Source organism: Chenopodium album, chromosome 24 (genome assembly GCF_948465745.1).
Source record: "Chenopodium album chromosome 24, dcCheAlbu1.1, whole genome shotgun sequence".
Classification (NCBI taxonomy): Eukaryota; Viridiplantae; Streptophyta; class Magnoliopsida; order Caryophyllales; family Amaranthaceae; genus Chenopodium; species Chenopodium album.
In genome coordinates, this window is record NC_137857.1 from 17,031,690 (window position 1) to 17,103,778 (window position 72,089).

General features: G+C 40.2%; 4 protein-coding genes, 1 long non-coding RNA gene and 1 other non-coding gene across 6 annotated transcripts; 5 read left to right on the forward strand and 1 right to left on the reverse strand.

The window, feature by feature from the left end:
- The first annotated feature begins 7,781 nt into the window (after positions 1–7,781).
- LOC145612195 (uncharacterized) lies at positions 7,782–18,255 on the forward strand. The gene is made up of 6 exons (XM_081667572.1): positions 7,782–8,015; positions 13,492–13,740; positions 13,829–13,952; positions 14,958–15,254; positions 15,430–15,546; positions 17,589–18,255. Exons 2-6 carry the CDS (start codon positions 13,502–13,504, stop codon positions 18,048–18,050), a joined length of 1,239 nt encoding a protein of 412 aa, XP_081523698.1. The 5' UTR covers positions 7,782–8,015; positions 13,492–13,501; the 3' UTR covers positions 18,051–18,255.
- Positions 9,633–11,864, forward strand: LOC145610619 (uncharacterized). The gene has a single exon (XM_081665929.1). It carries the CDS (start codon positions 9,633–9,635, stop codon positions 11,862–11,864), a length of 2,232 nt encoding a protein of 743 aa, XP_081522055.1.
- Positions 18,256–22,296: 4,041 nt separating the features above from the next.
- On the forward strand, positions 22,297–23,157 carry LOC145610620 (glutathione S-transferase T3-like). Its single transcript, XM_081665930.1, has one exon. It carries the CDS (start codon positions 22,297–22,299, stop codon positions 23,155–23,157), a length of 861 nt encoding a protein of 286 aa, XP_081522056.1.
- Positions 23,158–25,989: 2,832 nt separating this feature from the next.
- On the forward strand, positions 25,990–28,842 carry LOC145611522 (uncharacterized). The gene is made up of 2 exons (XR_014106396.1): positions 25,990–26,141; positions 28,378–28,842. It is a non-coding gene; the product is annotated as an uncharacterized LOC145611522 (long non-coding RNA).
- A 3,378-nt stretch (positions 28,843–32,220) lies between these two features.
- Positions 32,221–32,859, reverse strand: LOC145610621 (uncharacterized). Its single transcript, XM_081665931.1, has 2 exons — positions 32,494–32,859; positions 32,221–32,418 (listed from the first exon to the last, which is right to left on the reverse strand). The coding sequence occupies exons 1-2, from the start codon at positions 32,857–32,859 to the stop codon at positions 32,221–32,223; spliced, it is 564 nt and encodes a 187-aa protein (XP_081522057.1).
- A 1,561-nt stretch (positions 32,860–34,420) lies between these two features.
- On the forward strand, positions 34,421–34,527 carry LOC145612789 (small nucleolar RNA R71). The gene has a single exon (XR_014106712.1). It is a non-coding gene; the product is annotated as a small nucleolar RNA R71 (small nucleolar RNA).
- Positions 34,528–72,089: the final 37,562 nt, after the last annotated feature.

Genomic DNA, 72,089 nt, shown 5'->3' on the forward strand with positions numbered 1-72,089 from the left:
TCTTTAAAACTAGCCATAAGACTGAAACAAAGTACTAGTAGAATAAAACACCAAAGGAAGGCAGAAAAATAAACCGCTAGGCTTCCCTTTAATTACACAAAAGTAAACATACCAGAAAGATGAGAAATCCGGCGACCAAAGAAAACCCCAATCTTATTGCTACCAATTGAAGGGTGCCGGAGAACAGTGACGGGTGAGCCACGAGACGGATATAATTACTAACACAAGTAACAAAAATTAACAGCAATAAGTGAAAATATAGGCAGGGCTGAACCACCAAAGGGGAACTTTGCAATTTTCACTAGCAGACCAAAAAAACCTTTCTGCCTTTTAGTTTTTCTTTTTTTGGTCTGCTGGGTGACTTATTTCAATGTACTATTTTTATGTTACACCCTAAGTGATGCACTTCTAAAACGGAGAAGTACAAACTAAAAAATAGATTTCTTGAAATCTCAAGTTACTCAATCATACTCAAAAGGCATATTTTTGGATAGAGAATTAATTACCTATACATCATATCATATCAATAATATATAAAGTCGGTCTCGCAGTTAGGTCATGAGACAACGATACTTGGCATTCTAGTTTTTCGCCAAGTGTCGCGCCACATAGGAAAAATACAAGTATTATTTTAACACATAAAACGCTAAGTAAGAGAATTTTGGATAGATTCTTATAAGATAAAAATGTTATATAGTGTTTTATTATCGATATACTTCTAATATTTCATATATACGGAGTACAAAATTAATGAAAACTATTAATAATATCTTATAACTTAGTATTATTTTCATCAATAAATTCATTTTAAAAATTTCTTTAAAATGAGATCCATTTATAATATATTTTAATAAAAAATAGAAAATACATAAAAATATATTTTAAACAAAAAAATATTTTAGTTTGGTAAAAATGCTTTCAGTTCATTAGAAATAATATAAGTGCAATAATAAAAAATATCAAGTTAATAATAACATAAATATTTATTTACAAATAAAACTACAAAATATACAATAATATATAAATATAAGCGATATGATATCGTATGCTTTAATACTTTACATCATCAAAAGGATTATTATTAATTGTATTTAAGCTATAAAGTTAAGCACAATTCGGCCATCGCCATAGCCCGAGCACAAAACTAGTACTCCCTCCGTCCCCTTTTGATAGTCCCTTATGGACATTTTTCACGGGAATTAATAAACACCAATGAGAATAGTAAAAGTACATTGAAAAAGTAAATTAACATTGGGTGTGCAAAAAAGTAGAGAGAGAAAGTATAAAAGTACATGGGAAAACAAAATTTACATGGGAAATTTAAATTTGCACAAATAATGTTGCAAGTTGGAGGGAATTTTGGTAAAAAAATTAATATTAATAGTTGTTGGAAAAAGCAAATGGGGTGAACATTTTGGGACTAAAATTTGCTCATAAGGGACTATCAAATGGGGAACAGAGGGAGTATTAAATAAAGAATTAATTGCCTAGATTTTTGACAAAATCTCTCCTATATTACAGTATCGTAGTTGAGATATCTGTCCTACTCCCTCCGTTACGATTTACTCGCAACAATTACCATTTATGGGTGTTACACATTACTCGCAACAAAATTTTTTTTCCCTTATATAGTAAGTTTTTGTGGGCAAAAAGACAGATTTACCCTTACTTTGTTTTTAGGAATGTTTAAGTGTGTGTTAAACACATTGCTTAATTTGCTAATCTAATTTACTAATTTCTAATCTACACTAACAATTCCCACCAAAATTAACTCCTCCTCTTCTTAAATCATCAACAACCTTTCTGATTCCAACCACTCAATTGAATGTTCTTCATTCAATTCTCCTCGATGATGCAGCCCAGTCTTCTTTTCTGCTGGAGAATTCTCCAGAACGAGTTCATAAACCCTAGATCTATTCTTCGAGCAAATTTTCTCTCTCCTCTACCTTCTCTGTTCTCTCTCTTCCCTTTTCACTGTGAAACCCTAAGAAAATTTCCTCTGTAATTTCTGGAAAATGAGTTCCAAAAAAAGAGAACTGGAGTCCCTTAAATCTAATGAGAAGGACGATGTGAGCACTCTTTACGCTGCTAGACGTGGAGATGGAGTGATGAGGCATGTGCAAAGGTGCTCTGCGATGTTTGCGAGGTACAAGAGTGGGAAAATTGGGGCAAAGCAGGTTTACCACTCTAGCGAAGACGAGGATGATGTTGTGGTTGTAGATCCACCCACAAAGGTGCTGAGGTGGTAGTTGTTCCAGATATGCCTGAATCTGGTGGTGTTGTTGTTCCAAAGCCAGTCGGGGAGAAGGAGTCCCCAAAAGAAGGTGACCTGGAGAAGGAGGAGAGTCCGGGAATGGAAGAAGGTGACGCTACCTCTCCTAGGGGACAGAAACGCTCCAGATCTGTCTTCAAGGAAGACTACAGCGACTGGGATCCAGGGTACTTGGTGTACCTTAGGGATAAATACCCTAATGACTTCCCCCTAGATCTTTGAACAATAGCGTAACTGTGACTAAACCCTAATTTGTTTAAATTTCTGTTTAATTTGGTGATGTTGTTGCCTGTTTGCTATGAGTCCCTGATTCTTTGACATGTTGCTATAATTTCTGTATGTTGTTTGATCTGAGTCCCTAATATAGTCTGAGTATGTTGGTGTGTGTTTGTGCTTCATTGTTGTTGTTCATTGATTTGCTATTGATTATGATGATTGAGTGAATGGGGATGTTGTACTATATGGATGATGAGCATGGTTTTGGTGGTGTTGCTTCTGGAGAATACTCATGCTGTTGGTGTTTATGTGTTGGTGTAGTTGATTCTCAAATGTTGTGTTTGTGGCTTGTGGTTTGAGATAGTTGAATTTGAGTCCCATTGTAATAATGTCTGTGTGACTGAACTTATGGTGAATTGGATCCCATTGCTATGTGTGTGGATTATGCACTGAATCATTTGAGATTGAGTCCCATTAGATTGATGTTTGAATGAGGCAATGAGTCCCTAATGTTGCTTGTATGCTTGTGTAATTGAGTCCTCCTCTTGTGATGTGCCTCATTGTCCTTTGTTGATCCAAATGATGAAGGGACTCAACTGATTATACCCCCTAAAAAAGGATGCTCCAACAATTTCATTATGAACTTGTTGTTGAGGTGCCTTGTTAGGTTGGGGTATATGTAGAAATACACACCCATCTGATGGATTTTTGTCATACTTTAGAGGTGCCTTTTGAATGGTTTCATTTTATTTCTCAAAAAGTTTTGATCTTTACAAATGTACTAGCCCATATACCCTTGTATGTCATGACTGCCTAACTAAACTACCTAAGCTACTTCACAAAATACACCTAACCATTACAAAAACAAACAAAAAACAAGTTTTACTTTAAATGGTTATGTGTGGCAGTCCATGAACTTGCAAAGCATCTTCTATTAGTCTTCAATCTTAAAAAAATTGTCTCTTGCATCTTCATCTTCAAAAAGTTATATGTTTGCATCATTCTTAGTCAGCATCTACTTCCATATCTTGTGTCTCTGGTTGAGGCCCTGTAGTAGGAACAAAAAGGGTGTTGAGGTAGTTCACCGTGTCAGCAATGAGTTCCCTGCTTACCTTTAGTATGTCTTCCAAAGTCCCTTCTCTTGCCTGTCTTGCCTTTGACATGTGTGGTGGGTTAAAGTTGTTACCTCCTTCCTTCTCAAGCACTTTTATCATGCATGATTGGAGAGTAATCCATGTGTATCTGTTGAGGGTAGGGTCAAAAACCTCAAATGCCTCTGCCACATTCTCAATAAGTTCATCCAAGTTTTTAAGGAAGGACTGATATTGGATAGACTGTATGACCTTAAATAAACCAAGGTCTAACACATTTAAATCAAGGGATTGGGTAGGTTGGAAAACAAATTGAATGTTAAAACCATTAGCTTGTGTTGCTGCAACAAATTCTTCATCATTAGGCACTTGATGTGGCCTTGCATTGTCCCACTGTATTACAATGTTCTTGCTTAGTTGTTGTGGCCATTCAGCATGAATAGTAGGAATGATTTTGTTTAAAATCATCTCTCTAATAGCATCTCTGTTGACAATTTGAGTTGCTTTGGTTTCCATAGTCCCTGCCTCTCCGTTCTTGCTTTTTTTCTTTGCCATTTCTTGCTTCACAAAAGGGAAAAGCCCATACTTCCCTGAGTGCTGTAGAGTCCCATCCTGTGCATACAGTGGCTTCCCTATCATCCCCATAAACATTGCCTTTAACTTGAACCTTTTTATTGTTGTGCTCTGTATGGTACCTCTTCATTAGGTGTTAGATAAAAGGTCCTTGTCTCTGGGTTTAGATAGAACCACTTCTCATCAATATGGATGTGATGTTGCAAATCCATAAATGATGGGTCTCCCTCTGTTGGAACAGGATCTATATGCTGCAGCACCCATTTTAGGCTTGCTATTTTGTGATTGTCAGATAATGCTGGGTGATTGCTTGCTGTGACTGCCCTTAGTCTTCCCTTTTTCTTTAACCTGTGTATGAGTACATGAGAGCTGCACCATAACTTCTGTTTGTGGTTCTCTTACACATAAGCACAGACATAAGCCATTCATCTGAGTATTCTTTAGGCTTTTTTCCTGTTGTGCCTAATTTTTTGCTCCTGACATCTTCAACATCCCCCTGTTGAATGTGTTTTTTAATTTCTTGAAACCACCTTGTTGTTGTTGATCTGTGAACACCATATTTTCTTGCCAATGCTGAAAGAACTCCTCTAGGAAGTGAGTCCCCTTCCATATTCAGCATGATATCATCAACTATACTCCTCTTTTCCAAGATGTTTAACTCTATGCTCTACCTACCATGGTTTGGTACCTGTTGTTGCTCATTTGGTTCTGCCTCTATCTCTGAGTCCTCTAAATCTGCTGATTTTGTTTGTTGCTGATTTGATGACTCAATTGAGTCTAACAGTGTAGTAGTGATGTTTGCTTCTTCTTGCATGTTTGTTTGATGCATCTCATCTGTGTTCTGCTCCATAAGCAGTTGATTGATGTTAAAAAATTCATCAAACTCCTCTTCCATGAGTCCCTTTTTTTTCCAGATGAAGAGGTAGGTGATGAAGTGGAGGTGTCTTGCTTTTTTTGGGAGCTTTCAATGGAGCCGGATTTCGTACAAAGCTAATGCTACAACTAACACAACAATTAGGAATTAGGACTAATTTCAGTTTAGGTTGGTTATTGTGTAATTTGCAAACAATGGCACCTGTGATTATGGTCTGTAATTTAACAATGGATGTTGATTTCCCTCCGCCCCCCCCCCCCCCCTAGAATATTGAACAATGGTGATGTATGAAACAGGTTTGGTCTTTTTATAAGGCCTATTGGTTTGAAAAATGGGTGCAGTGAGAAAATTTTGAATGTTGTTTGAAATGATTTCAAATTTTGGTGAAATGTTTGGAGGGAAAAAAGAAAGAGGCAAAAAATTTGCCCCCCCTAAAACTGACAGCAACGAAAAAAGGAGGGAAGAGAGAGAAAAAGAAAACAACAAAGTCACATGGGTCACCCACTTGTTTGGGACCACCTCTTTTCCCTCCCTTTTTAATTCCCCTGATTACATACCCCTCCACTCTAAACTCCCCCCTTAAAAGTTTTGCCTAGGAGTCCGCAATTGACTCCTTTGTTGCGAGTAAATCGTAACGGAGGAAGTATAATAAAAAAAAAGTACTAAGATTAGATTAAACCAAAAATCATATTTCGATTTGTCAAAAAGTATCACATTTTGATATAAGAATTAGACAAGTATTTGTAGAGTATTAGATATAGGCTTGAGTAGAATTTTGGCAAAACCTTTCCTATATTGTAGTATTATATTATAGACTAGATTATTGCCCCGTGCGATGCCTGGGTAGTTTATTCAATTTTAAGATTAAACTTTTTATTTATATGCCAAATTTTAAAACATATCATTGATATAAACACTGTAGTAAGAGGTAAATGCCCCTTTTGATCTAGTATATTTTGACGTAAGATACCAATTATTTTTGTAACAATATATTATAGAAATTAAAAATAAATTTTATATGAGAAAATTATCTATGTTATTCAAATTTTCTACTCATGGATTAATAATCATCTAGTAGTTTTGAAAATGAAGTAAACAACATAGTCAAAGCAATTCGAAGAAATAAATTTTTGAGTTGCACCTATTTTTATGTAATTGAATGATATTTCTAAGATAAGACCTTTTAAAACAATTTTCAGTAGGAAAAATTGCCCGCAATAATCCGACCTTTTGCCCGTCCGCTGAAAATAATCCCACCTTTGGATTATTTTTAAATAATCCGAACTTTATACCAAATCTGCTTAAAATGATCCCGGCTGACCAGTAACCGGTTGAAGAGGTAATTTTTTTAATTAAGTTTAATTTACACGTGCCACTACTTGATTTCACCAAAATTAACAAAAATAATTAAAAAAAGTAAAATTAAATAAAAAAAAAAAGATCACCACCAAAGTTTCAGCACCACCATCCCCACCACTACCCAAAACTGAGAGCCCAGAACCACCGACACTGATGCGCCGACTCGAAACCACCGCCACTAACGCACCAACTCGAAACCACCGCCACTGATGCGCTTACCAGAATCCCATCCCACCCCAGCTAACTTTACCCCAAAACCCCTTTCGAAAAATAAAAAACCCACCAAAACCCACGGCAAATCGAAAAATCAAAAACCCTGACTGGAGGTCGAAAACCCACGGCAGCAGGGATCGGGATTGGGGTTGGGGAGGTCGGGGCGATTGGAAAAGGGACCGGGGACGGGGAGGGGGCTAGGATCGGGCTTGGAAAGGAATTTTTGAGGGTTAGGGCTGGTGGTGTTTCCGTTTTTGTGGGGGGGGAGGGGATTGGTGGTTCAGGGGTGGGGGCCGGGGAGTGAGGTTAGTCGCGCGCCGGACCGGTGTGGGTAGGGGGATGACTGGCCAGAGCCGCATGGCTGGGACGACGGTGGCTTGAGTGGTGTGTTGTTTCGTGAGGGAGGGAGGGGTTTAAGGGTGGTTTCGTGATAGAGAGAGAGGTTTGAGGGTGGTTCAGGGGAGGCGGTTTGACGGTGGTTCGGGGGAGGCGGTTTGACGATGACATAGGAGGTCGGCGCACTGGAAGGGGTGGCAGGGGCGGTCAGCGCGCCGAGATTAGTGGCAGGGGAGGTGGTTTGGCTGGTGGATGGTGGCTAAAATTAATTAATTGTTACTCTAATTTTTTTTATTTTTTTTTTTGACTAATTGGGTGCCAACACGTGTCAGGTAACTTGGTATAACAAGTTAACTGATCGGTTGGGACCATTATAAAAGATCGGGGGGGCACTACAAGAAAAAGGGAAATTAGCAACTGATTTTTGCGACTACCATAATAATTAGTCGCAAAAAATATTTTTGCGACTGAAAAAGATGAGTAGTTGCAAATTTTGCAACCGATTTTGCAGTAGTTGCTATGCGGTCACTAATTAGCGACTGATTTTTGCGACTACCATATTAATTAGTCGCTAAAAGTATTTTTGCAACTGAAATAGACGAATAGTCGCAAAAAATTGCAACCGATTTTATAATAGTTGCTATGCAGTCGCTAATTTACGACACTCTTATAATAATTTGCGACTAAATTGTAGTTGCCAGTGTTAATAATTTTGAAATCATTTTTTTTCTAAAAGTTGCACTACTATTGCAACTAACACGGTTGTCGCTTATTTTTTTTTAAAACTTTTTTTTTTAAAGCATTTTTTTTAAAAACTTAATTAAGAAAGAATTAAAGAAAACCCTTAGTATGATGTCAAAACAAAAAGAAAACCCTTAGTATAATAAAGTTGTTGCCGCCAAAAAAACAAGAACTATCACTCCTTATTCCTTACGTTCGGCGTCAGTACATACTGTTCTCTTTACATCTCTGGAAATTCTCTTTACTTCTCTTCATAAAAAATATCAAATTCATCGATATTTCCGTGCGCTGAATCTCTATTGTAGTGCAGTTTACGTTCTCCACTGATCATCAATTTAAGGTTTGTTTTCTAATTCATAAGCTTAATTTTGCTTTTGATATATTAGGTTTTTACTCATGCTTTTGATTAGTGAAATTGTGGTGCTAGAATTCCGTTTTGTCGAGTTTGGGTTCAATTATGTGTGCTTAATTAAGGCTTATTTGGATCCTTTTCTGAAATTTCAATCGAGCTACTTTAGTTTTTCTTGGTAAAGAATGGATGAATCATGTGTTGCTAGTTTTTTGCGCAATTGGACAAACCTTATTTCGTGAAATTTGGTAAATGATTATGCAAATTGTTGAATTGTGTTCCTTCTGGTGAAATAGAAACTGTTTTTCTGCTATTTTCCCAATTTTATTTGGGAATTTGGGAATATATTTTGATTTTTGTCAACAATAACCAAACCCTTAACAATCTAAATATTGGCCCTGCTGCTAATTCTTTTGTAAATATGAATTTGTTGGATGAAATTTTGTAATTGGTCTGCAAATTAAGGTGGGTATTTCATTGCTAAATCTGTTGTACTGTGTGTGACTAATAAGTGATAAATCATGCTGGCAATCTTTCTATGCAAGGCTATACATCATGCAATTTGTAATTTGTGTTCATGGTCCTTTGCTTTAGTTTTCTATGTAATTTTATATGAATCCGACTTGATTTTACTCATAATTAATGGTTCTACACCATAGATTTGAGTGTGAGATTGAAAATGAAATGTCCAACTTTAATTGTAGTGCTTCACAAAGTCAAATTATATCATCAGCAAAACAGACAGGGCATCAGTTTAAATATGTGTTTCTCAGATAATAATTTATCATATCAAGTGATTTTAGCGTGCCCATGTTACCAGATTCTCCATTGGAGATTTATTTATTTATTTTTTTTTAGAGTGAGAGAGAGAGATCAACAAAAAATGAGGTGTAAGTACGTAGTATAATAGTTATAGAAATATATATATATATTTCTCATGATTTTTATTTAAAAGAGTAGACCTGTATAGAAACATGTTGAAACTCAAAAATGTAATTAGAAAAGACACTGACAATTCCTTACTAGCATACCATGTTTTTAAGATTTTCAAGCTGTACCACTTGACAAAAACTGACTTAAAACCCTATATAATATTTTTAGATTATATTTCTAATATTTTTCCTTAACACTAGATATCCTATTCTCATATTTATGCTGCTTCATATTTTGATGTATGTAGTTTCCGTTGTTCTGAAATTTTGTTCCCTGAATTGGTAAAATATATTGAGTTGTACCTATCATAGTTTTGTTCTTCTTGTTTCACTATAAGCATATGCGAATCGTGGATATCATACATTGATGCATTAAGTTTCTTTTTTTTTTTTTTTGTTCCTATTAAGTTTCTTTTTTTGGTTTCTCTATATTTATGTTGTCCCACCCAATGAATATTGAACTCTTCTTTTTCCATTGTTTCAAAAATAAAGAAAAAGGATTGTGTATACACTATATGACTTAACTGCTGCACCTTTTCTTGCTCATCTTTTTTTTGTCTTCTAAGTAATTGCCTAAATAACTAAGTAACGTATATAATAAGAATAAATTACATATATAAGAAGACTATATTACATATGTGTGTATGATTAACAATGTCGTTTAGCAGTTAGGATCATGGAGAAATTGAATCGAAAATGGATGTATGAGAGATTAGAAGGTCGACTACTAAAAAAAGAGTTCACAATTGGCGTGCGAGGGTTTATTGAGTTTGCTAAACAACACCGTGATTTTCAAGAATCTTCAAAGATCAGATGCCCTTGTTCAAAGTGTAAAAATGTTCCTTTTTTAGATGTTGAAAGTGTAAGAGAGCATTTGTATAAAAAAGGATTTCTTAATGACTACTATGAATGGGTTTGTCATGGAGAGGATTTTCATTCTTTAAAAGCATCTGATGAGCCATCGGATCCGTATGTTGACATGATTATTGATGCATTTGGTCAAGTTGATGGTGATCCAATGCATGAAGATATTCGGAATGTTGAAGAAGAACCTAATCCTCAAGTTAAGAAGTTTTTTGAGATGTTAGCGGCCGCACAAAGACCATTGTATGAAGGAAGTCGATTATCTGTTTTAGAGATGGCTTCAAGGATTACGAGCTTGAAGTGTGAATACAACTTGCCCCATAGATGTGTCAATAGTATTTCATCGCTCATTAGTGAAGTAATTCCTGATGAGAATTCAATGTCCAAGACGTACTATGACACTAAAAAGGTGGTAAAGGGCCTTGAACTTCCTCATGAGAAGATACATGCATGCCCTAAAGGATGCATGTTATTTTGGAAGGATAAAGCTCACCTTGAAAAGTGTTCGAAATGCGGGGGGGAGCGTTATAAGAAGACTTCTCGTGGAAAATGTGTGCCGGCCAAAGTGTTATTCTACTTCCCAATCGCGCCAAGGTTGCAAAGGCTCTATGCGACCAAAGACCTTGCACATGAAATGCAGTGGCATTCACAAAATCCTAGGGTAAGTGGAACACTCGCCCATCCAAGTGATAGTGAAGCATGGAAACATCTTGATAACACATACAAGGATTTTGCAAGTGAGCCCCGTAATGTTAGATTGGGTCTATGCACAGATGGTTTCTCAGCACATGGAAAATTTGGAAGGCAATATTCTTGTTGGCCAGTAATTGTTACCCCATATAACTTGCCTCCATGGTTATGTATGAAGAAGCCGTTTATGTTTTTATCCTTGCTCATTCCGGGTCCTAAAAACCCAAAAGGGAACTTGGATGTGTACATGCAACCCTTGATTGATGAATTGAAATCTTTATGGGAAGTAGGTACAATGACATATGATGTATCCACAAATCAAAATTTCAAGTTACGAGCTGCCCTTTTATGGACGGTTAGTGACTTTCCTGCGTTTGGGATGTTATCTGGTTGGACTACATCGGGAAAGATGGCTTGTCCATACTGCATGGACAACCATAGATCTTTTTGGCTAGACAACGGCTCTAAAGTATCATGGTTTGATAGTCACCGTCAATTTCTCCCACCTACACATCCTTATAGAAAAAACCGCATTGCTTTTTTCAAAAAAAGAGCAGAAACTCGATTGCCTCCTCCAATATTGACGGGCCATCAACTGTGGGAGCAGGTTAAGGAGATTCCAAAGTCCATTGATCCAAAAATTCGTTCGACAAAATCAAAAAAGGTTAACACAGGGTGGCATAAGCAAAGCATCTTTTGGGAGCTTCCTTATTGGAAAGATTTGTTGATTCGACATAATTTAGATGTTATGCACATTGAAAAGAATTTTTTTGATCAACTCATCCACACAATAATGAATGTGAAAGATACCGCAGTTGATACAGATAAGGCTCGCCTAGATGTTCAGCAATATTGTAAGCGGAGTAGCTTAGAGCCTATTGAATCTGATGATGGGAGCTTGATCTTCCCAAAAGCACCATACACTCTTGATAAAGCACAACGTAGAGTGTTGTGTGAATGGATAAAAGATCTTAAGTTTCCAGATGGATATGCTTCTGATTTTAGTAGATGTGTGGATTTGCAAGCCTGTAAGATACATGGAATGAAAAGCCATGATTGTCATGTGTTCATGGAAAGGTTGTTGCCCGTTGCAATGAGAGAACTTCTTCCTGATAATGTTTGGAAAGCAGTCACTGAAATTAGCCAATTTTTTCGCGATCTATGCTCTTACACTATTAAAGTTGATGATGTGACTCGTTTAGAAAAAAACATTCCAGAAATCTTATGCAAGTTGGAGAAAATATTCCCACCTGCATTTTTCAATTCAATGGAGCATTTGCCCGTTCATTTGCCACATGAAGTAAAAGTGGGTGGTCCCGTGCAATACAGATGGATGTATCCATTTGAGAGGTAATATACATTTTCCTAAGCCACTCCATTGTTTTCAAGTTTCTTCTATATGATTTATAATTTTACATGTGAATGAGTCAATTTAACTTATTTTGTAGATTTCTTAATCATCTGAAGAAGAAAATTGGTAATAAGGCACGAGTGGAAGGCTCGATTTGCAAGGCTTATCTTGCAGAAGAGATTTCTAACTTTTGTTCTTATTACTTTCAACCTCATGTTGATACGAAATCTAGAGATCTAGGACGCAATGTTGTTGATGATGATGATCTAGATTCAACTATACCAGAATTATTCCAATTTAGCAAAGGTCATGGCAAAGGTGTCCAAACAAGGTTTTTAGATTCGAAAGAAGTCAAGCATGCACACCACTATGTTCTTTCCAATTGTGGGGTGTTAGGAGAATATGAAAGGTACAAATTTCTATAATTGGTAGTTATTTTATGCAATTTGCTAGATAATTAACGTTTTAAGGTTTATAGGAAGTTTGAAGACTCGATGATGCAAAAGTATCCTGGTATTGACCTACATGATATCTGGAGCAAATTTTCATATGAATTTTCCAAATGGTTTCAGGATTTTGTAAGTTTTTACAATCAAGTTTCGATATATCATTCGCTAAATATGACTAAGGTTATATATTTTATTAATTAATGGCTTGAATTTGAAATTAGGTTATCGAATCTAATGAGACTGATGAAGTGATTCGAGCACTTGCCATGGGTCCGTCTAGACAAGTCAAAACATGGAGGCAATTTGACATCAATGGCTTTAAGTTTCACACCTTTGATTATGGAAAACACAAGGCAACTATGAATTATGGTGTGGGTGTAATAAGTGAGGAGGAAATTGATTACTTCGGCATTTTAGAAGAAGTCATTTAGCTGGTCTACTTGGGGACCATAAATGTCTTCAAAACCATCTTATTTAAATGTAATTGGATGGATTCAGTGAATGGCATGAATATTCATGAGCAGTATAGATTAGTTGATGTGAACCACTCTAAGAAATATACCCTGCATATGATCCTTTTGTTCTAGCACATCAGGTTTATCAAGTGTATTTTACCTCTTATCCAAGCTTAAAGAAAGATAAGAGTCAATGGTGGGCTGTTTTTAAGACTAAAGCTAGGTCAAGTGTGGATGCCCCAATCGATGAGTCAATTTTCCAAGTAGACATTGCTGAGACCCCAACCCTTTGTTCGTCGGATGATGATGATGGTGTTATGCACGAGGATATGGATGAAATGGAGGAGGACGGGTCAGGTGGTGAAGAGGAAGAACAACATGAAAAAGGTGAATGGGATGATACTGAATCTGAATCTGAATCTGAAGAAGAGGTTGATGGAGAGTTAGGATATACTGACAGCGATGACGAGGACGATGACGAGGATGATGATGATGATGATGTGGATGAAGAAGAATAATAATTTCTAAGCTTGTAGTTTTCAATGTGTTTTCTTTGTTATGGGCTTATTTGTTTGATAGACAATGTGTTTATCTTATTTGTTTGATATATGATAAATGTTTTAAAATTTGTTGATCATATTTGTGAGCTTACTTTTAAATTTTTATTTTATTTTTTTATTATGGGTTATTATGTATAAATTAATTATTGTCTTCTGATCTTTCTAGTTCTTTGGAAATGAAATCCTTCATGAAAAATTCAAAATTTGGCCGGGGAGGTAATCAAGGCGGTGTCCGAGCCAATAATCAATCGGTTGATCAAGAAAATCCTGTGGTCACACGACCGACACCACCACCTTCTAATGAACAGGTACAAGTAAATTCTAATGCTGATGTTGCTGTTGAGAATGATGTGGCACCACAAAATTTGAATGGAGTGGAACAAGGAAAGATTGAGCTCTCACCAGATGGGCTATGGTCAGTTATATTTATCTATGTATTATATTTGTTGTCTTAGTAGCTTATTATCATCATTTATGCTTGTGCTTAATCTTTCTTGCATCAGGTTTGATGACCATACTGTTAGTGGAAATGTCACAAAATCTTGGAAGGCACACTACAACCACCCATACATGAATTTTACTGAGGTGCCACTTATGGTTAGGGATCGTTGGTTCACTGAGTTTAAGGTATATTTAGAATTTGAGACATTCTCTTGTATACATTGTTCTTAAATCATATTAGCCTTAATACTGTGTTTTGTGTTTTGTATGCTGTTCCTTTTGCTTTATCATCATAGATAAGATCAATAGGAGAGAGTCCTCTCTCGCTGTTGTTGACAGCCTTCACCACCGAGGAGGCATCACACTCTAAGTTCACCCTCTGACATCCTAACTCAGTAGCCAAAACACCCCCATTCGTGCTTCCAAAGCCTCTGCCATAGCAACACGGACCTGAGCACTCACACTCTAAGTCCATGCGTGAGTGATAACAATGGCTTTAGGCCATGACTCTCCAAAAGTTTCTTACAATTTTCTGCATACCTTCTCTACTTTAGACTCCTCCTATTTATACTCCTACACAACTCATACATAATTGGACAAAAGCCTTAATTGCTAATTTACTAGTACTTGTCAATAAGCTAGAGTTACCACAGTGAAAGAGCTAATACAACTAATGAGAGATCACCTTGGTGATGTTATGGCAGCAACTTGTTGTTTATAGCATGGGAAACTGACTGCAGGACTGTGTGATTTAGTGCTGGAAACTGACTGCAGCAAGTTGTACCTGTATTTACAACATGGGAATTGTGAAACTTCAGCCTTTGGTGTTATTGTTAGTGATATTATTCTCTTGGCTAGCTCTTTCTCTAGTATTTATATTTCACAGGTTGGTAAAGATGGCAATTGTGTCGTGCCTTTATTAGCTAGAGGTAGCATTTTTTTTTGGTGAGATGAGAGTATGGTTAGAAGAAGTGCCACATTGTGCTTGTAATGTCGTGCTGCTAGATTTAACTAGCCTAGAGTAATATTATGCTCAGATTTTATGTATAATATGCTTTCTTGAGTTAAAATTATAAGCTTTACATGTATAATATGCTATTTTGAGTTAAAATTATTTATGTATAAAATTATTTATGTATAATATGCTATTTTGAGTTATAGTTATAAGCTTTACATGCTAATTATGTGCAGCGTACATATACTTGGAGAACTGAGTTCGATGCTAAGGCTAGGAGAGAATTTGACAAAAAAGCTGGGGACCGACTTAGGGGAACATTGAACCAAGTTTACAAAATGCCTCTCCATAAGGAAGTTAGTTTCATGACTGACAGTGTGCGAGCTGAATTCATAAATAAGCGTAAGCATCCTGATTTTCTGAAACGTTCTAACCAAGCAAGAGATAATCGGTTATCTGGCCAAACATTAGAGAAGTTTGACCCTGGCCATCGCCAAGGTAGCGTATCTACTCCTCAAGTGGTTAAAAAAATGGTAAGTGTATGATTTTAGCAGCAATCTTATGATTTTATATAAGATTGAAGCAAGTAGAAAACTTTTAGCCACTAAGAGATGACAATAACTAGTCTTTATTACAATTGCTCTGTAGTCTATGTCCCCTATTTTTTGTTGTATTTTTTTTAGTGCTAACAACTTCTTCTTATACAAGGCAAAGAAAAAGGATGGAATTTTACCAACTGCTGCTGAAGTTTATGAGAGCACTCATTCTGTTTGTGTGGGCAATGATGAAGTTGAATTGATGGGTGACAAGTCTCAAAAAGTCATGGTATGAGTATACTTCTATATTTTGCTAAGATTACAAAAAAAATATATATGGTAGTTAATGTTTGGAGATATTATAGATTGTTTATTTGTTTGTGTGATTGAGTTGGAGGATGAGAATGATTTGCCGGCATTAATCATATGATTAATGTGGTATGGCACAATATTAATTGAGACAGGTATATTTGAAGCCATACCCTATAGGAGGGGATTCTTCAATTTACAAAGGAGACTCTGCCGAAATTTTTACTAATAACTGCTTACATAAATTATTTTGCTATAAGTGTTGCATTTTTTATTTTAAAAAAAAACAACTATAATAAAAAAACCCATGATCCTCTGTTCCCAATAGTTGTACCTTTGTAATCTGGAACATCTATTAAGAGGTAAAATGACACTTTTACCCCTGATTCTCACATTCAGGAATTTCCAAACCATCACTACCCACCCTCAAATGAGTTTGACTACCCAACGACAAGTCTATGAAAGGAATATACATTATAAAAATTACCCAGCAATTAATCATGCCCACCAAATTTCACCAACACAAACTTAATAGCCATTCTGAAACGAAAAGCTCACCTTGGGTTATAATTATCAAAGAAAGCAATACATATCAAACCGCTGAACACAAATCAGGGATAAAGAAAACCAGAAGATCACTTTCTGCTACATCAAAACCCAGGACAGATTAACTCTTTATAACACTAACCAATTGATTACCTTAGTCTGCTACATCAAAACCCAGGACAGATTATGCAGGAGGAAAAAAATGTTTGTGGCCTCCTGATTACCTTAGTCTGGTATTTTTCCCTGAACCAGCAAAATTTCAAATGTTATGCAGCCTATCATTTTAGTTATAAGAAAGACTATAAGATACCAATTGATAATCTAAGAAGATAAACGGGCCAAACAACTCAATGATACCAAGCCAAAATGAGAAGCAGAATTGACATCCAGTGAGAAGACTGAGAACCTCAGAAATACTCTTATCCCAAAAACAGCAAACTACTACTACACATTAAAGCTTTTAGCAAGTCTTAACATCAAACTGAAGATCTTCAGCATGCCAATTAATCACCAGACTTACTATGTTCTTTCTTATAACCAAAAGAACATAGTAAGTCTGGTGAGTCTTGAAATCAAACTGAAGATCTTCAGCATGCTAATTAATCACCAGACTTACTATATTCTTTCTTATAACTAAAATTATCAATTTAGTTTAGTGAAATCCTGCAAATATTTAGATTAGTTGATCCAAAATCTAAAGTTTTAACATTAGCTAATTAACTATTTAACTTGTGGTCTTTTGCAACGAGGCACGACAATAGCAACAATAAAAACAAAAATTCCTAGTTTTGTCACAGTAACACCATCACATCAGCAACAAGATAAATGTATCAACTTCAAACAGATTATAAACAAAATTATAATAAAAGAAATAGATAATCCAGAAATTAAAAAGTAAATATTAAGTTTAGAAGCATACTGGTCCAGACACTTTGCCTGAAGTACCCTTTTTCGTCACAGACCGAGCTGAAGTCGAATCCTTCTGAGTTGAATCAGCAGCAATTTGATTCATCTTGACAAATCCATTAGCCCTGACTGAGATACTCTTAGGCAGAGCAACACGAGCATTCTCCTCCTTACAATCCTCCTTTTGACTCTTCTCATTCACAGTTGATCGATTCTGATTATTATTGCAGATTCTAATTTAAGAACTTCATTTACATTATTTCTTATTCCCAAAAGATTGTCAGCGTCCCCCTATTCAAATCCAATTTTTAGATCCTTTTATAATAGGTCTTGGTACTCTGACTGTACTTGTATTCATGTTCTTGCATCATTGATGGGTAATACTCTATTAGCTGCTCTAAAGTAACTAAATTAAATTGTGTTTTAGAAGTCCAAACAAGTTTTTATCCCGGACGATGTCCCGAGTCATTGCTTGTATTTTTATTATATTTGTTTTTTTTTAAAATTGTATTTAGTTTATTTAAGTTTTAACATTTGAGATCATAGTTACTAATACATATCTTAATGCAGAGAGAATATATGGAAAAACTTGAGGAATATAAGAGCAAAGGAATTGAGATAAACCCCGATAAAGCCTACTTGGAGGTTGTAGGTGGGCAAAAGAAAGGAAAAGTCTACGGTTTAGGGAGTGCTTCACAAATGTATTACAAGAGTGATCCTACTTCTCAATCTACTACTTCATCTTCCACTCCTTCCATGATTTCTCAATTAAGTTCTCAAGTTGAAGAACTAAAGAAGATGGCAGAAGAAAACCATAACAAGGTAGAAGAAAGCCAAAAAATAGCGGCAGAGAGCTTAAAATGTGCTAAGGAATTCGTCGAAAATCATGAGATCGAAAAAGCTACATGGAAGAAGGAAAAATTAGCTATGCAAAAAACATTGCAGGAAATGACATCACTTGTAAAACAAGTTTACTGTCCTCATAAGCTTCCTACGCCTGCAGTCACCCGCTCTCGTGATACAACTAAATGATTTTTATTTTCTTGGTGGTAATTTTATGAACAACTGGTCTTTTACATTGTCATTAATTCTTGTTTGAAGTAGCTTTTTTTTTTATATGGGAGGTGACTTTTGGAACAATTAGTCTTATGAGTTAAATATTGTTTTTTAATACATTGATACAAAATTGATTGATATTTTGGATATTTGAATAAAATTAACATTTTGGTTATTTGAATTTATGTGTGGGTACCTTTTTTGCTTTGTGATTAATATTGGTCGTCGCTTAATTATGGTCTCAAATATTGATAGTTAGTCGCAAATATTTAGCGACTGCAAATTTGGTTTAGAGACTAATTGGTTAGTTGCAAAATCATTAGTCTCAGTAGTCGCTAATCTGTCACAAATAATTAGTTTTGTAGTCGCAAAAATTTGGTCTCGTATGTAGTTGCTAATCCGTCGCAAAAAACATTAGTCTCAATAGTCGCAAATCCGTCACAATAAAATTAGTCTCCGTAGTCGCAAAAGTTTAGTCTCGTAGTCGCAAAAATTTGGTCTTGCAGTCGCTAATTCGTCGCAAAGGTAGTCTTAAAACATCATCTCTGTAGTTGCTAATCCGTCGCAAATATATTACGACGAACAATAATTTAGTTGCTAAAATTTGAAAGTTAGTCACTAAATGGTAGTTGCAAAGGCGTTGCAAATCTGTCACTAAATTTGCAACTGTTCAAAAATTAGTCGCAAAAATGGATTTGCGACGAGGTCTTTGGCAACGAACCAAAGTAGTCGCAAATCCGTCGCAAATCCAGTTTTGTGACGGATTTGCGACTACTTTGGCCGTCGCTAATTACCCTTTTTCTTGTAGTGGGGGGGTAAAGGTGAGATTATTAAAAAATAATCCAAAGGTGGGATTATTTTCAGCGGACGGGCAAAAGGTCGGATTATTGCGGGCAATTTTTCCTTTTTATTATATAAAAATATTCTGTAACAGACCTATAAACTATCTATGGAAAGTTTTAATTTAATTTGTACATACGAAATACTATAGTTGCATGAGCCCTCATGAAATATGAACTTGCTTAATGATTTTTAAGTACATAGTATAGCTTGTACATGTACAGACTTTAGCATAATCTTTTAAAAGAAGACATTCTGAACCTCCGATTTGCTAATGGTGACATGGTGTTACTTATTTCTTGCATGAGTTTCATAAAATTGGTTTGGTAAGAAAACTATTCCAAAAAAAAAAAAGTCAACTATACACTAATTTCTTTCACTTGGAGAAATATTGAACATCTATACATCAACAATTGTTTTAAAGTCTTTAACAACTTCATCAGGGTCGTTGTAGACTTGTAGTATAGTAGTAAGTATCCAGGCCTGTTTTTCGGGTGATCCAAGTTTGATCCCGCCCGGCCACGGAGTAGTAATAAAATTGTTTATCAAATATTATTTATAAGATATTTATTTTTTTTAAAAGTTACAATCTATCTTATTCTTATGGAAAATTAGAATTCCTATTAGAAATAAAATTCTAAACTTTTTTATCCTAAAAATGTATCTTAAATTTGCTTATCTAGCATGAGAGGTGTCAATGTATAATATGATAATTTGTTACGTGACGCGACACTTGGCGAAAAGTTAGATTGTCAAGTGTCGCTATCTTGTAACCTGGCTAAAAGTTTAGCTTTATATATAAGTTATATGATTTTTTTTTAATAAAAAAATATTACAAAATAAAATCAAAAAGTAAAAAAAAAAAAAAAAACCTAACATTTGGTCGAATATATCCAACTTTTCATTTGTCTAATCTACTAATTACTTTTTACCTTGCCCTCAAAAAAAAAATAAAAAAATAAAAAAATAAAAAAATAAATTACTTTTTACTTTTTTAGGCGATATGTTATTAAACTTCTCAATATAATACTTCGTACATAGGGATGTTAGTTGGGCGGATCAAGTAGGAGACCCGCCCAATCCCCGCCCCACTAAGGCGGGGATGGGTCTCACTTTGGCGGGTGGTGGGGTGGGGATATGGATAAAAACCAATAAATCATACCTGCCGTGGGTGATGGGGCGGGGTGGATTTTAAGTTGTACCCGGCCCATCCCCTCCCCACCCATCCCACTTCGTACCCGCCCTATCCCCACCTCATACCCACATCTATATATCTTTAAAAGCAAAATTATATACTTTTATACTATTTTATAAAATAATTACGTGAAATAAAATATTAAGGGTTTTTCTAAGTTATGCCCCCAAACTTCTTCGGTTTCTAAGCTGTGCTCATGCTTTTCAAACATCTAAGTTGTGCCCTCAACCTTATTAATTTTTATTAACAATAACCTTTGACGTTAACAATAACTTTTTTTTTTATTATTTTATTTTCAGATTTTTAAATTTTTTATAAAGTATTAAACTAATTAGAACGGAACACGTGTAAAATTAATAACGCCACGACACCATTGTTGATGAAATAACTTAACTTTCGTTAATGGATATGGATAACAAAGGGTTATTGATAAAATATCGTGACGTGGAGGGTATAGCTTATAACTTTGAAAAAGTATGGGTACAGCTTAGAAATTCAATAACATGGGGGGCATAGCTTAGTAAAACCCAAATATTAATTAAAATACTTTGTACTACACTTATATTATAAGCAAAATGTGTGTAATATTAAGGTTTTTTTTGTTATTATAATCCGTATTAATTATGTAGGATTGTGTATTTGAGAGACGAAGATTAGGTGAGTATTGGGCGGGGATTAGGCGGATCTTTGCTGGGGATGGATATCCAAGTGGGGGGTGGGGCGGGGATGGTTTTGGAGTTGTACCCATCGGAGCAGGGATGGGATGAATATTGAACCTGTCGCGGGGATGGCATGAGGATGAGGATGAAAATGTTAGGCAAGGAGAGGGATGAAAAGGCCAATATCCGCCCTGCCCCGCCCCGCCCTGCCCTGCCCCATTCACATTCCTATTCTTACGTAATTATTTTTTGACGGCAACTATCAAAGCATTATTATCCATGCATTAATTTGACCAAAAATAAAAGACATTGAAAGTTGAAACCCACCCAAAAAAAAAATTAGGACTAGCTTGCAATTTTTGAAACTAATAAATAATTAGCTTAGCCGTTGGAATTGCATAACGAAATTAGCTGGGCAAAGCTATTCGCTTAGCTAAGCGAATTCGCTTAGCAAATTGTGCCAAATAGAACAAACAACAAATAATTGCATCGTGTATCTCACGCTAACAAGAAATTCTTTGCGTGATTGTCAGACGCCATATTGCATTTCTCAAGTTGCATTTCTTTTTTTTATGTAATTTTAATTATATTTTTATATTTATATTTATTTGTTTTTAGGTACTTTTGTCATTATCCTATACTAGTTGACTACTTTTGCAGCTTTTATATGTGAATTCGTGTACTACTTTGTAGGTAAATTGTTATATCTTTGTTATTGTATACATAAAACTTGCAGCTTTTACGGTGCTATACTGCTATTTATCAACTTTTTTTTATTTTTTATTTTTTGTTTTTACTTTTTCAATTTTGGTTTCAAGATTTTTTTGGCACTATTCTTCACTTTTAGCATGGTTGTTATAGTAATAGAGTACTAGAATTGGATATAATATTCAATTATTCATATACTACTTTATAGACTATTCAAAAATAAAAATATTAAAATAATTAAAAAAACAGAAATATACTACTTTGTATAGTACTTCGTATATGATAAGAACAAATTAACAAACTTTTAGTGGATTTCAACGTATTACATGTATACTAACTTTATCAACCCTTTTATTTCAAAATTAATGGATTTTTTTCAACTTTATCAACCCTTTTATGTTTTATATATATATAACCACATTAATAACACACCTTTCCACAATTAGTTTTAGCTATAGAGCTCGATATTGAAAGTTTTTTTTTTAATTTAATAGTGTATTCAAATTAATAAATTTAAGGTTTTCAAATGGATTATGATGATTCATTCACCCCATATTTCAATTGTTTAAGAAATTCTCAAAACATTGAAATTCAAAACCCTCTATCAACACCTCTAAATTCATCAACACCTCAGACTTCTCCAATCCGACCAGCTCACCTTAATAATCCAACAATATATATTAATCAACACAATGACATTTCTACAAACCCAAGCTTTCAAATGAATTATCATTCTAACTATTCTGGTCCTCTAAGGCCAGGTAGTCATCCAACCCGTCCAATTTATTCACCCCATCCGAATCATTCAAGCGAGTCATTTATGACGTATGAAAATTTTAGAAGGGATACCATAGGGGGGTCGAGCACACAAGAAGAGTCTCTTCCTTCAAGATTGGGTGATGAATCTCAAACGTCTCAAACTGAAGCAGACTCGGAAGAGATCAATAATCAATCCGAGCACATAACTAGTAAGTTGAAATGGACTCAAGTAAAAGATATTGATTTATGCAAAAGTTGGACAACAATTTCGAAAGATCCGGTGAAGGGAAACGATCAAACTAAGGATGTGTATTGGAAAAATATTGGTGAATACTATAACCAGTGGAGAAAAGAAGATCCAGAGATACCCGTTGAAAAAATTGCAAACCACTGGTACAAAATGAGTGGTGATGTAAATAAGTTAAATGGGTACTACATACAATTAAAAGAAAGTCACCTAAGTGGTCATAATGAAGAAGACATTATCAACAAGGCCATGGAACTATTCTCAAGTCGTAACAAAGATAGAAAATTTCCTTATTTACATGCTTGGCAAATCCTTCGGAATGATCCTAAATGGCAAGAATTTTCTCGAAAACAAGGTGGTCCGTCCAAGAAATCAAAATTTGTTAGATCATCTGCTAGTATATCTTCCTCCTCTCACCACGATACAACTCAAGCTGACGATGTACAAGTGCTCGATGGACGTCCAATTGGTCAAAAGGCTGCTAAAGAAGAAGCAAGAAGGAAGAAAAATAAGAAAAATGCAAATGAAAATATTGATGATACATGGACTAAATTTGAGGATCTAGCTAAGAAGAGACTATCACTAATGGAGGATCACATTCGTCAAAGTGATTTTGAGATACTATGTAAAGATACTTCGAATATGGATGAAAGAGCAAGGAAAAATCATGAATAAGTATGCGAACTATTAAGGGCTAAGTATGAATGTCTTAATAACAATTAACAAAGTAGTTTTTATATTTATAATGTGGGTTAATAATCTCATTTAGCAAATCTAAATTTACTGATGTTTTAGAGAATAAATATAGAGACATGTCTATGTAGTAAGTTTTTAATTTTTTTTTTCTATTCTAGAGGTTGATTATGTTTAAGAGTGTGACAAGCTTTATTAAATTTTATTTAATGAAAGGTATTGATTTCTACTTCTTTGTGTGATACTATATATAACAATCAATTTGATAATAACTTCTTGACCATTTTTGTATTGAATGAAATAATTGATTTAGAAAAGATATCAAAGTTTTGATGCACAACCTTTATGGTTCATTGTATATGTCATTACCCTTAACTATATAGTAGTTCCACTACAAATCATTATAGTTTTATGATATATTTGTCATATATATATATATATATATTATTTATTCTTTAAGCATGTTGTTTCAAAAAAAAAAAAAAAAAAAAATCTATTTACATGTACGTAAATCCTATTAAACATAATCTACCAAACTACCAACTTCATTTGTTTCCAATAAAATAGGAAACAAATTTTGATTCTTATCATAATTTGTTAGATAAGATAAGTGTTCCGCCTAACTTTGTATATTGATTGGACTAAAACAAAACTAAAACCACTACCTATGCTACTTAATCGTGAAACCAAAAAAAAAAAAAAAAAAAAAAGAAAAATTATCTTTATGCATGTTGACTTAATTTGAGGTAATACACCAATTATGAAATTCAAACAAGCAAAATAATCTAGCCGTTATTATTTTATTGTACTTTTGAACAAAAATTTACTAGCTTAATCTTTATTAGTTTAGAGTAACAATACTATATATAACACCATTAATTAAAACACAATTAGTAAAGTCTTTCAAAAAAAAAAAACACAATTAGTATATATATACTTTTTTAAAATTTCAAAATACAAACTATATACATTATGTCTGGAAGTTCTAATATATCAAACAACATAGATTGGAAAAAATTTTGGTCTGAGGAAATTTTCGATGAGTCATATGAAGAAATGGGACGCTACCTAATAGAGCAATACCAAAATCCCCCTAGAGAGTATGTACCTCGTGATCGTGAAGGTGGTGCAAAAAATTTATATCAAGATTACTTCTCTACTAATCCTATATACCCGGAGCAGTTATTCCGTAGAAGATTTCGAATGAGAAGAGAATTGTTTAACCGTATTGTGGAGGCCCTTGGAAATCATTCGAAATATTTTACACAGAGATTTGATGCTACAAAAAGAATGGGATTGTCTCCCCTTCAGAAATGCACCGCTGCTATTCGCATTTTAGCATATGGTACTCCTGCTGATGCTGTTGATGAATACATTAAAATTGGTGAAACTACTGCAATAGATTGTTTATTCAAATTTTGTCGTGCTGTAATCGAGGTATTTGGAGATGTTTACATGAGAAGACCCCTACAAATGAAGATGTGCAACGGTTGCTTAGAATGCATGAGGAGTGTCATGGTTTTCCTGGAATGCTTGGTAGTCTTGATTGCATGCATTGGGCATGGAAAAATTGTCCAACCGCATGGAAAGGACAATATACTCGAGGTGATTATGGGTATCCAACAATTATGCTTGAAGCAGTTGCCTCAGTGGATCTTTGGATATGGCACGCATATTTTGGTGTTGCGGGGTCAAATAATGATCTTAATGTTTTGAGTAGATCAAATTTATTCCAAGAGATGTTGCAAGGACGAGCTCCAGAGGTTCATTTTACAATTAACGAAACAGAGTACAACATGGGGTATTATCTTACAGATGGTATATATCCCGAATGGGCGGCATTTTTCAAGACATTCTCACATCCCAAAGACCCTAAGAGGCTACTATTTAAGCAAAAGCATGAGAGTGCAAGGAAAGATGTAGAACGAGCTTTTGGAGTACTTCAATCTCGTTTTGCAATAGTTCGTGGACCTGCACGATGTTGGCTAAACGCAAGCTCCATGATATAATGGACGCGTGTGTTATTTTGCATAACATGATTGTTGAAGATGAAAGACAAGACATACGCTAGAAATTTTCCTCGAGACGATTTTACACCAATAATTGTCGGTGATGTTGTTCAAGGAAACCCTCTAGATTTTCAAGCATTTCTTGAAAGAGATGTAACCATTAGAGATAGACAAATGCATCATCAACTTAAGGCTGATCTAGTGGAACATATATGGAGTTGTTTTGGCGGCCAAACTTTTAATTGAGTATCGTTTATTATTATGTTTAACTTCTTAGTTTTCTTTTCATTGAATGTCTTGTATATCTTGTTTACGCTATTGTTAGAATAATGTTGTACTTTTGCATTCCAAAAAATTATTTCATTGTTAAGTCTTCATGTTTTGAATCGAATACTGTATTTTGAAATAATTGAATGTTTAAATTTTTTATTATACGAAATTATTAATTTGAAATTAGCAAAATAATTGTTACGATACCCTACCTATTATACCCCAAAAAAAATTACTGTAGTATAAAACAAATTAGCTAGTGTGTATAAAAAAATTTAATAAATAAATAATACTTGTAGGAATTAAAAAAATTGAATAAATAAAAAAAATTATTGAAAATTAGCTTAACCATTGTGTGATAAATTAGCTTCAAGGTAGATTAGCTTTGCAATCCTAGGTGGCATGGCAAGCTAATTTCACAATTAGTTTACCATTGGAGTTGCCATTACGTAATTATTTTTTGACGGCAACTATCAAAGCATTATTATCCATGCGTTAATTTGACCAAAAATAAAAGACATTGAAAGACTGAAAGTTGAAACCCACCCAAAAAAAAAAAGGCAAAAATAGGAAATAAAAGCGAAATTCTAGAAAATTCTTTCAGACAAAGACAACGTGCTTGAATTGTCAAACAAAAGTCTTTATCGTCTCCTTCTTCTCTTCATTCTCTGCAATTTACAACCAAAGGTGCGTTCGCCCATCTCTCTCCCACTTTTTTTTTTTAAAAAAAATTTATACTACGTATTTTTTTTTCAAAATCTTTTGGTCGAATTACAAATTTTCTTGCTATTTTTGATGTTATTGAATGGTAAAATCCATCGCCTGCTGCAAATTTTATTAGGATTATAGATAAGAATAGTTAAAGAATGAATAATCGATTGTGATTGATATCTTGCTGCTCTATTCTTGGGATTTGATATAATATTTAAGGGTTTTATGATTGATTGATCTATTGGGGTTTTGCTGGTAAAAGAAGCGAATATATGGAAAGATAAACTTAATTTTAGTGATATTTTTTTTTAATTGATGGTTTCAAAGTATGATATTATTATTAGGTTTAATTGATGTTTATATCTCAATTTTATGATGTGGGTCTGTTGGTATATATGATCTACAGTGGTTTAATATCGATGTGTTGTTTGTTTTCTCAAGTTTGAGTGGGGGCATATGAATTTTGTTTGTTTGTTTGGATTTTTTTGATGAATTGAGCAAAAAGTTTAGCAGGTCGTTTTCATCGAAAAAGTTATCAATAATTGATAGGGTTCATTCTAGATTTAGTCATGGAAGGTAGTAGAAATAAGGTATCGAGACACTGTAGTAGGTTTTTATCACATTCATTTACTCCTATTTTTAGTTGAATTTGGGTTTTAGATCATTGCTTGATGTGGAGGAAGATATTGATTGATTTCTTGGGCGTTACGGCTTCTTTCCCTCCTCAATTGAATTTCCTTTTCATGAGCAAAATGATCGACTTTCTGTGAAAGAATTTTTATGAACTTGGACAATATATACACCATTGCGAATTTGGATGTACTTATTGATTGCCTGGCCTAGGTCTAACCGTCTAAGAGTGGAGGAATAAGAATTATTTTCCAGGATCAATTAAAATAGTTGGTCTATGTATTTTGATCAAGTTGTTTATAAAAAAATTGTAAAAGTAATTGCTCAGTATTAATTTCACTAAAATTTCCCCAATATTGATCATTTTTTTTTACTACCATTGATACATTATCACATTTACACTTCCTTTGTTCTATTCTTTGTTTAGCTTGATTAGTTCCCAAGTGGCACAAATAATGGCCTATACGCAATAATTATTTGTGCTTCCACGATCTGAGGTGGAAAAGAATTAGATGGTTTACTTAGTGCTTTTATATATGTGCTGCCTAAGAACACCTAAAGGTGTGTGGACTTATATGTAGTGTGCCTAGTACTCGAATTAAGTTTGTAGTGCCAGCTTGTGCGGGTTCATGAACATTTTCTATAAGGCTGGTCTATTCTGGTATTTGTGAAGACTGAAGACAATCAATTGATTATCAACAGGTACTTGGGATTAAGGTCTTTTCCTTGGATAGTTAGGCTTGGCATTTATGGTAATAAAGGGTGCCACTCTTTACTTTTGCTTGTGGTTTAACTTTGTTTTTGATTGATGGTTATTTTAAGCTGATAAAAACTATTTTGAACTGTTTCTGTAAGAGTTTGTGCAGGTAATTTGATTTGATTTTTGTTTTATATATTTTTTAAAACAATGATTTACCCTGGTTGATTTATCTTGGTATTGTGGGTATTATAATTATGAAGTTGTTGGTGATTCTGCTTGCTGTACTTGAATCATCCATTTTGAATGTTCTTGTACAAATTTAGCCTCATATACTTGCACAGGCAAGTGTGAAATATAACAACCTCAGCCAAGTGCTTAACGTCTTAAGTTACTAGGTATCTGAGCTTGTACTTTATTGCTCTGCTTGTAAGTCCCCACTTTGTGATCCACCTTTATCAGTTGAATTGTTTCAGAAGTTCTTTGCAAAGTGTGTTATCTGATTGAACTCCTAGAAGAATAATAGGTTTGTGAAAATTGTTATTTATGCATTTATGTTATTTATTATTATCCTATAAGTTGAATCGGCCTCTTTGCTACCTGCGGAAGATGTGATATATTATCTGTGATCCCAGTAATCACTATTGCTTTCATTGTTTCCTTAGAGATTTTTAGTGCATTAGTTAATGTATAAAGAAATTATAATAATAACATATGAAAAAAAGTATAGGGGTGTTGCAATTGTATTGTGTAGAAAATCTTCAATCTGTATGAAATGAGAGTGTTTATCTTCATTTAACCTGATGTACACTTTCCATAATTGAATTTGATTTTGTGTGTTGAACTTATTCAATGATTGATTTTGATCTTTCCTGTTTTGTTCAGGAAGTAAAACAGACTGTGTATGGCTGAAAACCCATCACTTGGCAAGGAGGTTTCTTTGGACCTGGCCAGAGAATTGCTTATTGCAATTTCTGAGTCTCTACCAGAAAAACTCGAGTCCGAGTCTCTACCCGATATTCTCAGTTCCGAATTGGTCAAGGAACCTACAAATGATCATGGTGCTGCTTTGGTGACAGGTACGGATAAAGAAGAAGAGCTTAGGTCAGAATTGATCTCGATCTCGTATGTACCTTCACCGGACAAGATTGCACTTCCAGCAAATGGTCATCTATGAATCATATATTGATAGCACAAATGATGTATATTATATCTTGTTGGAAAGATATAGTTTACTGCTTTAGCTTTCTTTGACTAAATCTTGAAAGTTTGACCATTAGATATGTACATTATGTGTTATTGCAAGTTGTGTATGTTTTGTGTGATATGATAAGATTTTTTTTTTTGAAACAGTGTGATATGATAAGATTGTTACATTTGATTTGGTTCTTTTTTGTTATACTTCTATGTAATTGCGAATAAGCAATTCTGGTAAAAATTCTTGGAAATTAATTATTTATTTGCTACTAGAAATGCTTCTTTTACTCGGTCTTCTCTTCAAATTATATATATATATATATATATATATATATATATATATATATATATATATATATATATATATATATATATATATATATATATATATTTTATTCGAAAGAGGTACAAAAGACCAAGCAAAATAAAAAACAAGCAAAACAACCAAACACCTACTTAGGGGGGTATAAAGCATGGCATAGCCACACCCTTAACGTCCTCTAAAATACGACTAAAATCTTTCGGAACATTATTACTATATTCTAGATGAAAGTCTTGAACAACTCCGCGGTTGGCCAAACAATCTGCCGCTCAGTTACCTTCTTGATACACATGAGCTGCTCGAACTTGCCATCTTGGATCATTCAACAGCTTCCTACAGTAGAGTATGTCATGAACGTTTTCTCCCCTAGGCATCTCTTGCTTCTGTAAAACTTGCACACAAGAGAGGTTGTCCATCTGCACCCAAGTTTCTGTATTTGCAGATTCTGAGCAAGTTCCAAGCCCCTTGTTAAAGCCATGACCTCTGCTCTAAAGGGCGAGCAATAGCCAAAGTTGCTAGCAAAGGTAGACACAAGCTTCACTATATAGTCTCTTATCAGTGCACCACCTCCAGCGGGGCCAGGGCCTCCTTTGGCTGCACCATCACAGATAAGCGCATACCATCCATATTCTTGAGTTGTCCATGCAATATTAGCTTGAATCTTCATGGCTTTGCTTGAATTTTCTTCCTCAATTAAATATCTCATTGCTCGTCTGGCCTCCTCATACCGCACATGTAAGAAAGCCATAAAATATAGGGGGAATTCATCACGCCTATTGTGTACAAAACAATTGGGCCACCTCAAAATCCACCAAACCGTAACCCAAAATAAGTCACCCAACTCTCTTCATCATGAGTATCAGGATTCTTCATATTTTTCTCAATCCATTCCTTTAAATTACCCTGATAAATTTGATTAAAGACAGAAGGAGTAAGAGTTTTCCTCCAGATTACTCGTGCTACAAGGCAGTCACGCAATATGTGGATGGTGCTCTCCTCTTGCGCCTCACATATATAGCACTTTGGATCATCCATGACATTGCGCTTGAACATATTTAAATTACCAAGAATCCGATCATGACAAGCCAACCATAGGAAGGCTCTAATTCTTTACTGGACTAGGGCTCTCCACACGATATCCCAGCACTCATCATCAATTACGTTGGTTTCATGCCTCATGATTTTTTAGGCAGAACGAATGGAAAATTTCCCTTGCTTTCCTTCCTTCCAGTAAACTAGATCACCAACACTCGAATCAATGCGATGTTCATGATTTTGAACGACCTTGAGTGTATTGGGATCGAGGTAATGTGCAAACTCGTTCCATTTCCAGCCAAAACCCTCTTCCCACATTTCACCCACGGTTGCTCCTGCAATTTCATCTGGAAGATTTTGAGTCACCAAGTCACCGAGGGGTTGATCTGTACACCATTTATGATCCCAAAAGAGGGTTCTTTCACCATTTCCTACTCCCATCTCGGTACCTTCACTTACGAGTCACACTCAAAGAAGCTTAGAACTCCCAAGTAGGCTCAAGGTAAGCCCGGTAGCACTTAGTAGCATGCGTTCCAAAGCCAAAATTATCAAATAGAACCCATAAATCATCATCGATCCCCAACTTTATCATGCTATATTAATGGTAGTGCCGTGAGGGCCTATAGGTTCTTTTTCGGAAGGTTTGCCATGTAGGCTTGTTGGCTTTGTCAACGAAACTTGTTTTAGGAATGGGAAGGGATTCAAGGTTTTGTGATTGAAGGGAAGATGTGTTTGAGGGTGATGGTTCTTCTATAGAAATGTTTGTTTTTCTTTTCTTGGTTATGGAGGTGATGGCTTTCAAGTATTTAGACATGATGATTCACCAAACAATCACAACCAAATTACAATTTCAACTTCTTAAACACTCCAAACCACCAATCACACCTTGGTTCAACCAACCAACTTCAATCACAACCAATAATACCAAAAACCAACTTCACCAATTCACAACAAATATCCACAAATTAGCTACAAAAACATCAAACTACACAATGTAAGCTATTATCAATCAACAAACAACACAAATAATCATCCAAAATTCAAAATAAATCATCAAAATCACAAAAGTTCATACTACTACTATTCACAACCATGAACAATCTAATACTTGCAACTATATGATATAATAATTAAATTAAGAGTAAAAGAAGATGATTATACAATAAAAGGAGCAAGATTGAACAAGTTATGGCCATCAATTCCCTCAAGAATGAAAATCCCCCAATTAGTTATTCAATGGAGGAGAGAGAATGGAGATTGAAATGTAGGAAAGTAGTGTGAATTTTGTTGAAAATGATGAATTTGTAGAAAGATTTGATGATTTTTGGATGAAATTTGATGAATTTGTGATGAATATGATGAGCAAGGAGTAAGGGTTTGTGCGGTTATGGTGAGGGTGAGAGAGGTGCGTTCGAATAGTGACAGGGATGAATGAGAAATGAGGAAAAGAAAGGGGAAAGAAGAAAATAAGAGGCACGAATGCTCCAGGGGCGCGCCTGCGCTACACCCTGGCGTGCCCGCGCCCAAAGATAGCGCGCCCGTGCTGGTGCCTAGCGCCCCCGCACCATCCAGCTCTACTTCCTCTTGCTTCTTAGTTGCGTTCATATGTGGGCTCTTCGTTCAATATCATCTAGGGGCTATTGAACCCATCAAATATGGCAGTTTCAAGACATGATGACAGTTGGTTCAACATCCTAAAATAATGATAGCACCACAATGAACCCACCAAGCTCAAACTTTCTTTTATTTTAAATACTATTTTCCCTATCTTACCTCACTAAAATTCTTACCCTTTTACCTCAAAATTTGATAATTTCGAACGCAATCACATAAAAAACCGCAAAACACCTTTTCCATTGCTCATGCTCACTTGAAGTAATCCAACTCCAAGAATTCAACCTATAAATCCAAACAAGTAGAAAAGTGAAAGAAAAGATAATAAAAGAAAGAAAACTAAAGAAAAATAAAAATAAATAAAAAGTTAGAAATCTCCGAGTTGCCTCCCAGGAAGCGCTTGCTTATGTACCTAAGCTCGACCCTTCCTCCAAATCATGGAGGGTCAAAGAACACCACCTTCTTCAAAGTGGTGGAAAGTACAAATTCTTCTTCAATTTTTAGCGAGTCGCTTGATGAGGCTTCATTTGATCACTCCTCAAAGCAAGCCTTTCTTTGTTTTACTTCATTCTCATTCTGTTTTTCCTATAAGCTCTTGATTTTTTCTTTGCCTTGTTCCTCTTTGTAGACGGTTTCACACCATCCACAATCTTAAGATCATCGTCCTCCTCTTGAGGGTAGAGCTCAAACCAATGAGGAATGTCAATCTCCTCCTCGTCCATGAGCTTGGGAAACTTCGTTTTCTCTTCACTAATCTTCTTGCAATCAAAACTCAAAAGCACATCATCACAATTCTCAAGAATATTGTTAGTTGAAGAATCAATCATGCAAACATTATCAATGGAGCGAGGGGAATTAACACACATGATTCCTTTCACAAGGGACAAAGATTTATGCATCGGTTCTAGCTCAAAACTTTCCTCATTGTTACCAACTCTCAAAGTAATACGGCCTCCCTTAACATCTATCAAAGCTCTCGAAGTAGCTAAGAAAGGACTTCGTAAAATGATAGGAATGTGGTCATCTTCCGCAATTTCTAGCATAATGAAATCAATGAGGATAGTGAATTCTCCTATCTTGAAGGGAACATCGTCAACTCTACCCTTTGGAAAGTTAATGGATCTATCGGCCAATTGAAGGGTCATGTTGGATGGAAGAAGCTCACCTATCTTAAGTCTCTTGAAGACGGAATAAGGCATGATGCTCACACTAGGACCAAGATCACAAAGGGCATTTTGGAACAATTTTCCTTTAATTTTGCAAGGAATGGAGAAATTTCCGGGGTCTTTCAACTTTTGGGGTAAGTCACTATGGATAAAGGCGCTACAACATTCCTCCAAACTCACCAGTTCCACCACATTGTAATCTCTCTTGCCGCTCAAAATTTCCTTAAGAAACTCAGCATAGTTTGGCATTTGTTCCAAGACTTTGGTAAAAATAATAGAAAGATGGATTTTCTTAAGCATCTCGATGAATTGTCCAAATTGTTCATCCAATTTGTGCCTATTGAACTTTTAGGGGTAAGGAAGTTTGGGTTTGTAAATCTCATCTTGCTTCCTCTCTTTCTCCTTGGGCTCCTCATTAGAACTCTCACTCATCTTGCTAGATTCTTCATGCTTATTCCCTTCACTCGAATCACTCTCCTTTTCACCCTCCTTACTCTTCCTAGGAACACTCTCATCAAGTACCTTACCACTCCTAGTGGTAATAGAACAAACCGGTTCCTTAAGGTCAATTCCTTGTGAGGGTAAAGAAGAAGGGCTAGACAATCTTTCAAAGGGTTGGCTAGTTGAATGATTTAGGTCTCAAGCATCTTTCCATGAGTTAATATGTCATGAAACATTTTGTTACAAGACGATATATAATCGTTCAACTTCTTGGCTTGATCTACCATGAAATTCTCTAACCTACTTATAGATTGAAATTGTTGATCATAGGAATCATCACCTTGGCATTGAGTCTTTGGAGTAAATTTGGGTGGGGACCTCTTTGAGCATCGTTTTGAAAATTTCCCCTACTTTGGTTATCCAATTACCTCTACCATGATTTTGGCCGAAATTTTGATTATGGTTACCATAACCTTGGTTATGATCCCCATATTCTTGGTCGTGCCTTTGATCATTATACCCATAGTTGTTATGGTTACCACGAAACCCTTGGGTTGCTTGGTTCCCATAACCACTATTTTTGTTATAATTATCATAACTCCCAAGGTTGTGATAATTCCTATTCCCAACATTCGTTTGAGCATTAAATCTAGGTCCTAAATCATTATTATCAACATAATTCACATGCGCATTATCATATCCATCACAAGGAACATTGGGGCAATTAGAAGCATCATGATCATTCTTTCCACATAAATCACAAACCATACATTCTCTAATCATGCAACAAGAAGCGAAAAGGGGGTTAGAGTAAGAAGATGTACCACTCCCTTTAAATTGGGAGGAAAGAGTTTGTGCTTGTGAAGAAGCATTCTCAAGCTTAGCCTTGATAGAAATCACCTCCTTCCCTAACTCCGAAAGTAGTGTGGACAGATTGTTGATGGCATTGAGTTGATCGATTGAGCCACTGTTGCTTGTCGACTCTACCTCAACTTCTTGCCAATTCATGTATTGCCTCACTACATTATCTATCACATCCACAACTTCTTCCACCGTCTTGTTCATAATTAGGCCTCCAGCTCCGGCATCAAGACTTGACCTCCCTTGAGGGCTCAAACCACCATAAAAAATTTGAGTGATTTGGTAAGTCGGAATTCCATGGTAAGGACACTCTCTTTGGTAATCCTTGTACCTCTCCCATGCTTCATAGAGGCTCTCTCTTGGCATTTGCTTGAAACTTTAGATCAAAGCTCTCATCTCTACCGTTTTCTTCTGGGGATAGAAGCGGGATAAGAATTCCTTGGTAGCTTCGTCCCATGTCCTTAGAGAATTCGGCTTGACTTCCTTGTCCAATCATTCCAAGGCTCGCCCTATGAGAGAACAGGGGAAAAACTTGAGCCTTATGAACTCTTGTGCAACTCCGCTCACCTTAATCGTGTAGCAGAATTTCTCGAATTCCTTAAGGTGGTTGAGAGGACTTTCATTTTTTGCACCACTATATTGTCTCCTTTCGATCAAGGTTATCATTGCTGGCTTGATTTCAAATCTCTTTTTAGGATCAATAATGGAGCAATCCTGCTCTCATACTTGTATGTACCCGGAGTGCCCAACTCCTTCAATTTTACCCTTGGAGCTTCTCCCATGTTTACTTTGCACACACAATCTCAAATGAAAGTATTAATAGCACGGCTACAAATGTAGCCTGAAAGTGAAACATCTATTTGTATTTTTTTGAATAAAGTGGAATAAACTCAACAACAATAGAAAACCACTACGCCATTCCGCGGCAACAGCACCATTCCCTAGGTCAAACAAAATTTATATCACTCAACACACCCTTATACAACTATAAGAGCAAGTCGAGGGTCGAACCACTAAGGAATGGGCTGCGGTCACTATTGGTAGAGTTAAGCTATTCCGAAGAGGTGAAATAAAGGTGTGTATATGCTAAGACAACTTAATAAAAAAGAATGAAATCAAATATATCAAGTACCAGGGTTTAGGATCCACATATACTTGCAATGGATTCAACTAATCGGGATTGGAATTGACTAAGTCGAGTGATGCGAGGGAGAATCAATTATGCAATCAAAAGAGTAAGTCAAGCTAATCTCCTAGAGGTGAAACTAGCGTCAACTACGAGAGACTCTAGCTAGGAACGTCACAAAACAACTCAATCGATAAATGCAAGCCACAAATCAATTGTCCGTATCAATGTGAACTTATAATGCAAACCAATGCAACAATCAAAGTTGGCTACTCTTTAATCAATCACACACATGCACATAATCAATCAGCCAATTTAATCACCTCATCAACTCCATCAATTTCCCCCAATTATCATCAATCCATTACTCATTTATGCTTCACCATCACCCTAGCAAGTAAACTACTCACAATCCATGGAAATCAAGATCAAAACTAAGCTAGACAACAAATTCATCATCATCATATTAATCAAACTAAATTCAATCACAAATTAATCAAACTTGAACAATCAACAAAACAATTGAAATCAAAAGCTAAAGATTGCATTAAAGTAAAAGAAATCCTTACAAACTTGCTTCAAATCAATAGAAAAATTCTTAGAAGCATCAATCTTCAGTCATCAACCATGAATTCCTCTCTCTATAAACTAGTGTTTCTCTCTCAAAAAACCTTTCTAACAATATCTAATCTATTCTCTAGAATGGTTCTCTCTCTAAAAATAGAAGGAAAAACTATATATATAGGAAAAGTACAAAAGGAAGTTAGTTAGATCATCCAAAAGAAACCTGTACATGCGCGGTCGCAACAAAAGGGAAGCGCGGCCGCGGAGAAATGGGTAGGGAACAGAGATCCAGAAGGGCACGCTCGCGCCAGGAGGAGGTGCGGCCGCGCGGCCACGGTAGTGTCGCGCGCACCCGCGCTTGGGAGTATGTCAGCTTCCTTCACCTTCGACTTTGCTCTTCCTCGTGCGCTCCACTTGATGATGTTGATGAACACTGAAGGTGGCAGTCTTCAAGGAGCTCCCACGGTGGATTCAACACCAAGAATGGTGCCCCCACCGCTCGCATGCACGAGCTAGAAGACTTGGCACTTGCACTCCTTCACTCTTGAGCTTCAAATGGTGGGCGCAAGGCAACTCAAACGTTTTAAAACTTGGGATGGAGGCTCGCAAATCCATGGATAACGATCTTAACCTGAAAAATGAACAAAAAAAGCAAACAAAAGGGAAAATAACAAAATAAACTAAGAAATGCACAAAAATAGAAAACCAACTAAGAAAAGTGCAAATTAAATAAATAAGGAATAAAACTAAAGGTAAACTAAAGAAAAGAACTACAAGAAGGCATAAATTTCACCCTAAAAAGGATCAAATGAGTGCCATAAATGACACTCATCAAACCGACACCTCCCGAAACTCCTCAATGGAACGGAGTATCTGAAAGAAGAAATCGAACCTTGTTAGACATGGAACGATTGACTATGGGTAGCACTCTCAAAAAGGTTTGACGGTTCGGTTTCGGTTCGAATTGAAATCGGTTCGGTATTTAATCGGGTCGGTTTGGAATCGGTTTAATTGTCTCACGGGTCGGTTTTGGTTCAGTTTAAATAGTTATCGGTTCGCTTCGGTTTCGGTTTATTCTTAAGCGGTTTTAATTCGGTTCGGGTTGTAAACAGTCCGGGTAGTAAACGGTTCGGTGCAGACGGGTTGCGGTTTGTTAACGGTGCGGTGTAAACGGTTTTTATCCCGGTTCAAGCAGTTTCGGGTTGGAAACGGTTTCGGGTTAGAAATAGTTCGGTTCTTTTTTGGTTCATTTTATAACTGGTTCGGTTCTTTTTCGGTTCAGTTTATAACTGGTTCGGTTCTTTTTCGGTTCAGTTTATAACTGGTTCGGTTCTTCGATGGTTTTACCACTTTAACGTTATTCATATCGGTTCCATTTCAAGTTTACTAAATTACGGTTCGGGTCGATTTTGGGTTTCAAAAAATAAATTGTTTATTGAGTTGTTTGGATTCGAGCAGTTAACTGCTTTTGGTTTGAAATTTGATAGTACTTTCTAACCTTTTGCGTTCACAAGTTTTATATAAAGTCGCGAATAATTTCATATTTAGGCATCATATTATAAACAAATTCTCATTGATGATTTTATAAATACATATTATGTTCTGTTTCAAGTTTAGTCATACTGATCTTACTAGTTATATTCCCGTAAAAAAAAATCCATTTAATTATATAAAAAGTTTGTAAACGGTTCGATTTAGAAGCGGTTTGGTTCATAAACGGTTCGGTTTATAACCAGTTCGGTTTAAAATCAGTTTGGTTTTTAAATGGTTCGGTGCAAACGGGTAGCAGTTTGCTAACAGTTCGGTGTAAGCGGTTTTTTTGCCAGTTTAAACGGTTTCGGGTTGGAACCGGTTTCGGGTTAGATACGGTTCGGTTTTCTTTCAGTTCGGTTTATATTTGGTTCGGTTTGTTAACTGGTTTGGTTTTTATACGGTTTAACATTATTCGGGTCGATTCGGTTTCGGATTTACTAAAATACGGTTCGGGTCGGTTTTCGGTTTCAAAAAAATCGATTTTTAATCGTTTCGGTTCTCATTTGGTTCGGTCGGTTTCGGGCAGTTAAACGGTTTCGGTTTGAAATTTGACAGCACTAACTATGGGTCTTAGCGATCTTCCAATCTCTTTCTGGGGACATGCACTTTTAACCGCGGCACTAACACCGAATCGTGCTCCGTCAAAAGTTGTGGAAAAGACTCCATATGAACTATGGACGAAGAAACCTCCAAGGTTGTCTTTTCCCAAGATTTTGGGTTGGAAGCATATGTCAAGAGATTAATGTCTGACAAACTTCACCCAAAATCTAACAAGTGTTTCTTTGTGGGTTATCCAAAGGAAACCAATTGGTATTACTTCTACAACAAATCCGAGAACAAAGTGTTTGTTGCTCGCGATGGTGTATTTTTGGAGCAGGAGCATCTTTCCAAAATGACAAGTGGGAGGAAAATAAAACTTGATGAAGTTTGAGAGGATGAGCAACAAGGACAAATTGACAACCAATGTGCTCCTAAAGCATCCGTTGATATTGGTCAATGTCAAAACGTGCAAAGTCAAACTGACAATGCAAATGCTTAGTCCGTTACCCTACGTAGGTCAACACGGCCAAGATCTCAACCTGATAGATATCTCGATGTTGTATTAACAGAGGATCAGGACATCCTAGTAGTGGATGGAGATGAGCCGGCAACCTACAAGCAAGCTATGGTAAGCCCCGACTCTGCAAAATGGCAAGAGGCCATGAACTTTGAAATGGACTCCATGTTTGAAAATCAAGTATGGGACTTGGTTGATTTACCCGAAGGTTACACACCTATCGGATGTAAATGGATTTTCAAGTTGAAGACCGACAAAGACGGAAATGTATTCATTTACAAAGCTAGACTGGTAGTGTAAGGAGGGTGTTCCCATCGTAGGGGATCCTTCTCCTTAGATGCCCATGGCCTTTTAAAGCTTAGGACTTTATGTTTTGGGGTTTTTTGTACGTACCCGAATGGAGGGTGTGTACGTCCCTCGGGAGACAGATCCGCAATGCAACACTCGAACGGCCCGGACACCTGCAAAACAACGGACCCCGGGGGGCCGGAGGTCCGCCTCCGACGATCAAGTCAGTGATCGAAATAATGTATTTTAGAGAGAGAAAGTAGAGAGAAGGGAGAGTAATTGTGGGGGCATTGCCCTTGGAGAGAGAATTGGATCCCTTAAAACTGATGTAAAGATCAGTATTTATAGAGCATTGGGATATGTGCCTCTTAGGTTATTTAACCTAAGTAGATTGGCTTTCCCATCATTTTACGGTTTCTAGGGTTGTGGGCTTTGAGCCCATTTTCACCCTTCTATCATTGAGTGACACGTGTCATGCTCTGATTGGCTCATGGAGCGCTGAGATTGCGGACAGGTGTCGAGGTGGCATTGGTCCACATATAGGGGGTATTTTTACCCCAAACATTAGACCCTCGAAAGGGGTAATTTCTCTTTTAAGAGGAGTTACTCCTTTCGAAATCAAGGCTTTATTATCTGCTTGTTCAAAAGCTCTATGGGCGGCATATGTCTAGTTCAACAAAAGAGAGATTTGATTGACTTGGAAAATTTGATACCTTAAAGGGTATGATATTTTCTAAGTTAATCAATCATAATAATGATTGCCGCCTGAACTAGACAGATGACGACTTTTATTTCTTTTAGCCCCACTATGGTGGTGATATGACCTTTTGGTGACTTAGAATATTTTTGAGACGTTTGACATCCCATAAGACAGGAGGCAAATGGCCGCCTGGGGGCAGGAGGCAAATGGCCGCCTGACTCTTCAAAGGGCAGGAGGCAAATGGCCGCCTGACTTTTGATAGGGCAGGAAGCGAATGCCACCTGGGGGCAGGAGGCAAATGGCCGCCTGACTTTTCATAGGGCAGGAGGCAAATGGCCGCCTGACCTTTCATAGGGTAGGAAGCGAATGCCGCCTGGGGGCAGGAGGCAAATGGCCGCCTGACTTTTCATAGGGCAGGAGGCAAATGGCCGCCTGACCTTTCATAGGGTAGAAAGAGAATGCCGCCTAGGGGCAGGAGGCAAATGGCCGCCTGACTTTTCGTAGGGTAGGAGGCAAATGGCCGCCTGACCTTTCATAGGGTAGGAAGCGAATGCCGCCTAGGGGCAGGAGGCAAATGGCCGCCTGACTTTTCATAGGGCAGGAGGCAAATGGCCGCTGTAGACACCTAAAAATGTCTCCCCAAAACCAAACTCGATGATGAACAACCTTTCACCGCCACTACTGGTCGGGTTTAGTATTTAATCCCGAGAGTGCTTAAAAACCATATTTAATTAAAATCGTATTTCTGAATAGTCCATGGATCAGTCTTGGTGTTTGGTAAAAGCATAGTTTGTATTTCAGCCCAAACCTTTTATTGTTTTATTGTCAGCCCAAACTTTTTATTTATTTCCTTTTATTTATTTTCTTATTTTAGCCCGATTTTAAATCAGAAAAATGGCCTGAAATTATCAATCGGCACCTAAAATGCTGAATAAAATTAGGGTTAAAAAGTGAATTTTGATGGAAAAAAGGACAAAACTGTCCCGTGACACGGCAAAGAATTCCGCGCCACGGGAAACTTTCCCGTCTGACGGCAAGTGTCCCGTGTCACGGGAGACCTGATGTGACACGGTACAGTTTGTGTCCCTTCCGTGTAAACCCTAACGCGTTTTCTTCCCCCGTTTGTTTAAAAGTCTCCCGCGTCACTCAAAAGAGTACCGTGTCACGGGATTCTCTCCCGTCTGACGGTGGAGTTTACCGTGTCACGGTACACTTTGCCGTGTCACGGGATACTGTTTTAGGGTTTCTGTCATTTTAGGGTTCCGTGTGTTCCCTCAGCACATTTTTTCCTATAAATAACCCCTCATTTCTGATGTACGGGGCATCAAATAATTCTCTCATTTTCTCTTCTATGCTCTAGCCTAAACACTAGCCTACCCTTCTCTCTTTCAAAATACCTTCTTTAAGCACTCCAAGGAGTCCGTACTTTACCCGGGGTTCTGTCCTTAAGCCACGACGTGAAAGGTAGAACTGTTTGAGGGTTTGGCCCCAAATCAATTCTCATTTAATTTAATTTAATTCCATTTTAATTTTTGTTTAATTATTTTCCTTGAAGTTACTAACGCGTTTATTGTTTTTATAGTAGCAAGCAAACAAAATCAAAGTAAGGAATCATGTTCCTTTTATTTCTATTATTTCTCTAACGATTTTATATTGTTGGAATTATTGTTAGATTGCTTCCAATATTAATGTTTGTTCTATTATTATTTATGATCACCATATTGCATGTTTAAAGAGAATATGTAATTGAAAATCACGCCTAATAAGATAATTTGGACAACCGGTTTAGGTTCCTTTTTAATCTTGTTGTTTTATCAAGTGATCACGATATTGTAGAATTATATGTTGCATTAATATTCAACCAATTTAGCATAATAATAGTTTGGAGCAAATTGAATGTTTTGTTTGTATGCCTTTGAGATCACAGGAATATTTTTCATAATAAGAATCGAGTAGAGGCCAATACGGGCGAATGTGACTCCATGACTCACTTCGTACCATCATCCCCGATCCTCCTTTCGTGGTTCCGAACCATATGGAGTTAGTAATCTCATGGATTATGAATGGGGTGTAACCTTCACGGGTCAATCGTTGTTGCCTTCGTTGTCCCTTTTCGTGGTTGCCTTAAATGATCCGTGAGCGGTTTACAAGTTCCATAAAAACTTGTTGGCGGCTCCCTACTTTCCTTGTCCCTAATCGTGTCCCTAATCGTATATGTCAATTCCCACTTCCTATGAGTGCCAAGCTTATTCACCACTATGCTTTAACGTAGGCGCACTTCGAACGACGCCTACAATTTGGCGACTCCACTGGGGACCATTCTTGGTTATTTATCGATTTGAGTGATCGGTATTTAATCAAGATGAGTGGATGAGACTTGAAAGATTGTTGAAAATTTTCCTGTGATTAATTTGGCATTTTTGCATAAGCATCGACGTTTTAACGTCGAATTTAGATCTGTCCCGTAGGAAAAATTGAACAACTTGATTGCGTACGAAGAAAAATAGGGCACCAGTCAGATTTTCTGACTGCCGTGTCACGGCAAAGTCTGCCGTGTCATGGTACAATGTACCGTTTGACGGTGCACTGTACCGTGACACGGGAATTTCTGCCGTGTCACGACAATCCTAAAATCAGTCCGGTGGCTTATTTTCTCTTCTCACAGTTGACTTCCTTCGATTTTTCTGAAAAACCGTATGTGTTCTACATACGTCTTAGCCCCGGGGGATTTAAGCTCTATCAACCCAAAAACGCTCATGGCAATAAGGGTTCATCCGAGTTATTAAATCCACCCAAACCATGGAGTCGAGTTCGATTTCATCACGAACTCGCGGAGCCGCCCGTTGGCATACACCCTCAAGGGAGGCTGCCTTGCTAACGCGTCCAAACTCTTAACCATGGTACCCTTTTGACACCCAAAGCTTGACCATAGTCGAACATAGAACTTGACTTTAGGTTGAGAACTTTTGCATCATTGTGACTAAATGCTACGTGGTTTATTTAGTACTAACCCACATGTGTTTGTTCATTTTGTTTTTGGACTAATCTATGACCGAGGGTTTTTATTCCCACTTAGTCATTAGTACGGACCATAAAATCGATTAAAATCTGGAAAAATGTCACAATAAGGCCTGGAACTGAGCACCGCGTCACAGCAAGTCTGCCGTGACACGGTACTTTCTACCGTCTGACGGTGGACTGTACCGTGTCACGACAGTCAGCACCGTGACACGGTGCCCAGGAAAATGTCCCGTTTGTCCTTTTTTGGTTCTGTGTGCGTACGTATGTGGTCTATGTGTCCAGTTTGGTATCAAGTATAGCTGTACGGTCATAACACGTGTCCATAACCTCACATAATCACTCACAAGTCGTGTCGAGTTCACACACTTTTTTCTCGAGTCTTTCACTATTTTGTTCGTGACCGTACATTAGGACAGTTTTGTCCTTTTTTTCCGTTTTTTTTAGGAGTAAGTCGGATGGTATCCTCCCATACATACTTTCTGTGTTTTCAAAACTCTTTTTTCTTTTATTTTCCGGATGGGTCAAGGATAAGTCTAGTCATTAAATGTGCGTTTATTTCAATGTCACAGCACTTGGTCAAGAAGCAGGGGTAGACTGTTACGGTTTGAGTCGCTACCTCAACAACCTAAGAGGCGTACAAGAAAACCACCACAAGCATCCCCACGAAATCCATCTCCCATTTACTTTCAATCAATGGCCACTAAGGAAGATATGGAAAACCTTAACCATGCTAATGACAGGTTATCTGCTATGATGGAAGCACTCACTACCAGGGTTCACACGGTAGAACAAAACAATCAAAGCAATACCGCTGCAGCTGCGATAGACAAAATCAGGGAACAAATGAGTAAGATCTCTGAGGAGTTCACCTATGTAGAACAACCTGCCACTTCTCTGAACATAAGGGACAGGCTCCCTGAGAAGTTTTCCACTGCTGACATTCCCAAGTTCAAGCCTACTGATAACCCTATGTTTCACTTGAAGGCCTTTTCTGCAACTATGGCTCTTAAGGGGTTCGATGTAACACTCTTCCCTACTGTGTTCCCTCTTTCCCTGGAGCATGCCTGTCAACAATGGTTCTACTCTTTGGAATCCAAGCACGTTGCAACTTGGGAGCTCGGAGGACGTTACTGAAAGTTTCATGAACCGCTACAAGTGTAACATCCAAACCAAAACTTCTGAACGTGAACTCTCCATTCTCAAACAGAAAGAGAATGAAGGCTTCACTACTTATTTAAGCAGGTGGAGGGAAACAGCTGCACTCTTGGTAGATCCTCCCAAGGAGAAAGAGATGGTTCGCCTGTTTATTGCAAATCTGACTCACAAGTATAAGCAACACTTGAAATTCCTGCCACTAAAACCTTTGAAGCTGTATACGATATTGGAATCAATATCGAAGATGAACTGATGAAGACTGCTGGTAGCAACAACAATAACAACAACAACACTTGGAAAAACAAGAAGAACGACAGTCCTTCTTCTTCGTCTTCCAAGCCCAATAATGCTACCAACAATGTCAACATCAATGATGTGCTGGCTCTTAATGCTGCCCCTCAGAGATTCCAAAGGGCAAGGAGGGTTTACACGCCTTTGGGAATGACTTATGATGCGGCTTTTGATCGCTTGCATAGTCAAGGATTGATTATGCCAATTGGACCTTTTCCAGAACCTCGACCAGAGAACAGAACTGCTAGCTATGACCCCAATGCTCATTGCAAGTTCCATCAAGGCAAAGGTCATACTACTGAAAAGTGTTGGAAGTTGAAGGATGCAATCCAGGACTTGATTGATGCTAATCAACTTCCTGTCCCTCCAGGGGGAAAGAAGCCTAATATTCAAACAGGTCCTCTTTCTGATGCTTTGGCTATCATGGGAGATGAAGTCTCCTTTGATTCGTCAACACTCATCCAACCTGTGGATGAACCCTTACCGAAAGTTGTTTATATTTCAAGCTGTGAAGAAGTTAACGGAATTTGGGATAGTGATGATGAGGACGTCTATCTCAAAGACATAGTTTGTTCATCTCTTGGCGTTGTCAGTCTGAAAGATAGCGAAGATGTTTGGGGAGACCCTGAAGTCAAGGTTCTCACTAGAACTGGAAGGTTACAGCAACCTATCCTATCCACACCTCCACCGCAAGCACAACCAATAGTTGATCCCATTGACCCTGTAAGCAATGATGTGATCAAACAATTACAGAAAACCAAGGTGGAAATGAATGTTTGGAAGCTGTTGGTTACGTCTCATGAGCATCGGAAGGCTGTGATGAATGCTCTTGTGAAGATAGGAGTTGATAGTGACATGACTCCTCAAGGACTAGTCAGCTTTCTCACTACTGAATTGCCAAGTCTTAGCAACTTGATTTCCTAATCTGACAAGGATTTTCCCCCGGAAGGGGATCAACATAACAAAGCCCTACACCTTACTGTGGTGTGTAGGCAAATGAATATTCCCATGAGCCTAGTTGATAACGGCTCAGCAATTAATGTATGCCCGTTGCGCACTGCAAAGAAGTTGGGCGTAAAAGATGAAGAATTAATTCCCTCTACTCGGGGAATCCGAGCTTATGATAATACTCGCCGTCAAGCTGTGGGTACTATCATGTTGAATATCACTACTGGAGCCATTGAGCGTCGCACCAAGTTTCAGGTGGTGGACATCAAGGCTTCTTTCAATCTACTGTTAGGTCGCCCTTGGCTTCATGAGTTGAAGGCGATCCCATCATCACTGCACCAGAAAGTTAAGGCTATAGTTGGAGGAGTTCCAATCACCATTGATGCTTCTCCCATGCGTATCCAAGTCATTGATACCCCTATCGTTCATGTCGAGCATGATGAGGAAGATGAGGACCTCTGGGGATTTTCTTTAGAAGATGTGCTTATGATCGAGGAAGACGAGAAGTGCCACCTCGAGTTTGACCCCTATTCTAAAGATAATATCAATGCAATTATGAAGAAACAAGGGCACTTCCCTGGAATGACCCTTGGCATCAAGAAGAAGATAGCTGAACTATGGGGCCATCAAGGCTTGTTAAAGAAAGACACCTTTGGCCTGGGATTCATACCAACAAAGGAAGATGTGAAGCAAGCTGTGATCAAGATGGTTGCTCGGAACGCAGCTCGAAAAGAGAATAAGGAGATGGCTATAAATCCCTATCCCCTCACGCTCAATGGTCAATTCGTCAAGGAAGGAGAGAACTTCCCGTGCTATGAATTTCCTGAACCTTTCATCTACAAGGGGAAGCGTGAACCAGGTTTTGAGGTGTTCATGGATTGTGACTTCATTGACGAAGGTGATGTTTCCCCAACGGCTGAAGAACCAACCAGCCCAGGTTCCGATGATATGAGCATTAGTCTTCTTTTCGGGTTGGAAAAGAATGAACCTAGGCCCACCAACAATGACGACTCTGCGCTCATTCAAGCGGTCATGTCAAGCAAAGATTTTGATCCTTCGGAGTTAATTGCCCCAGCTGATGGTGCTCTGAAAGGATGGAGCAAGACGGTGAAGGTCACCATGCCAAATGGAGAAAAACTTGAAGTAACCGCTGGCGAAGGCCCCATGTTTGATGAACCTGAATCGTCTGGGTCCGAGTTCGAGTTTGAGTCTGTTAATGAACCCTTAGGATATAAGGCCGACCCCTTTTCTGCTATCGAGTCTTTTTCTGTAGTTCCCTCTAGTGCTGAGCCTCTTGTTGAGTCTTCCCTTTCTTTTCCAAATAATTCTGGCGAGGTCACAGCTGACCTTGCCCTCCTTGATGTAATAACCAATGATTTCAATGAAATGAGTACCTTTGCTTACGATGTGTGTCATTCCCCTAACCTTGATCAATATTGCTTTGCTAATGATAAAAATGACAAAGAAATAATAAAAGCAATGGAAGAACATGATAATAAAACGGCAATTATCAAAGATACAGAAACAATCAACATTTCCAATGATACGACTACCAAAGAAGTAAAAATTGGATTAACACTAAGTCAAGAAGAACGCAAAGAGTTAATTAACTTACTTAGTGAATTTGTTGATGTATTTGCTTGGTCTTACCAAGACATGCCAGGTATTGACAGGGATATTGCACAACATACTATACCACTCATTCCAGGTATGAAGCCCGTCAAGCAAAAGTTGCGTCGTATGAAGCCGGACGTAGCTCTCAAGATCAAAGAAGAAATCAGAAAGCAACTAGCTACAGGTTTCATCAAAGTGTCCAAATATCCGGAATGGATAGCTAACGTGGTTCCAGTCCCAAAAAAGGATGGAAGGGTCAGAATGTGTGTTGATTACAGGGATCTCAATAACGCAAGTCCAAAAGATGGGTTCCCTCTACCTCACATTGACATTCTGGTCGACAACACAGCAAACCATGCACTCCTTTCCTTCATGGATGGTTACGCTGGATATAACCAAGTGCTTATGGCCGAGGAAGACATGGAGAAAACCACATTCATCACACAGTGGGGAACATACTGCTATACGGTAATGCCATTCGGGTTGAAAAACGCGGGTGCCACCTACCAAAGAGCAGCCACAGCATTGTTACATGATATGATGCATAAAGAGGTGGAAGTCTATGTTGATGACATGATCGTCAAATCAAAAGATCGCCCAGGCCACATCATTGCACTTCGCAAGTTCTTTGAAAGACTTCGCAAGTACAACATGAGATTAAATCCAGCGAAGTGTGCATTCGGAGTTACATCAGGCAAATTGCTTGGCTATGTGATCAGTTCTCGAGGGATTGAAATAGATCCCACGAAAGTCAAAGCAATCATGGCCATGCCACCACCCAAAACTGAGAAGGACATTCGAGGCTTTATTGGAAGATTGCAATACATAAGTAGGTTCATATCCAAACTCACAGCGATATGCGAACCTATATTAAAAAAACTCAAGAAGAATGTTCCAGTAACATGGGATGACGATTGCCAAAAAGCTTTCGACAAGATCAAAGAGTACCTGTCAAACCCACCCGTGCTAGCACCAGCAATGCCTGACTTTCCTCTTCGACTCTACCTTACGGTCACAAGAGAAACGATGGGGGCAATGCTAGCACAAGAGATTGAAAGCAAGGAGAATGCAATCTACTATTTGAGCAAGAAGCTTCAAGGATATGAGACACAATACACATTACTTGAGAAGTTGTGTCTCGCACTTGTGTGGGCTGCACAGAAATTAAGACATTATATGCTTACTCATACAGTACATGTCGTGTCCAAGATGGATCCTCTCAAATACTTGTCCGAAAAAGCAACACTCAATGGTAGGTTGTCAAGATGGATAGTCAACCTTGCTCAGTTTGACTTAAAATTCGTACCACAAAAGGCCATCAAGGGTTCTGCGGTTTCTGACTTCCTAGCGGACTTTCCACTGGAAGAAGTTGAGAAAGAAGAAGATGAGTATGATTTCCCTGACGAGGATCTACTTATGACTGAAGATGATAGATGGACGCTCTACTTCGATGGAGCTTCAAACCAAAGAGGGTGTGGTGTAAGGGTTTTGTTGGTATCACCCAGTGAAGAACACATCCCAATTTCCATGAAACTCGACTTTGATGTCACCAACAATGCCGCAGAATATGAAGCATGCATTTTAGGATTAGAAACAGCGGTGGCCTTGGGAATTAAGAAACTCAGAATTTACGGTGATTCATCACTAAACATTAACCAGATCTCTAAGAGATGGAAGGTAAGAAGTGAAAGTCTCGCTACGTATCAAGCTCATCTGGAAACTCTCACGGAGCAACTAGATGAAGTGGAATATACGTATCTGCCTAGAGAAGAAAACCAATTTGCTGACGCACTGGCAAAGTTAGCATCAATGGTGCGCATTCCAACGGACACAATTAGGATGCCGCTAACTATAGAGCGAAGATATGAGCCAGCATATGTTCATGCACTTGATGATGAACAAGAGTCACAAGAAGAAGATGAAGAACCATGGTATATGGATATCCTTAACTATGTGACCAAGGGTGAATACCCTCCTAATACTGATAAAAGGGCACGCCGTGCTTTGAGGCTCCTGGCCTCACAGTATGTGCTCATCAGGGGAGAACTCCACAAAAGGACTACGCTAGGGAGAAATCTCTTGTGCATAGCCGGGAAAGAAACATATAAGACCATGGAGAACCTTCATGCTGGAATATGTGGAACACATATGAATGCTAAGATGTTAGTCCAAAAGATTCAACGACAAGGATATTATTGGACTACTATGGAGAGAGATTGTCACGAATACGTCAGGAAATGTATGAAGTGTCAAGTCTACGCAAATCTACAGCACGTTCCACCTTCGCTTCTTTACACATACACTTCCCCATGGCCTTTCTCTACTTGGGGTATCAACATCATCGGCAAAATAACGCCACCAGGGCAAGGAGGACATGAATTCATCCTCGTGGCAATCGATTATTTCACTAAATGGGTCGAAGCTGCCTCATATGCTAAGTTAACGGCAAAACATGTAGCTCAATTCATTGAGAAAAATATTATATGCCGCTATGGGGTACCTCACGAAATGATCAGTGACAATGGGACACACTTCCAAGCCGAGTGTGCAGAATTACTACAGAAATATCATATCAAACATCACAGATCATCACCCTACAGACCACAAACAAATGGTGCAGTCGAATCGGCTAACAAAAATGTGAAAACTATCATCGAAAAGATGACAGAAAATTATAAGGATTGGCCGAGCAAGCTACATTTCGCCCTTTGGGGTTATCGAACTTCTGTTCGTACATCAACGGGGGCTACCCCATTCTCTTTGGTCTATGGAGTTGAAGCCGTACAACCAATAGAGCTTGAAATCCCCTCTCTACGAATTGCACTGGAAAGCCAATTAGATGAAGTCGACTGGATTAGAGTAAGATATGATGAACTAGTCTTACTTGACGAAAAACGCTTGGCAGCTTTGCATCACGTCCAAACCTACCAACAGCGTATGTCATGACATTTCAATAAAAAAGTCAAGACTAGGAATATCAAGGAAGGTGATTTGGTGCTTAAAGCGCTTCGCAAAAACGTGCTTGATCCAAGAGGAAAATTTAGACCGAACTGGTCAGGTCCATACATCGTTAAATCTATTTTGTCTGGCGGAGCAGCACAATTAGTAGACATGGATGGTAACGAGTTCCACAACTTAACCAATTTGGATCAACTCAAGAAGTTTTATGCCTAATTGCATGGGTTCATGACCCAATAGAGCTACGTTTGGCCTGATTCCTTTTTAAGGATACGTAGGCAACCCCTCAAGGGGGCCCGGCCACTTTAAAAACAAAAATCCCTTCTTCTTCGACTTAGTATGGCACATATGGCAGAAAAACACAACAAAATTACGAAGGAAAATCAACCGTGACACGGTAGAAGCCACCGCGCCACGGTAAAATCCACCGTGACACGGCGGAACCCACCGCGACACGACAGATGTCAGCGTGTCACGACAGGGACTACCGCGTCACGGCAGACCTGTTCTTCGATCATTAATGCTGCGCCACTCAAATTGATTCCGCGACGCATCATATTTCACCGGGACACGTTCCTTTTAACCGTGACACGGCAGATTTTTCCGTGACAATGCAGATACTGTAAATTTAGTCATTTTTGTTACTTTTTCGAATATTTGGTAATTGTTATTATTCTTCCATTGCGTCCGACTTCTAGACTCGGATAAAAAAAAAGGTCATTGTAATTTTTAACTAAGGCGAAAATAAATACGCTATTATTATTGAAATAAATGTGACTACAATTATTGGCATCATACGCCTTATTTTAAAAATTAAACTTAAAATCATAACAGCAAAGCAATATTGGTCTAATCCTTCTTCACTTTCGAAGCTTCATTTTTCTTGTCCACCAAGTCGGCCTTCACCATTAGTGTGTCCCTTGTAGCCCGAACCGTCACACCCCTTGTCGAACTCTCCTCCCTTTCATCCCTCTTATAGTTCCTAGGTTGCTTTTCCCTATAAACCATCTTTTCTTTACCCTTTCCTTTCACATAAGTCTTCTTCTTAGGCATTATAGGAGTTTTAAACTCAATTCCTTGTGTTCTCGGACCAAGACGATCTTTAGGGGGCGCCTTCTTACTTCCAAGTCGTTCCTTCATATCAAATTTATGTGATCCAAACCTCTCCCTTCTACTTCGAGGATTCAACCATGCCTTGTATGCACTAGATAAGGGGGGAGGAGCTTGATCACTCGCAGAAACGGTCCACATAGGTCTTGCAATCCAATAGAGCTCATACTTGTGAACATTACTTTCATGCAATGATACTTCACGAGGACTATCATTATAGCGTGGAATTACTTGTTCAAGTCCATATTGTCGCATCACTCGAGAAGGACAATAAAAAGTCAACTTTGATATACTAGGAATACGACAATACGGTGTATCATGTGTCCCAACCATCCTAGTAAGTCTCCACCAAGGTACCACCCATCGAATGGAAAATTCTCTCTTTGCAAAGAACACCTTCCAATCATCATACGACATGTTTGCAGAGTAATTTTTCTTTCTTCGGATTAGATCATTGGGACCATATTTTTCAATATCGTCGGGGGCTTTAAAGAGTTCTAAACGCTCCATCAACCAAATCTGTAAAAAAAAAAAAAAAAAAAAAAAAAAAAAAAAAAAAAGGAAGTCAGTTCCGTAAAAAAAAAAAAAAAAAAAAATGCAGATTACCCACCGTGACACGGCAGACTGCACCGTGTCATGGGAGAGTTTTACCATGACACGATGCCTGCCAGGTGTCACGGGAATTCATCAGAAGCCGTCTTTACCTGCAGCAGTACTAGAGAGCCCTTCCTGATGGCTTTCCGGTCAGATTTTGCTTCGTCAAGGCCGCGCAAAGTTTCTCCAAGGCAAGTAGGCATAGGGGATCTTCCAGATTCGACATGTTCAAGCACAGACGCTAAACAAGCATGTCCTACCCTACCGTTTGCAAATAAAAGCTTGCTAAACATACAAAAAATATAAGCCCTTCTACGGTATACATGGTATGACTCAGAGACAGGGCGTTAAAATATAAATTTGCAAGCTTTTCTAGATCTACTTCATTACCACACACAATCCTATTCAAATCAGGATCTCTCAAATTTAGATGACGTTCAAAATCCTGGTAATAGTATTCACGCAGAGTAGGCATGGCAACGAGATTCCTAGCAGGAAAGCCAAAAATGGCACCAAATTCCTCTGGCAGAGGGCAGAGTTCGTCATAATCAAACTTAAAGCAATGCGTTTCTGGACTCCAGTAATCTAGGGCTGCCCTTAGAAAATCATGTTCAATCGCAACATGTCTCAGGGCTAATAAACCTCTCACATAAAACAACTCCAATTCCCTTTTGTCAGCAGCAGTCAAAGAATATGACCAATCACGCAATATGTTATCAAAATTCTGAGACATTATTATTGAAATATAAAATTCTAATTATTTTGTATTTTGTAATTATGCATATCATGAATTATGGGTCGTATTTTATAGGCGAAAAAGGGGCGGAACGTGTAAAAATTTATCAAGTTACACGCGTATAAAACGCGGCTGCAATTTTTTATCCCCGTGTCACGGGAGTCTGCACCGTGACACGGGAAATCTCACCGTCACACGAAAACCTCTACCGTGTCACGGGACAATTTACCGTGACACGGTACAATATTACGTGTCACGGTGCGCACACGCTTTCCATTTTTTTATCCTTGACCTATTTTTCCGGATATCTTTGCTTACCGTTTATCTTCCGCTCTTATTTCGAGAGTTTTTATTCCCAATAAAATTCTCCCCCTTTTTATTTTGTTTTGGGGAGGTTTTTATCTTTTCTTTTATTTATTTGCTTTGTTTTATTTTATTTGCTCTTTTCTTTTTATTTTGTTTTTGGGGAAGTTGCTAAACTTGCTCCATTTTATTTTGTGGAAGTTAGTAAACTCGCTCCATTTTTATTCTGGGAAAGTTGTAAAATTAGCCTTTGTATTCTTTCTTTTCTTTTGTTTTTTTTCTTTTGGGAGAAGGTCGGTACCCTCCACTTACGAAAAATAACGGTTTTTTTTCGCGTCTCTAATAAACACACAGCACACATAATTAGTCTCAAGCACACACTAACATACACATTGAATAAAATAAAAAATAGAGTGTGAATAAAATATACAAAGTAAGTCATAATACATAGATAGTGTCAAGTGTCATCAAGCAAAGTACAAATGTAAACCCTCGGTCAAAAGTCTCTAGAACTGCTATCAGTATCATCTCCAGCTTGAGTATCCTGAGTATACGGGGGCTGAGAACCAAAGAGTCCCTCCATCATCCGAGTACGAGGAGTAGTGTCCCTACTAGTCCCAACAACTCCAGTAGAAGACATGGTCAGAGCAGGGCCCGTCCAACTGGTAAACGGCGAAGACTGACTCCATGAAGTAGGAAGTGTCGGTGAAGGCATCGTCCCAGACAGTGGAACTGAAAACAAGCCAGGCATAGGTGAAGGTATCCCCCCTGACAACGGAGCTGAATATAAGCCCCGATCCACAGGAGTGATGACTGGAGTGAACTCAGGCTGTGAAGGCTGTGAAAATGAATGCTGCTGCCACTGACCCTGAAAATGCTGAAACGGCTGGGAAGGCTGAGGCTGCTGCCACTGAGCCTCACGAGACGGCTGAGAAAGCGGAGTCTCTCGCTGAGACTGAGAATGCCGACGAGCCTGTGGAGATCGTCTGCCACGACTAGGCTCCCCCTCGTCCGAGTCTCTATGCCTCGAGCGCGATCGGGACCTCCGTCGCTCCTGAAAAAAACATGTAATCAAAGATGTCAATGATGCAAGATAAAACAAAGGGAAAAAATAAAAAGGTGAATATACCTCAAGGACGTCACTAGAACCGCCTCGACAACTCGCGCCACGCCGAAGCTTGATGATGCAATACTTCAAGGCGTCAACCAGCTTCATGAATCCCATCATCTCCGGGTGGTAAGGCTGAGAACAAAGCAAAGGAAAATCAGTAACAAGAGGTCTTAAAAAGGATGAACAATATATCAAAAGCTTACCGGCTCAAACACGTCAGGCAAAGACTCCTGCGCCTGTCTGTAACCCTCTGGAGCGTCAGCAATGTGGTCCTCAGTAATACCAATAGGCCCCGGGTAACGGACAGACTGAGGTGGTATCTCAATCCTCCCCACAGGGCGAACAGTCGTCTGAAAATACGATCGAATAATCAGGTTATTCGACGATTTAAACAGAGACTAGCGATAAAATTCTCAAAAGGAAACCATACCTCGGGAAGACGGGGTGGAGGAGCCAAAAGGGGAAGCACGTCCCGCGAGTAATCACCCCCCATGTGCACGAGACCCTGCCAAGGGAAAGTGAACTGCTCTCCTCTATTTATCAAGTCCCTGAGCAGACGTGAGTCCAACATCGACTCTGGTGGAGGCAAAGGCACCACGAAGCGATCATTATTGTGCTGGCGAACGACACGCTCTCCAAGATACCAAACAAAGCGACCAGTACCAAAAAAAACAGTACGGCGCGCTGAAAACTGCAGAGCCTCAGGAAGGTCAGTCATCCTAGCCCAAGGCCGATACTGGACGTCAATAGCCACCTGAAAACCATAAAAAGTCGCGAGGAGATGCTGAAAATGACGTCAAGATAAAGAATGGTAGGCTGCAAAAATTAACTCTTACACCAACAGAAGTAGTGCCTCGGCGTAACAACCCGCGCAGCATGGAGACAGACTCCACTCGTGACTCGCCTCGGTCACGCCAGCTATCTCCAACAGGGAAGTCGTGAACCGCTCCACGACGTCGACGAGGGGCCAACCCTGGGAAATACTCATAGAACCAAAGCTGCAATAAAAAGGTAATCTCTGAGCACATGAATCAAACAACAAAACAAGGAAAGGAAAGATCATTACCTCCACGACTCTCCATAAGCCGTAAACAGTCACCGGGGACTGGTCATTCAGCTGCCTGGAGCCATGACGCAACGACAGGAGAAGATCCGCATATCCAATGCCAGCCCAGTTAAGAGATCCTATCTCATTGATCCTAACTAAAGAAGGAAGATAGCAGACGAGCGCGCGTGAAAACCTATCAGGAGAAAGAGTCATAGAAATCAGAATCAGAATGAAAATCCGCACTCGCTGCTTAGGGGACGTCTCCTCCATGTCGAAACCCTGGGCCAGAACGGAGGCTAGCTCCGATCGCCCGCTCCTCGGACCACCTCGAGATACGGGTCGAGTCCTAATATACTGAACGACCGGACCTAACAGATCCGCTACCTCAGCTGCCCCCCAACTAAGGTCAGGAAGCTGTCGTACGGCCTGATCGGTGAAGCGCAGACCGGTGATCATGCTGAAATCCAAAGGGGTCACTGTCATCTCCCCCCAAGAAAAATGAAAAGTGTTGGTAGTATCCCAGAAATACTCCAACAATGCACGAACAACTGTCGGGCCGCAACCCCGGGGGCTGCGAAACCCTACGACCGCAGAATAGAAGTCCACTAAGCCAGCAGATATCCACAAGGCATTCGTAACAGGATCCCCCGTGATAATCTCATGTAGACGAGGAATCAAGTCTCCAGCTCCGGATCCATGATGGCGAAGCGTGCCATCGACTATGCCGGCAAGAGGACGGTGAGAAACGTGGTTCTCACGACAGAAAACCAACTGATCGGGTGTCCAGGGAGGTGGAACCCATCTACCCCTACTCGAAGAAGCGCGCGGCTCAGTATCTAGGGCATCGTCCTCCGCACCCTCAGGAACTGTGGGAGTATCCTCCCGAAAAGCCTGGCACCAGCCACGTGTGGAAAGATCACAATCCCGCCGTCTAGGCATGCTATTTCGAAAATAAAAATCTAAAGGCTTAGCATCATTTCCTAAGTTATTTATTTATTTATTTATGGCTTATCAATTATCTCCGGTTGCATTTTCTATTATACGCTAAATTGTTACCTCAAGGCTAAAAAAATTAGCAAAATAATAGAATCATTCCTAGTATTAAGTTTCTCCATGACAAACTAATACTACAGTTCTCCTAACCGCATGATACTATGTTCTCCATGACAATATAGTACATACACAAAAAATATACTTCAAAATTGTGTAAAAACAATGGATCAACATATCATGGCATATTCTACAAAGATCTACCATCAATATTTCACCATTTCAAGTGCAAAGAAATAACATGGGCAATAACAACATTATCTCACAAGAAGTAGTACTCAAAAATGGTGTTTTGTTCAATTCTCCACCAAATCATGTCTCCAATTTCTCACAAAAGCATACACATACATATACAAGCAAGTTCATGGCAATATTTGAGACATACAACCTCAAAATTAAAAACCCCCAATTTGATTTTTCAAGGTTTTCACACGAAATTAGAGGCAAAATTCGAGATAAAGTAAGAGGAACTTACTTAGATCCTTGGTGGAGCTTCGAATATGAGGAGTATAGCAAAAAATGGAGTGAATTTGGTAAAAAATCGAGCAGCGAAGGCTCGAAAATAGCTCCGGTAAACCCCCTGTTCACCGCGGCTCGGGAAACCAAAACCGAGACACGGTGGATAACACCCGTGTCACGGTGGAAAGGCACAGCGACGGTGAAGAACTGGTGGCGACGGTGGATCTCCGGCAGCAGCAGCAGGGTACAGGCAGTGAAACGAACGGCCTCACAAAGCAGCAGCAACGCAAAAAGCAAAGAAGAGACGCGTGTCACGGTGGCCGGAATCGTGTCACGGTGATGCAAAACGAGCGCCGGTGAACTGTGCCGAGCCTCGGTGAGTGGAGCAGAAGGAAAAAAAGGAAAATGAAAAAAAATTGAGAAGTATGAGCAGCAAAAATGGCGAAATGGCAAAACATGAGCTCGAATTTAAAGCAAAAAATATAGCCGTTATGGCCCCGTTCACCGTGCCACGGGACCGTTACCTTGTAACGGTAAGCTTCTGACGTGGCGCGATAATACTGGCAGTCAAACGCGCAGAATTCACGCCAACTGACCAGTTTGACTGGTAAACCCAGTTTGACAGGAGCCCCGTGACACGGTTTGTAGTCCCGTCTGACGGGATAAGTTACCGTGTCACGGCATGATGCCACGTGGCACGGTGACTCTGCGCTTGTCCTGCACACTTTTCGAAGCCATCAGCGAATATTCTTGGCATTTTAGACCAGTTAGAACAATTTTTCCGAGGTTTTTGGACAGTTACTTTCTCACAGAAAAAGCGCCGAAGGCCCTAACTGATATTTAAAGGGGACCAAAATTACTATTTTACCCCTAGCAAGCACCAAAGTCTATTCTTCGACATTTTTTAACACCTAATATGGTCGAAAAGTCGACTTGAAGGTAAATCATCTACGGCCCACGTTCGGGGACAATCGAACCACTATTATTCCGACGCAAGGTTCTCGATACACAGAGACTTGTAATAGAAAAATTTTTCCTCAAGCATGGAAAATTATCGGTCGTTGTCACCTCTCAACACGAAGAAGTCAACGATTATTTCATTCATCACATCGACTTTCCTCAAGCATGGAAAGTATTCACTCATCGACTTTCCTCAAGCATGGAAAGTATTCACTCATCGACTTTCCTCAAGCATGGAAAGTATTCATTCATCGACTTTCCTCAAGTATGGAAAGTATTCATCTGTCGGTTTTCCTCAAGCATGGAAAGCATTATCGGTGGATTTCTTCAAGCATAGAAAACCGCCAAAATCATCTGTCAATTTTCCTCAAGCATGGAAAATGTTATTCGGTAGATTTCTTCAAGCATAGAAAGCTACCAAATTCATCAGTCGGCTTTTCTCAGGCATGGAAAGCATTTCAGCGAAATATCATCCGGTAGATTCCTTCAAGCATAGGAAGATACCAAGCATCATTTGTCACCGATACACTGGCGTCAGATACGCATTCTACCCCTTTACACTTTTATCTGCAGAACTAATGTTTTTCTGCAGGTATCGGCGTATACAGAGTGATTTAGGATCGCAGAACGTCTTAAATCATTCTCCGTCCCTATCGAATACTTTGACTATCGTTTTCGAAACTTACGTTTCTACAAACTCAGTCAAAGTGGGGGCTTCTGTAGACACCTAAAAATGTCTCCCCAAAACCAAACCCGATGATGAACAACCTTTCACCGCCACTATTGGTCGGGTTTAGTATTTAATCCCGAGAGTGCTTAAAAACCATATTTAATTAAAATCGTATTTCTGAATAGTCCATGGATCAGTCTTGGTGTTTGGTAAAAGCATAGTTTGTATTTCAGCCCAAACCTTTTATTGTTTTATTGTCAGCCCAAACTTTTTATTTATTTCCTTTTATTTATTTTCTTATTTTAGCTCGATTTTAAATCAGAAAAATGGCCCGAAATTATCAATCGGCACCTAAAATGCTAAATAAAATTAGGGTTAAAAAGTGAATTTTGATGGAAAAAAGGACAAAATTGTCCCGTGACACGGCAAAGAATCCCGCGCCACGGGAAACTTTCCCGTCTGACGGCAAGTGTCCCGTGTCACGGGAGACCTGATGTGACACGGTACAGTTTGTGTCCCTTCCGCGTAAACCCTAACGCGTTTTCTTCCCCCGTTTGTTTAAAAGTCTCCCGCGTCACTCAAAAGAGTACCGTGTCATGGGATTCTCTCCCGTTTGACGGTGGAGTTTACCGTGTCACGGTACACTTTGCCGTGTCACGGGATACTGTTTTAGGGTTTCTGTCATTTTAGGGTTCCGTGTGTTCCCTCAGCACATTTTTTCCTATAAATAACCCCTCATTTCTGATGTACGGGGCATCAAATAATTCTCTCATTTTCTCTTCTATGCTCTAGCCTAAACACTAGCCTACCCTTCTCTCTTTCAAAATACCTTCTTTAAGCACTCCAAGGAGTCCGTACTTTACCCGGGGTTCTGTCCTTAAGCCACGGCGTGAAAGGTAGAACTGTTTGAGGGTTTGGCCCCAAATCAATTCTCATTTAATTTAATTTAATTCCATTTTAATTATTGTTTAATTATTTTCCTTGAAGTTACTAACGCGTTTATTGTTTTTATATTAGCAAGCAAACAAAATCAAAGTAAGGAATCATGTTCCTTTTATTTCTATTATTTCTCTAACGATTTTATATTGTTGGAATTATTGTTAGATTGCTTCCAATATTAATGTTTGTTCTATTATTATTTATGATCACCATATTGCATGTTTAAAGAGAATATGTAATTGAAAATCACGCCTAATAAGATAATTTGGACAACCGGTTTAGGTTCCTTTTTAATCTTGTTGTTTTATCAAGTGATCACGATATTGTAGAATTATATGTTGCATTAATATTCAACCAATTTAGCATAATAATAGTTTGGAGCAAATTGAACGTTTTGTTTGTATGCCTTTTGTTTAGGGAATTTTTACCCTAGACAAGTGGACCAATGAGGGGGTGCCACGTGTCAGAGGCTGGCAGGTCATCCTTGGCCAATCTCCATCTGACACGTGGCCTCTCCAGATACATCCTCAAAATGGCGGCTTTCAGAGGCCCAATTTCCCAAACGCATTGATTGCGGCGCAGCCCATTTGTCCTAGGTCAGATGACCTAGGGGAGGGCACCTTTCCCAAGGACCCTATAAATAGGGAGATATTCCCCCAAAATGGGGGACATCTGATCTTATTCAAAAATTTACTATCATTTATTACATCCTACTTTCTCTCTCATCAGAGAACACCTGAGCTTGGAATCCAAGCAGATCCCCACCTAAATTTCCGCACTTTTTATTCTCCTTCAAGTTACTAACTTGAGCGTTGGAGGCGGAGCACCACCCAAACGGTGTCTTCGTTGATTTTGCAGGTACAGAAGCCCTCCGGACCAGTCTTCGAGTTGTAACTCTCCCAAGGGACAAAAGCACCCAAAACATTTGGCGCCGTATGTGGGGAGAGTACCTCAAGATGGTTCAAAATTCTGTACCGATTCACAGTTCTACCTCTCTTCGTCCGGGTACTCAGTCGGGTAACCCGGAAGACTTGCAACCGGTTATTCAGCCGGTAGGATTTGAAATCCCCCAGCCTCCACCTCAGCCTCAGCCGGAGGTTTTCACTGAGGAGGAGGATGAAGAAGAAGACAATGATGTTGAGACTTACATCTCTAGGGATGGTTCTCTCATCTCTAAATCCATCCGTTCCAGAGATCAGCTGGAACGAAACCTGGATAAGGCAGGCCCTAGCAGCCGGCCTACTGAGAGGTCAGATGGGGAAACCCGGAAGACCAGAGGAGAAGCTCCAGTCACCCGGAACGAGCTCATGAAATTCATGAACTCCTTCAAGGGTGAAATCAAGAAGATGATCAACAACAAGGCAGGCTCTTCCAAGAGTCAGCCGGCTAAAAAGACTCCCAATGATGGGAAGAAGAAGAAGCCGGTCAAGGACAGGCAGCCAACTCCCCATCCAAAGGAGAAGGCAGCCGCAACACTTGATTGGTCTAAGATTCTGATGCCCCGGCGACCCCAGCCGGAGGCTAGAAAAGTGTCCACCTTTGATGCTAGAGAAGTCATCAATCGGAGGAGGCAGCAGCAGTCTGAGTCAGCTTCTACCTCAAGCTTTCCAGACAGCTTCAAGCAAGTTTCCGCAAGGAACTCTATGTCCTTGCATGAGAGTCGGACAGGCGGTAAATCCGTCAACACCGAACCTCGGCTGATGATAGGGTCTATGCCATACGCACCCCAGGCGCAGTATGGGCAATATGGCCTCCAGTTCATGCAGCCACCCCCATTCGGAGGTCAGGCGGCATATACTAATGCCCAGCCACTGGACTGGCAGCTCCGGTTGATGAGGCTAGGCGAACAACCGTCTGCCTTTGCAGCCAATATAACCGAGGCGGCTCAGCCGGCCAAGGTTAAAAACATTTTGGTTGGTGCTTATGATGGCACCACCAACCCTGAAGATCACCTGATGGCATACACCAACCTAATGTGTTTACAAGGTTGGGATGACGCCACCTGGTGCCGCTGTTTTCCGGCTACCTTGAAGGGCATTTCCCAGCAATGGTTTGGCAACTTGCCAGCCGGATCTATTGATTGCTTCAAGAAGCTAGCCTTCTTGTTTGCCACCAACTTCTCAATGAATATCCCTGCTAAGAAGACAAGTTTAGACTTGAGCACCATTAAGCAGGGAGAGAGAGAAGGGCTACGCTCATATGTCAGGCGGTTCAACCTGGTCAGAATTCAGATCCAGGGGCTGTCTGACGAGGTAGCATTTACAGACTTCTTCAAGGGTCTGAGAGACGAGTCGACTTTTAAGTTTGACCTTGTCAGAAAAGGGGCATTTACGCTACAGGCGGCCCTGAGGGAGGCGGAAAGCTATATACAAGCAACCGACCTCTGTACGCCTGGTAATCAGTCAGACTCCAAGAAGTCTGACAAACAAAAAGAGAGCCGGTCTGCTCAGCCGGCGAAGAAAAAAGAAGAGAGCAAGAAAAGGAAAGAAGTCTGGGCAGTCAGCGATTCTGAGCAGCCGTCCCAGAAAAAGAAAAAAGAGTTTAAACCGTACGTTCCCCGGTACGACTTTAATAAGGATTGTAACTCCATCCTCATGGAGGTAAAGGACCGGCTGTCCATTGAGAAGCCGAATCCAATGAAGAGTTCTGTTCAATCCCGGAACAAAAACAAATATTGTCAATTCCATGAGGAGGTTGGCCATGACACCAACGACTGCTTCAGTTTACAGCGGACGTTGGACCATCTGGCTGACAAAGGGCATCTGAAGTCATATATTTCTAAGTCCCCAGCCGGGGCTAAAAAGAAGAACAAGAGCCAGTCCTCTAAGGCTGCTTCCCAGCCTGCAAGTAGTTCGGAAACCGACAGGGATCCGGTCTACACCATAGCAGGCGGGTTTTCCTGTGGCGGCCCTACCATCCGGGGCACCAAAAGCCATCTTCGAAAGATGGATAAGGATGATGAGGAGCAGCCGTCTGCCAGCTCCACTTTTCCGGATGTCCTCATTACTGAGAAGGACAGGGGCAGTGTCCGCCGCCCGCATGACGATCCGGTTGTCATTGAATGCAAGGTCGCCAACCAGTTAGTTGGACGTATCCTTATGGACACCGGCAGCTCGTCAGACATCATCAGCCTCCGGTGCTTGCAGAAGCTGAAATACAACTCCAGCAGCATGCATCCGGTTACCCATCCCTTGGTTGGTTTTGGGGGAGGAATGGTCTATCCAGCCGGAAGAATAGACCTACCCATCCGGCTGGGTGAGAAGGGCCAAGGACGACATTTAGTCGTCAGATTCTTGGTCGTTGAGGAGTTGACCGCCTACAACATCATTCTTGGCAGGCCAACCCCCAACGAAGCCAAAGCTGTAATCATCCCTTCTCTCATGCTCATCAAGTATGAGAGGGATGATGGTTCTGTTGGTTCCCTGAACGGGGATCAGAAGACGGCCAGGGAGTGTTACCTCTCAGCCGTCAAGGATACTGTGGCTGCAGACGGCCAAGGGAAGGAACCAATAGACCTTGACAATGTCAAGGATGCTCCCTCACCTCCACCAGCAGCCGGAAAAAAGAGAAAAGCTGCAGAACTGGTGGTGGTGAAGAAAGAAAATAAATAGCAATCACTGACCGGTGAACGGTCAGAGGAACTCCGTCCCCAACCGGCTGGTGAAAGTATTGATCTTGTTCTGGACGACAGCCGTCCAGAGCGAACAGTTAAGGTTGGGACGGTTGCTAATGCAGTTCTGGGTGCAGACTTGCACCTCCTGCTGAAAGAGTTCAAAGATGTGTTTGCCTTTGAAGTGGAAGAGATGCCAGGCATCAGCCCGGATCTTGCTGTCCACAAACTCGCCGTGGACCCAAAAATGAAGCCCATCCGGCAAAAGAAGAGAAACCACGGCGAGGAAAGAAGTCAGGCGGCAGCTGCCGAAGTAAAAAAGCTGTTGGATGCCAGGTTCATTCGGCCTTGTAATTTCCCCGACTGGGTGGCAAACGTTGTGCTTGTAAAGAAGCCGAATGGTACCTGGCGGATGTGTGTAGATTACACAGATCTCAACAAGGCATGCCCAAAGGATAGTTATCCGCTTCCAAAAATTGACGGCTTGGTCGATTCAACAGCCGGTCATGCCTTGATGAGTTTTATGGATGCCTACTCCGGCTTCCATCAGATACCTCTGTGGAAAAAAGATCAAGAAAAGACGGCCTTCGTCACTGATCAGGGGTTATTCTGCTATAATGTGATGCCGTTTGGCTTGAAGAATGCGCCGGCTACGTTCCAACGAATGATTAATACAGTCTTCATTGATCAAATTGGGAGGAATGTAGAGGCGTATATTGATGACATGATAGTCAAATCCAAGCAGCAGGCGGATCACCTTGCTGATCTCCGAGAAACCTTCACCGCACTCAGGCGGCATAAGGTTATGTTAAATCCCAAGAAATGCGTCTTTGGTGTTGATTCTGGGAAGTTTCTCGGATTCCTGATTGATCAAAGGGGGATAGAGGCTAACCTTGAGAAGATACAGGCGGTAATTGACATGAAGTCACCCTGCACTGTCAAGGAAGTTCAGAGACTCACCGGTTGCCTGGCCGCCTTGGGGAGGTTCCTCAGCCGGTCAGGTGACAAATGCCTTTACTTCTTCCAAGCAATCAGGAAGAAGACTAGATTTGAATGGGGGGATGATGCTGAGGCGGCATTCCAGAAGTTGAAAGAATACTTGCACTCTTTGCCAAGGCTTGTTAGTCCTTTGCCAAGAGAAAAGTTGTACATGTACCTAGCCGTCTCAGACCATGCTCTCAGTGCTGTTCTCCTTGCTGAACGAGACGGTACACAGCTCCCGGTATATTTCATTAGCCATGTGTTAAAAAAATGCTGAACTCAGGTACCCCATGGTGGAAAAATTTGGTCTTGCTCTATATATGGCCTTCAAAAAGTTGAAACCATACTTCCTGGCACATCCGGTTGTAATCTACACCGACCAGCCCCTCAAGCGGCCAATGTCTACTCTGGAGTCATCCGGCAGAATGCTGAAATGGGCTATTGAAATGCAAAGTCTTGAAATCTCCTACGAACCAAGGAAAGCAGTGAAAGGTCAGGCGTTTGCCGACTTCATTGTTGAAATGACTCGTCCGGTTCTCCCGGATAATGTTGATCAGGTTTGGAAGGTGTATGTAGACGGGAGCTCTACAAAGAACGGCTGTGGTGCAGGCATAGTTTGTGAATCTCCAGAAGGAGATAAATATGAGTATGCACTACGGTTCAAGATTCAGGCCTCGAATAATGAGGCGGAGTATGAAGCCTTGCTAGCCGGAATCCGCATGTGTAAGGCAGCAGGGGCAACAAAGATTGACGCCCATTCTGATTCTCAGTTGGTTGTTAGCCAGTATGAGGGCACTTATGAAGCGACCCATCCGGCAATGATCAAATATCTTCAGGCTGTCAAGGATGAGGCTGGGATACTTGAGGAGTTCAGGTTGAATCAAGTGCCCCGGTCAGATAATCACCCGGCGGATGCGCTATCAAAATTGGCATCATCCGCCTGCCATGATACGCCTCGGTCGGTCTTTTGGGAAGTTCTTGAAAAACGAAGTATTTATGAAGAGCCCATTGGAATTCTGGATCGAAGCTCTAACTGGATGGATGGCATCCGGGCGTATCTTGCAGACGGCACGCTCCCTGATTCACCTCAGGAAGCAGCCGTCATGAAAAAGAGAGCAGCAAACTTTGAGTTGAGAAACGGAGAACTCTTCAAGGCTGGTTTTCTCAAGCCCTTGTTGAAATGTGTTACCCCGGAAAAGGGGAAGGAGGTACTCGAAGAGCTGCATGCGGGATTTTGCGCCTCCCATATAGGCGGCAAGTCCCTAGCCGTCAGAGCCAGGCGGCATTATTTTTGGCCTACCCTCGAGGCAGACGCCAAGGAATTTGTGAAGAAATGTGATAAATGCCAGAGGTTTGGCAAGCTGATACATCGCCCGGCTACTGATCTGACGGCAATCCACAACCCAGTCCCGTTTGCTAAATGGGGCATGGACATTTTGGGTCCATATACGCCTGCTCCAGGCGGAAAGCGCTATATTTTGGTGGCTGTGGATTATTTCACCAAATGGGTGGAGGCGGAGGCAGTTAAGAATATCAAGACGAAGGATGTCATCTCTTTCATATGGAAGAATATTATCACCCGGTTTGGGGTACCTATGTCTATGGTGTTTGATAATGGTCCTCAGTTTGAAACGCCTCAGCTCAAGACTTGGTTAGGAGATCAGGGCATCTCAAGTTATTTTGCCTCAGTCGGCCGTCCTCAAGCAAATGGTCAGGTTGAGGCATTCAACAAACTCATCTCAGACGGAATCAAAAAGAAAATTGAAAGAGCCGGTGGCCTATGGGCTGAAGAATTAATTCATGTGTTATGGGCCATCCGGACAACTACTAAGGGGTCAACCGGAGAAACCCCGTTTCTCATGGTATACGGGGCTGAAGCCGTTTTACCCATTGAACACTATGAGCCTACGCTCAGAGTGATGCTCTATGATGAAGAGGCAAATTGGGAGGCCATGCGGCTGGCATTGGACTCCCTCCCGGAACGCAGGGGCAATGCTGCCCTGAGACATGAGATATACCGTCTGAGAATGACGCGAGCCTACAACAAAGAGTGCACAAACGCCCCTTGAAAGTGGACGATCTTGTGTTACGGAAAATGGAGGCAACCGGTAGGGCCAATGAGCTTGGAAAGCTAACTCCTAATTGGGAAGGCCCCTACCGGATCTATGAAGAAGTCAGGAATGGCACATACCGCCTGGAAACTCCAGATGGTAGACGCCTGCCTAGAACTTGGAATGTAGACAACTTAAAAAAGTACTACTTCTGAGTATTGTAAGTTTTTTAACAAGAGGTATTAATGAGAAATGCTCTTGTTTCATGAATTGTCTTTTTATTTCCGTCTGGGTTTACCCATACTAATGATTGAAAGAGTACAGTAGTAAATTTAACGTGTGAATAACTTGAGGCCAATGGCCAGATAAAAACTAAGTTTGATACTTACTATATGAAATCAAAAGTCCATAGTGACAAGAGGCTAACAGCCGGATCCTAAACTAAGCACAAAACCGTTTAGTAGCTATCAGCCGGTCTAACAGTTAGACCTGAGGCCAAGGGCCAGATGGTTGTCCATTTTCTCAAAATTCGTCTATTCCAACATGGCTATAGGCGTCCGGCGACACCCCTCCGGGTGCAATCGTCGCAGAGAACAGCCACCATGCTTGTTCTATAAGCCCATGCAGGCGGCAACAATTGAGTGGCTAAAGCAGTCAACTCATAGCTGTCTGTTCATATTACTTCTCTTAAGTAATTTTTGATTGAAAATTTCCCGGCTGTCTGCAAGTATCAGCCGGAGTAACATCGAAAGTCTTTTACTTAGAGAAGTTTTCCTCAAGTTGCGTACTTCTGGGGCAAACCCCTTTTTTGCGTAATGGCTATAAAGCATACTCAGACGGTTTGATACCGACTGGGGCAGAGGTTGCATGCCCGTTATTTGGCCGGCTGTGTACTTGGTTTGGGGCAATCACCATTGTGATTGATTGCCTTACAAACATCCCATACTCTTTTAAGTATGAGAAGTTCCTAAGGCAATCAATCCTCTCTTTGTTTGGGTTAAACCAACCACACAGCCGTCCAGGGGCAAGGACAGCCGGATATGTGCCTGCCGCATGCTTATTATAAAATAGGCAAATTCACAATCACAAGTATATTTGCAAAAGTGAAAAATTGAGAAAACCGAAAAATTGCAAGTATAAGAAAAACCGACTAGGTCGGTATACTTCATAAATAGAGTCGGCTCAAAAGGCCAAAATAATTGTTACCCGGAAATACATCCGGAAGAGAAACCATTGTTACCCGACCCCGTGGTCGGTAAAGGATACATCAGTTACTCGGCACGCAGGCCGGAAATTCAAAAGAAAAGTAAAAATTAAGCTTGATTGGTTGGCATACTGCCGCTGAACTCAAGAGTTTGATTACTCTTGGGGAGGTTGCTGCTCCGGCTGCTGAGCTGGTGGCTGGAACTCCGGCTGGTCCTGCGCCGGGGAAAGGTCTGCTTCTGCATTCACAGCCTCTTCAGGCTGGTTCTCTTCAATCTGACCTTCTTCATGCCCTCCCGCCTGCTCCTCCTCCTCGTCGGAGACATCATATCCTTGTAAATCAGCCCAAACCTTGAAGCGAGGCGGTGCCTCCTCTCCCAGAATTTCCGCATCATACACAGCCGTGGCATAATCGTACCTCAGCTTGTAATATTCGAAGTCCACTTCTGGGTTGAGGAGTTTCCAGGCTAGCTGCAGGCGGGCCTCCGTGTCTTTCTCATTCTCCTGGACCAGCCGGGCCTGCTCCTTGGCAATTTCCTTGGCAAGCTCCTCCTGGTGCTCAGTCTTCTGTTTGGTCAGGGCCACCACCAACCGGGAGTTATCAGCCCGGAGTTTGGTATTTTCAGTATCAGCCCCTTCCAACGCCTTGAGGTTAGATTCAGCAGTCTTCAATTTTTGTTCAAGGTCGTTGGCCCGGTTGTTCGCAGCCTCGTTAGCAGCCGTCAGGGTTTGAATCAGCTTCTCCTGTTTCAACTCCACTGCTTTAATTGAAAGTTCAGACATATAATATGCATGTTCAGCAGAGTTGAGATTTTCGATTACCCTTCTTTTGGCGTCATTTACCTCTTCTTGTTTCCGCCTGAAGGGCACTCGGAGCCCGTCTACTCTCAGCATCACCTGAGTAAGCCAGCCGGAAAAATTAGCACTTGACACAATGAAACGAAAATATAAGCTTAAGAGTTAAGACAGTTTACCTCCGCCAGCTGGCCCATTATCCGGTCAAAGTCCACTACCTGTAAATCAGGTACTGAGGCTTTCTCTGTCCGGGTGAGGGTCCTCACCATCCGTTTGGCAAAGCCCGGGAAGTCAGGTGCCCCGGAGGTAGCATCTGCACCAAAAGAAGTACTTGGTGAGAGGGAAGCAGCATAGGCAGCATTCATCCGTCCCCAGCTGCTCACTGAGCCACCGGATGGGTCTACCTTAGTCTTGACCCTCATAAAGTCAAGTGGGTAAGGGATTTCAATGGTAGCCTTACCTTGAGTTCTTGGCTGTGGAGTGGAACCCTCCCCAGCCGTTGCAGTGCCGGCTGCAGCATTGAGTGGCACGCCACTCTTCGATGCCTCCTCTGAGGCATCCGGCATTTTCCTCTCCGTCTTCTTTGAGCTTTCGCTCAACGCTTGTACTTTGGAGGGAGACTTGCCACCAGTCGTAGGACGATCTAGTCTGGCAGTGGAGGTTGTCTGGGAAGGGGTCCGCCTGACCTTGGCAGCCGGAGTCTTGAGCTCCTCACCAGTCCTTTTTACGTGCTTGGTGAAGGAGCGTGGAACAACTTTGTTGGTACCCTGCAGCAAGGAAAACAAAATGTTAGTAGCCGGCAAAATACTTGAGTTAATTCGTTAAAATGAGCATTGGGGCAGGCGGTCTTACCCCGCCTTTCTTTGCATCCTTGGCCTCCAAGGACGCTTTCTTGGCCATCAGCTGCTCCTTGCGCAGCTGGGCAGCAGGCTTAGCCGGAGTCTTTGCCGGATCAACCATCTTTTTAGCTTCGGCTACAAAGTCAGACGGAATATCAGGCACAGAAAAACATAAGAGAAATTATTATTGAAAGCAAGGCAAAGATTTTCAAGTATAGGGATCTACCCTGGGGAAACATTGTGCTAAGCCCACAGGCGGATAGGAACCTCTCATCCTTGAAAAAATCCGGATGGGGGATCCAATTCTTAGGGACAATTATCTCCGTCCCGTCGTCCATATGCGCCGTGGTGGTTTCAAAGAAACCAGGATCAATGATCTGCCGGCGGGCTCGTGTAGAAAGCTCCGGGAGAGCGCATTTCCTGCCCAGGAGTGCCGGCTCCTTATTATACCGGCGCAGTGTCCGGTTGTGTTCAAGGGATGGAGAGGAAATCAAGTAAAACCTTTCCCTCCATCCAGCCCATTTGGACACCTTGTCCAAAGTTATTTGATATTGGGGCAAGGTTGTGAGAGTATACCAAGCCCCATGACCGCCTGGGGCCCTGCTCAAATAGTGCATATGAGCAAAGGCCGAAAAACTAGGCTCTATATCTTGAAATTCGCAGGCGGCAATATACCCGAGTATATTCCCCCACGAATTCGGGGTTAGCTGCCAGACCCCTAGATCATACCCCTTGAGGATCTTCCTGATCCCAGTATGGAGGGGGAATCGGAGACCGGCTTCAATAACCGCCTTGTAGCAGACGAAGTAGTTGTCTGCATTTGGGATATCATCCTTCCAGGCCATAACGGCGTCCGCAGGCGGAATCGTCACATACCACCCGTTCCCAAATGGATGCTTTTCCTTAAAGACCTTGAAGCTGCTCTTTAGTAGGGCCCTGTCAGCCGGCAGCATTCTTATTTTTCTGGGGTCAGGCTTATCTATAGTCTTCGCCGGCACTTGATAGTCAGCCGCGAAGTTCTCTTGTGCAGAGCCGGAAGTCTCCGACCCTGATCTCTCAGCAGCCTCTTCGCCGCCTGACCCATTTCTTTCCTTTGGTTCAGAGGATAAGGCGGCCTCTTCACCGCCTGACTCACTCACTTCTTGTGAGGAGGCGCCACTCTCAGAAATCTCCGGCTCATCCGGACTCTCATAGCCCTCCTCCCCAGAAACCTCGTCAGCGCGCACTCTTCTAGCGCGCCGGTGTCTCGGCTTGACAGCCGTTTGTTTAACTCTGGCCATTGTGTCCTGCACAGACACAGAGAGGGAGGGATTTGGGGATGAGCAAAGGAGATCTGATTGTCTGGAAAGGGCACCCCCGGTTCTAGACTCAGCCGTACCAGGAGACCGGCTGAGAGTCCTAGGCCGTGCCGTGTGTGTGGATGAGGAGTCCATCTATTTTGTTTTGAAAAAAGAATGTATACAAGTAAAAGAAAACTGAAAAAAGAAAACGGATAGTTACCTTATTTTGAAAAAAGCTCTGAAAAATCTGAAAGCAGCTACAGTCGGTGACCGGGTGTTCTTGAGTGAGCACGCGGGAATCTTGAAATGGCAAGTACGCAGTCGGAGTTAGAACACCTCTCTCTAAAAATTTCTCCTCTCTCTAGAAAATGAAAATGATGAAGTGAGAAGAGAAAAAGGGGAGGGGGGGGGTAAACTCCTATTTATAGGCAGGGTAAACGGAAAAATGACCGTTAACCCTAGCCGTTTTCACTGCTCACCTCTCACAGGGTGACACGTGTCACAGGCACCACGTGGCCTGCCACGTGGCACCTGTGAGGGGCAAATGTTTAGGGAATTTTTACCCTAGACAAGTGGACCAATGAGGGGGTGCCACGTGTCAGAGGCTGGCAGGTCATCCTTGGCCAATCTCCAGCTGACACGTGGCCTCTCCAGATACATCCTCAAAATGGCGGCTTTCAGAGGCCCAATTTCCCAAACGCATTGATTGCGGCGCAGCCCATTTGTCCTAGGTCAGATGACCTAGGGGAGGGCACCTTTCCCAAGGATCCTATAAATAGGGAGATATTCCCCCAAAATGGGGGACATCTGATCTTATTCAAAAATTTACTATCATTTATTACATCCTACTTTCTCTCTCATCAGAGAACACCTGAGCTTGGAATCCAAGCAGATCCCCACCTAAATTTCCGCACTTTTTATTCTCCTTCAAGTTACTAACTTGAGCGTTGGAGGCGGAGCACCACCCAAACGGTGTCTTCGTTGATTTTGCAGATACAGAAGCCCTCCGGACCAGTCTTCGAGTTGTAACTCTCCCAAGGGACAAAAGCACCCAAAACACCTTTGAGATCACAGGAATATTTTTCATAATAAGAATCGAGTAGAGGCCAATACGGGCGAATGTGACTCCATGACTCACTTCGTACCATCATCCCCGATCCTCCTTTTGTGGTTCCGAACCATATGGAGTTAGTAATCTCATGGATTATGAATGGGGTGTAACCTTCACGGGTCAATCGTTGTTGCCTTCGTTGTCCCTTTTCGTGGTTGCCTTAAATGATCCGTGAACGGTTTACAAGTTCCATAAAAACTTGTTGGCGGCTCCCTACTTTCCTTGTCCCTAATCGTGTCCCTAATCGTATATGTCAATTCCCACTTCCTATGAGTGCCAAGCATATTCACCACTATGCTTTAACGTAGGCGCACTTCGAACGACGCCTACAGCCGCCTGACTTTTCATAGGGTAGGAAGCGAATGCCGCCTGGGGGCAGGAGGCAAATGGCCGCCTGACTTTTCACAGGGCAGGAAGCGAATGCCGCCTGGGGGCAGGAGGCAAATGGGCGCCTGACTTTTCACAGGGCAGGAGGCAAATGGCCGCCTGACTTTTCATAGGGCAGGAAGCGAATGTCGCCTGGGGGCAGGAGGCAAATGGCCGCCTGGGGTGTTTGTAATCCAATTATACTTTCAATGTCCTTTTACCCCATTGGGAGGACTTGTATAATTTCAGAAGGTAATCTAAGTTAGAACTTCGGTCGGTCACCGGCTGATGTCTTTTGGACATCCGGTTGTCGAAACTTAGTCGTTCCTTAGATTGCTCAGGTCAGACGGCTATGGATGGCTGATTCAGCCGTCCAATTGTGGCCGCCTGCGTTGGTACGTAGAGTAAGAAGGTTGACTTCTCTCTGCGACGATTGCACCCGGAGGGGTGTCGCCGGATGCCTTTGTCCATTTTGGGACAGACGAATTTGTGAAAAAAGCAGCCATCCGGCCATTGGCCTCTGGTCTAGGTTGAGACCGGCTGTATAGCCACCAAGCGGTTTTGCGTTTAGCTTAATTATCTGGCCATTGGCCGCATGTCACTTGGACGTTGAACTTGATACTAAGTTTCAAACTTAGATTATTATCCGGCCCTTGGCCTCACGTCTCTAGGACGTTAATTTAGCTACTAAGTTTCAAACTTAGTTTATTATCCGGCCATTGGCCTCACGTCTCTAGGACGTTAATTTAGCTACTAAGTTACAAACTTAGTTTATTATCCGGCCATTGGCCTCACGTCTCTAGGACGTTAATTTAGCTACTAAGTTTCAAACTTAGTTTATTATAGGAGTTTGGACGGTTCGTCAGATCATATTGAGATTCAATCAATGAATCAATAACAACAATTATAATAATAGCAATGATAATGAAGACTATCATTACTATCTTAATGCATTAATATTATTGGAGGGAATCAAATCAAATTATATCGTTACCTCCATTATTCAACCGGATTTAATTGATGAACAAAGCAATTACTGCAGCCGGTCCTTATTGAGGCATAACGCAGCCCCACAGCCGGAAAGAGTAGATGAGCAAAGCAACCCCTACAACACATGCAGCCGGCCTTGATTGAGGAACAAAGCAGCCATGGCAGCCGGCTTTGAGGTTGATTAAGGCAACAATGGCAGCTGGCGTCGAGGTTGAATAGAACAGAAATGGAAGCCACTTAATTGGGGCACAAAACAGCCGCACATTAATTGTGGCAAGTAGCAGCCGTACAACTGGCCTTAATTTTGAGAGCAAAGATGACTATGATGGCCACTTGAACTAGCTTACAATCAAGCTCTTTCTAGCTCTCCTCGCAACCGTTTCTCCAAGAGTATAATCATGCGCAACCCGGCTAACACCATGGATAATGGTAATCCGGCTGCTATAATGAGTCGACATATTCGCCGCTTGTATTGGAGTCATCTTGGGCCGGCTGGTTGC

What these genes read in the sequence shown, in the direction of transcription:
- LOC145610619 (XM_081665929.1), top strand. Translation starts at nt 9,633, where the DNA reads ATGGAGAAATTGAATCGAAAATGGATGTATGAGAGATTAGAAGGTCGA.
- LOC145612195 (XM_081667572.1), top strand. Translation starts at nt 13,502, where the DNA reads ATGAAATCCTTCATGAAAAATTCAAAATTTGGCCGGGGAGGTAATCAA. An exon ending in GTTGGTTCACTGAGTTTAAG is followed by an intron (nt 13,953 to 14,957) that starts GTATATTTAGAA and finishes AATTATGTGCAG; the next exon opens with CGTACATATACTTGGAGAAC. An exon ending in ACAAGTCTCAAAAAGTCATG is followed by an intron (nt 15,547 to 17,588) that starts GTATGAGTATAC and finishes ATCTTAATGCAG; the next exon opens with AGAGAATATATGGAAAAACT.
- LOC145610620 (XM_081665930.1), top strand. Translation starts at nt 22,297, where the DNA reads ATGACGTATGAAAATTTTAGAAGGGATACCATAGGGGGGTCGAGCACA.
- LOC145610621 (XM_081665931.1), bottom strand. Translation starts at nt 32,859, where the DNA reads ATGCCTTATTCCGTCTTCAAGAGACTTAAGATAGGTGAGCTTCTTCCA. An exon ending in CCCCTCGCTCCATTGATAAT is followed by an intron (nt 32,419 to 32,493) that starts GTTTGCATGATT and finishes TTTGATTGCAAG; the next exon opens with AAGATTAGTGAAGAGAAAAC.